The 71,914-nt window shown below is 42.6% G+C and overlaps 3 protein-coding genes across 5 annotated transcripts; 2 read left to right on the plus strand and 1 right to left on the minus strand.

Moving 5' to 3' along the window:
* The first annotated feature begins 7,735 nt into the window (after positions 1–7,735).
* On the plus strand, positions 7,736–35,690 carry cmss1 (cms1 ribosomal small subunit homolog). 3 transcript variants are annotated; one of them, XM_068705051.1, is made up of 10 exons: positions 7,736–7,826; positions 32,548–32,678; positions 33,403–33,474; positions 33,568–33,700; positions 33,799–33,858; positions 33,950–34,052; positions 34,143–34,203; positions 34,284–34,371; positions 34,458–34,546; positions 35,362–35,690. In XM_068705051.1, the coding sequence occupies exons 1-10, from the start codon at positions 7,778–7,780 to the stop codon at positions 35,443–35,445; spliced, it is 870 nt and encodes a 289-aa protein (XP_068561152.1). In that variant the 5' UTR covers positions 7,736–7,777; the 3' UTR covers positions 35,446–35,690. The 3 variants fall into 3 exon arrangements, with proteins under 3 accessions (XP_068561152.1, XP_068561151.1, XP_068561153.1); XM_068705050.1 differs by lacking the exon at positions 7,736–7,826 and adding an exon at positions 12,566–12,887; XM_068705052.1 differs by lacking the exon at positions 7,736–7,826 and adding an exon at positions 12,769–12,906.
* A 401-nt stretch (positions 35,691–36,091) lies between these two features.
* On the plus strand, positions 36,092–39,365 carry tmem30c (transmembrane protein 30C). The gene is made up of 7 exons (XM_068705053.1): positions 36,092–36,430; positions 36,679–36,795; positions 37,037–37,144; positions 37,750–37,840; positions 37,906–38,052; positions 38,130–38,342; positions 38,519–39,365. The coding sequence occupies exons 1-7, from the start codon at positions 36,233–36,235 to the stop codon at positions 38,704–38,706; spliced, it is 1,062 nt and encodes a 353-aa protein (XP_068561154.1). The 5' UTR covers positions 36,092–36,232; the 3' UTR covers positions 38,707–39,365.
* On the minus strand, positions 39,361–54,689 carry dcbld2 (discoidin, CUB and LCCL domain containing 2). Its single transcript, XM_068705049.1, has 15 exons — positions 54,333–54,689; positions 51,506–51,730; positions 50,767–50,904; positions 46,838–46,889; positions 46,620–46,692; positions 44,539–44,672; positions 44,359–44,399; positions 44,016–44,231; positions 43,478–43,602; positions 42,271–42,421; positions 42,035–42,184; positions 41,844–41,937; positions 41,713–41,762; positions 41,491–41,625; positions 39,361–41,356 (listed from the first exon to the last, which is right to left on the minus strand). Exons 1-15 carry the CDS (start codon positions 54,433–54,435, stop codon positions 40,938–40,940), a joined length of 2,106 nt encoding a protein of 701 aa, XP_068561150.1. The 5' UTR covers positions 54,436–54,689; the 3' UTR covers positions 39,361–40,937.
* Between the last annotated feature and the right edge of the window lie 17,225 nt (positions 54,690–71,914).

Here is a 71,914-nt window from a genome sequence, read left to right on the forward strand (position 1 = left end):
CGCCATAACGACGCCCGCTCCGAAGTACCGTCTGTCTTACCTCTAACCCCCCCGACACATCTACAGGAAGGCATGTTAATCTCATCCGAGGGCACAGACACATTTAGCCTGCAGTGTACACGTGACAACAAACTGATGCTTACAGACAAAAGTCTACTATTGTAGAGAACATATTTCATACTGGTGCATATGGTGTAAGTTCCAATATATTCAGCATATTCAAATGTGTGTCAATATGCGTTTATAGCCTTGAAAACAGAACAAAAACTAAAAATGGCAGAGAGCAACTGCAACAAATAGATGTTAGTGTTTAGGATGCAGCACATCTCCATGCAGGTCAGGCTCGGCCAGACGCTCATGAATACAGTTGTAAGTTGGAGACCTGCATTGGAAGCTTATATGTGTGGAGAAGTTTTGGAAAGCTCAAGGTCACTTCCTGTTTACTTGCACCTGGTCGCATACTTGCTGTCAGCCAGCTGACTACCCTGCTGACCCCCGTTCTAGCTGTGGCATATCAACATGACAGTTACTGTATTTCATTCGATATTCATTTGAATCATCATTTTTGTTTTTCCAACCCTCATTAAAATTGAGAAGGCTATTTCGGTGAACGTAGACACTTTATTCTCCTTGGATGGTTGTTTCCTAATTAGACAAGGTTATACCACAATTAGGCAGGTAATAAAATAATCTATTGTCATCCAACTCATCATTTGGCCCTTTTAGACTACAAAAAGCAATATCACGTTGCCCTCCCCCTCAGCCCTTCAGCAATCTGCTAGCTGGTTTAGAGGAGAAAAAAAGACAGACAATCTCAGCGCAGCTCAACCTGAAAAATACAAACGAACAAAACGATCAAAAGAGTCACTGTACAGATCGTAGATAAAGAAGAGAAGGTGTACGTTCATCCCGGTGTAAATCCATGGCATTAGAATAAGTGGGAAACGGATTCCTTTTTAGATGTGTGGTAATCAGCACTGAACTTTTCCAAAGCCGTAATTAAACTGTGTCCGTTCTCACTTACTTTATCCTCCCTCTCTTTCTCCACATTCAGCAGAAAAAGAAGACACCAAAAAAGGAGAATGGAAACCAAAAATAAACATCTTCTTGTGATCATTAAAAGAAGAAAAAAAAGAAGTGGAAGAACAGCTGCTTACAACAAAACAAACACATTAACACCAATGCTCCACAGCGTGCAATCACAGAGGCCAGAGGAGACAGCTGTCCGCCTTTAATTACAGTGGTGCTCATCTTCTCTTTCACTCTTTTTCTGCATTCTCACAACTTTCTTCTTTGTCTCACTTTAGATCTCTTTGCATCTTGATTTCTTCGTTTTTCATCCTGCTACAGCACTCAAGCTGTGAAGATCAGTACCACTTTTAAAAGCTGCCCGTTACATTGGAAGCTACAGACAGCAGCTGGTTCTCAGAGCGCCATCTAGTCGGCCGCGAAGTCACTGCCAAATGGTTAGATTAAATCTAAAAAAATTACTGTTGGGTAATTTACAAAGACAGTTGTTAATATACCTCAATGTGCCAAAGAATTCACATAAATAAAAAAGACAGTATTTCAAACAAAGCATAATCTAAGCGATCAGTTCGTCTGCATTTAAATATCTCGACACATCATCAGGGAGAGACTAACGTGTTTTTGCTACTGTTGGTCAACTGATGTTCCCTCAGTGACACAAAATGGATGGTTTAAAAAAAATAAAAAGGAATGTGGGAGACGACTGTGCCAGCAAAAGCTCCAAAGTATGCGGTGAGGAAATGTGACCCTGAATACATTTGGATTCAAACAGGCAGGCAATGATGGGTGAGGGTAAGCAGAATCTGTATTCTGGTTATTACAGCTGACAGAGTAATAACATTTATTTACTACCCAGGTTGTTTTATTCGCCTTTTTTAAGTTATGTTTTTTCTCAGATATCTGTGGTCTTCTGATAGTATTAAGCAAACATAATTAAGTAAAAAAGGTTCAGAACCCCTGAAAAAAACTGATGCGTCAAAGTAATAAGTTGTGGTTTTATAGTGGAATCTGTTAATCAAAGAGTGGTATGGATCTTCTCATCTAACGTTTGGCAAGAAACTGAATTTGTGTGTTTCCAGAAATGTAAAAATACATTTGAAAACATTGATATTTTCTATATTCTATCAGCAAATGCTCACCAACACAATCTTTACCTGACCCTCTTCTGCTACAACAGCAATTTCCCTTTGTATAAATATAAAGTTTGATCTTATCTTATCCAAAGAATGAGGGTCATTTCCATCTTTATCTAAACATTCACAAATGCTCCTCTGGGATTATTTTACACGTATTTTATAAATATATTTAAAGTGCTCTTTCTCCTTCAAATGCAGGTTGGCTGATTAACGCAGGGTATGCTGATTTTAAAGTTTCACAAGTTTCCCCTGGGGTCTAGAGAAAAGGAATGTGTTTTTGTACAGCATATTGTTCCGAGTGAAAATGCAGCCAAACGATGAACAGAGAGAATGGCAAATGAGGAAGAGGCCTGTGTGTTACAGGAATGATGCTTAATTGCATACAAAGCTGCCATTTACAATCCATTGTCCTCCCTGAATTTTGGCAGACCTCGGCACAATGTGTTGACTACATCCTTCCTTTCTCTCTTTCTTGATTTGTTTTCTCCCCCCGTTTTGAGGGTCATACACCATAACAGTTCTGAACCCTTTATAATTTCCCCGGTAATCAGTCTGTTCTTTTTTTTGTGTGGCAAAGCTTTAATCAAACATCTCACAGCCTCCACCAGCCAGAAATGTGTTGTTCCGACAGAAACACAAAAAGGCATGCAATTACTCGCAGAGGACCTGTCCCTCCTCTCCGCTACAGCTGCAGAGAAGAGGGCACTATTCCAAACACGTCCTCCTCCTCCTCCTCCTCTTTTCTCGTCTCTTTCCTTTCTTCTGTGTGTTGGAAAATGAGACCACCCTGGCCAAGCCATAATGACAGAAGATGTAAAGATGTGTTTTGTAATGTACTCTATGGAGAAACACTCAGTACTCAACACTCTCCTCCTCTATGGAAATGTCTTCTTATGATAAATAATGAGGAATTATCCTATAATTGCATATGTCATTTGTGAAAAGGTTAACATTTGAGTTTTATAGGCTAAATATAATTATAGAGAGCCGATATTTGACATCTAATTAAGCGTCAAGAGACAACAAAAGTAACTGAAACAAAAGGATCTGCCTTCATTCCCCTTTGTTTTGCAGAATATGTTTCATGGTGTGGCACTATGTGGTGGGAACGGGGCGTTGTGTAAATGCAAAACTAAAAATATTACCTGGACCTAACGGTCATGACTCGGCCATCTTAAGACAACTGATGCAATATATACAGTATACATCTCCGAAAATACTGTATGTCCTCATTACTTACAACGGCAATACAGTGGGGATTCCAACTGATCAGGATAGAAAAACAACAAAGAAGTGGAAATTTAGTTTCAAATAAAAAAAGCACATAGAGCAGACAAACTTATAGAGGCGGGCACTGCATGGCTTAGTGCTCTCAGCCCCTGAGCGGGAACACTGGGCTTAGACATGTCCGACCATCTGTCGGTTATTTTACAGTCACTATATGTTTGTTTATCTTTTGCTTTGTGTAAACTATTGTTGGATTGTACGCTTAAGCCTCAGTAAATCTTTTGAGTTCACATTCAATCACATTCAGATTTATTCTTTATTGTCCGCTATACGGGGAGTTGGTTTTCACGGTGTGTACACAGAAATAACAGTCAAAACAAGGTATAAACAAAACCACAACTCACGTCTATTGCAGTGTGCTGATGGCACAAAACTCCCCCTAAAGCCTGTTTTTTTTCGCAGATTGGTTGTCTGTATCTGAGGAGGGTGAAGCATGCAGGGTGGCGCGGGGTCATGTGGTGTGGCCGGTGCTCTGCGAGAAAAAAAATGACATTGTCAATGAGCGTTGGCAGATTGGGAGTGGGGGAGACCACTTATTTTAGAAGATGGTTGTGATTTTCAGGAGTTCGGTTGGTGAAATAGCAGGTGTCAAGAGCACAGGAGGATGGGTTCAATAATATGTCAGTATATAGAAGAAGCAGGAGGTGGGGTTTGACTGACAGAGCCCTGAGCTTGCCGATGACAGTGTTTATGGATGCCTGTGCTATGCTGATCAAAGCTCAGTTTGTTGTCCAGGATGATGCAGAGGTACTTAAAGCTCTCCACCATCTCCAATGGCTGGCTGTTGGTGGAAGTGTGGCACTGAGGGGTGGTGAGTTTATTGCGGGTGTCAAAGATGAGCTCCTTTCATCTTGGTGACGTTGAGGAGGAGGTGACTGTCTCTGCACCACTGGGGGAAGTGAGCAACGCATTGTTTGTAGTGTGACTGAGTCCCAGTCTGTGAGGGGGGGGAGTATTGCTGTGTCATCAGAATATTTGTAATAGTAAGTATATATATATATAAATATTTTGTAATGGAAGAGGGGCTAAGACAGTCATTGTTGCCAACCATCCCGATTTTTCCCGGAGACTTTTATTTTCAGTGCCCACAATTCTACTGTATTTCTCCTGATTTAAAACAAATTTTTATATTTTATATTTTCATTATCACAAACTGTTTCTGGCACCGTACAGCGGGTAAAGAGTGCTATCATTAGATCAACCCAAATCATGTACGGCATGCTACCTAATAGCTAATAGCACTTAAATGAATGAAAAGTACTGCCCTAATTTCACCCAAGGCCTGCTTTTTCCTGATCAGATCATGGTTGCTATGGTTGATAAAGTCATAAAGCTCCGGGTGTCCAGCAGACGCCGTTCAGGGCGCCCCTGCAAAAATGCAACAGAGCGGAATAACGTGAGACATTCGGCAAGGGAAAAGCATAACGCAAAGCGCTTCACTCTCATTGACAGCAATAACAGAAGGCTGCTAAGACACGCTCCGTCTTTGGCCGTGATCACACCAAGGCGCCTGTGTCTCTACAGGCACAGCCACTTCAGAAATACCTTGGCAAAGCGTGTCAGTGCGGTGCTCTCTGTGGAAACAAGAGATCAAATGGAAAAAAAATGTGCTGGGCAACGATAACAATTTTTTATTTTTTTTTAGATTTATCGCATTGTTATGCGCAAAATTCAATAATTAATTAGAAAGTAGTGTATTGCACACTTTTCTTTTACTGCTATATGAACAAAAGTGCAATAACATTTGGTTTGCAAACACTTTAAACAAATAAGGTTCTTTTTAACAGCAGTATTAAAAATTCTCAGTAGCGATAACTAAATGATATGCTTATTATACATATTCCAAACAAAAAACGTGTACGAAGCTGTAGTTAGAGGGACTTAGGACCCAGGGGAATGACGGTGAAGCATGGAACGTGGAGGGAGTCTGTACCTGCATGTGGAGTTATGCTAATTAAGAGTTGCAGTTAAGAGCAGTTTGTACTCACGTGCTTATGAAGGTCAAAAACACGACAATATGTATTTTGATACTGTCACGTTTGATACTGTACGTTCACGCGGTGTGTGAGACAGGAGGGACCGACGGAAGAGACGCCACGCAAACACGCAAACACCCACACACACACACACACACACACACACACACACACACACACACACACACACCCCCACACACACACACACACACCCCCCCCCCCCCACACACACACACACACACACACACACACACACACCAGTGACGTGCGGTGAGGTTCGTGGCTGGTGAGGCACTGACACTACATAAGTCAGATTTACAAATATATGAAACCAATAGAGTAGCTTAAATCACCATTCAATTGGCAGCTTGCACATTGACTACTGGTTGTTTTTCATATTTCATATCAGCATTCTTTACACACACATAGGTAAAGCACATATTTGATTCCACCGGGAGCGTTTCAGAAGCGGAGCAGCTCGCGGGCGCCACCCGCGAACATCGTGAGATTCCGCGATAATCTGTGTAACAACCCCGGATGTATAAACAGAACAACAAACACATAAAAGGTTACTTTACCTGTCCGACGTTGAATTGCTGTTCCTTTGGTCATATTTCCCTGTTTTTTTGAGACATTTTTAAGCTTGGATATAGAATCTCTTACATTTTTGTGGTCAAAGCAAAATAAAAGAAGAAGAGAAGTGTAGAAGAAGAGCAACGACAGAACAAGCATGAACCCGACCCGTGGGCTTTCGCACGTCCTCTTCAGTGAGGCAGAGGTACTGTTTGCCTCTCTGTGCTTTTTCACTGCGGTTTAATGTCAGATCAGCAACACTAAATATGTTCTAAACATACGTGAAATACATTACCTATTTTATGTAAAGAAAGAACATATAATAAAAGTGTCTACAAATATTACAGTGGTGACAAACAATGAGAAAGCAAAAGACACGCGCTCAACCCAGTTTGTGAGGGACTGAGCAATCTGATTGCTGCCCGGTTCTTGTGTTAAAAATGTCCGCTTAATAATAAATACATTTTAAAAAACTGCGTTAACGCACGATCAAATAATTGTCGGCGTTAACTAATTAATGCGTTAACGCGATATTAAAGCGTTAATTGCCCAGCCCTAAAAAAAATGTACTTAAGCAGTTGTCGAGCTCTTGTCTTGCGGTACTATTGAATTATGAAGTTTTCCATTTAAATACCTCTAATATCAACCCTAAATTGTTCCACTGTTTCTACCACATCTGTTAGCATCAAAACAGGAGGGAAATGGTAAAGTAGTAAAGTCTGCCTCTTGCTTGAATTGATTGGCTGAGCCGAGTGTGACATTGATGAGGGGTGCGATAAGTTAAAACTATTTTAACTTTTATGCATTTCTAAAAAAAAAACGCTGGAAAAACGTGAGACGCGGCGCGATAGACGAGAATAGGGAACATGGGTTTTGCTGGCAATGCGTTTCTAACAATGTGTCTGTGCTCCTCGAGGTCTCTGCCTGAAGCAGCAGAAAGCCGCCGTGGCGCAGTGAAAGCCATTGGAAATAATGTGTTTCACGTTTCAGAGCGCAGTGGTGCCATTGTTGAGTTGTGGGCCCTCAGTGAGTGAGTGGGTTGGCAAATATAGTCATTGGTGTCATCAATCATGTGTCTGTACTGCAAACAGATAACAGACAGATTATCTTCATTAACCAGATACCCAGACAACAGTTTACGTTCTATTTTTGCTAAATTTACATGTTTTGTCACAGCAAATTTAGAAAGTTGCCAAGAAACCCTGCTTTGACTTATTCTCCCAAGCAAACAGCTTCAACAATGCGCTACGAGCCCAATTTGGATTTATTTTGCTTGTTCATTTAATGATGAAGTAAAAAAAAAAAAAAGAAACTTGCAGTAGCAGCATATGTGTGGGTCAAAGCCATGTTCTGGTTTTATTTGAACAGTTGTTTTTGGTCAAACGATTGATAAAGTTCATATTATATTCATGCCTTCAATGTTATTAGTGCAAAAAGTCCAAACAATTTAAAAAAAGGACAAGTCCTGAGACTCGTTGGAAAACGTTACAGTATAGTGCCATGAAGGTGCGGCTTACTTACCACAACTTTTGAGTATATTCCTAAAAAAGTATCTCTGCCAAACCCAACATATATCTACCTTTTCTAATGTAAATTATGTTGTGGGACTTCGTTTAGTTTTCATGGTGTCTCGTTGACGCCACACGCTCCATGTTTTAAACACGCTGCTTTTGAACACACCCCTAGCATGCTCTAAAACGTGCTGCCTTTGAACACCCCCAGCGTGCTCTCTCTCAGCGGTAGATTCAGATTGGACAGACGGCTAGCTTGAGAAAAATGGGAGACGACTTGGGTGACGAGTGGTGGGCACACGAGGGCAACTCAGGTATCGTGCTCAACTTTAGTATCTTTATTTTGTAGTGTTTCTGAAACGTGTAGTCCGGGAGGTGTTTGGTTTATCCCGATAAGCGAACTCTTAACATTAGCTTGTAGCTCTCGCGAGAAATGTCGCTTGCTAACTGTAAGCTAACGTTAGCTAGCAGCAGGTACTGTTAACATGAGCTACAATCTATGAGAGTTAACGTGAGTTAAACCGGTAAGTGTAACACACACACACAAAGTACCAGCACGTTTTTGTACAGCCTACCCGTGGTTTGTTAGGACGGGGGAAGTTAGCGTGGGCAGCAGGAGTTGTTACGAGCAGAGGATGTGTAAACACGTGTGTTAGTGATGATGTATAAACACGTGTGTTGGTGTGTCTGTGTGAATCATGACAGTACATGATTACTGTAACGTCCATGCGGCTCTAACGTTGTCTGTCGTACCCTTAAAGCCTACAGTTGGCGCTCATCTATACATAACTTTCTTCTATTCTGCTATGCCCATCCTCATCCCCATGCAGCAACAGAGGCAGTTCCCTGCGGCTGTTCCTTCCGTAGCTTCATGCACTCTGCATACCAATAGAGGGCAGTCCTGTTATATGTGCCCTGGCCTGATTGTTTTGGACAGCAAAGTGTGTACGATATTGAAATGAAACGTTTAGATTTAACAGACTTGCAGATATATATCACTTGCATAAGTTACACAAGCCTGTGGTGGGAATTTACTGACATTTACTAAAGCACTGTTGCCTACTTAAGTACAGTCTTGATGTACTTTAACTTTACTCGAGTATTTCCATTTTAAACTACTTAACTTTATACTTTCACTCCACTACATTTCCCAGGTTAATGTTGTTTTCCTGGCTGCACTTGGTTTTTAACATGTTTAGTTACACAAGTTTCTAAAATGATATGTTGTTGAGGATTTAACTACCAAATAGTAATGTACATAATATATATAAGTAAAAGATTTAAATACTTCTACCACTGCACTGATACAAGCACATGCACAGACAACACTCACCAAGCATATTACTTTGTGTATTTACATGTATTCAGAGGAGGAATGCGATTCTGAGAAATACAATATGATTAATAGAATATGTTGCAGGTTCTTTATGACAGGGATTCAGAGCGTTTAAATAGCAGCTTTACCACCGTTAGTGCAAGTCGCCGGCTCCGCCGTTGCCCCGTTAAGAGCCGTGTGACGGCAATAGAAATTATCAGAATTTTGAATTTAATTTAATTTGAGTACTCATGGGCATATATCCATACGTTCTTCAGTCAAACTGCTCAGAAGAATGTTTGATTATGCTTTACAAGTGCTCTATTTTAATGATAGTAAAATAAGCTACCTCATAAATAAATGGTCTACCAGCTGTTTACCTATAGAGGTGAGCAGCAGCATGAAATGAACATTCAGAGCAGTCCTAATTGAACCAGTTGTTTGACTCTGCGTGGCAAATGCTTATGATTGATGTATTATTCAAATAATCATTTATTAGTGCTTGTTCATGTTTTTGTTTTAATATCCCCCTGATACTCTGGCGTGGTTACAATCACAATTCTTGAATTTAATCTGCACATTTTAATATGAAACGTATTGTTTTTTACGTGAAACTGCAGTGCTGAACGTGTCTTTCTCAGATCAGTGTTTTCCCTGTATGCACTGAGGGAGTTTTCCCATGTTTCTGTCCTATATTGAGAGCTCTGTTGCATCTTCTGTGAGTTGATCCTTTGCTCCTGGGAATCCTTGTTGGACCAGGCTTCTTTAGTGACCCCAAAGGAATCTGATTAGAGAAAGGAGGCATACGTATCTGTTGGGAGTTGTTCACCCGATGTTAGATTATTCACTTTTTTTGTGAAGCATTTCTTTTTTTGTGTAAAGATGTCGTGGTGTTGCACTTTTGAAAGTGGAATATATGACCTTTTATTGCCAGCCTAGACACTTTAGCTGCACTACGGTGTGATGAGCCGGAATCACATGCATTTCCATCATTACCATATAAATCTATGGACTCTATTGAGAGATGTCTACAGCTCTTTGTCTTTCTAGGTTGGCCCCTTTTTGACTGACTGGCATCCCATCAGTGCGTACATTTGTCTCACAGAGCGGCTTGACAGAAAGGGCTGAGGGGCCGACTGACAATTGACAAGACGGAAAAGGAGAGTTGAAGTCCATTAGTGCGCGGGACTGACTTTAAAGTCACAAGAGTGAAGAGGAGAATCTTAAGAAGTGGTATGACTTTTATGGTGATGATTCCTGTGGCTAAACGCTCAGTAATGACAAAGTTTCTCATGAGGCCTCTTGTCACGCTCCAGTCTGCCTTAAACTCTCATCAAATGCCTCATCTGGCTTCTTACCTTGCCAACCGGTGATGTCAGCGCGGTTAATGTTCCTCCGTGTTTGTCGTCATATTCCGGCTCTGCCAGCCTCTCCCACCACAGTAAGCCCCATTGTGTCCCCCAAAACTGTCAGCTAGTTTCTTATTTAGATGACACAGTTCATCACAGCTTTTATTAAAGCTCACTAACAGGCCATTTATTTCTGCTACTCTATGTAACCATATAGTTAGTGGTTTTGACCTTTTCAAAAGTAGAACTGTTGTTGACTAAAGAACCGTGAATGTTGTGATTAAGTTTTAGGGTATGAAGATATTTCTCAAAAATAAATGATGCTCCTCATTAGTGTGCTACATATCTTTGCCAAATCCATCTTACCTTTTTTAATATTCTGGGTAGATCCCCTTCGCCTGCATGCCTTAATGTTCAGTTTGAGCAACTGAAGCTTAAACAGGCTTTTCTTTTTGACTCTGGTACTTTCATGTTTCACATTGTACAAACAGGAAAATCTGATAAAGGACACAAGGAAGTATTTATAACGTAAGCAAATCAACACAACCATGAAATGATCTGTATCACTGGTCTGCAGTGGGAGGTTCAGCTGGCAGGAGGTGACCCGTGTGCACAATGCTTTGCAACTGTGGCAACGTACGTGGCTAACAAAACATGACTGAGCAGTATTGGCATGCTAATGGCTGCTCTTTGCTCACATCGTGAAGCCATTTATTTTGACAGTAAATGAGGAAAAGCTGAGTGAATGTTTTAAAGGGTTGTGCAAAAGTTGAAAAAGTATTTAATAGTATGTTGTTTGTCCATTTTAAACGTGTTAAGACGATGGTAATTACAATTGACCGTTTATCATTTTTGCTACAAATAGAAAAAGGCTTTTAATAGTCCGTCCACCATAAAACGTTAACAGACCCACCGCCGCTAGGTGTTCCAAGTTTAATTGTTTCAGAGAAACATGAGCTGAGTTTTCCAGTGCACATTTGAAGGAGGTTTCACACTTACGCACACAGTTGTGAGGAATTTTGCTGTGGTTGAAATAGCTGGTGACTCAACTGTTGAATCAAACGCAGCAAACACGCAAACAGTCTTTTAGGGCTGCACAGAATGCCATTTATCTACATTCAAAGCTTGTATTTAGGTTTTAGAAAGAAGCCTAAAATGACTGTTTTATGATTGTTATCACCCTAAAAAATGGGGGGGGGGGGGGGGGGGGTTCTTTGTTGTATAATTTACGGTGCTGGTGCTGCTAGAACTGCATGTTAATTCAGGTACGGGCCTCCATTTGTGAGAGCAAACTGGTTTCTGACTAGTGAAAATGTTTTGAAAGGCTAAACGCCAACAAATATGAATTGAAGCAGAATACTATGTTTGGATTAAAAAAAAAATCTATCTTTTTCTAATAAATTTAGTTTTTCTGACATTACAATGATCTGGAGTTATTGGAAATGTTTCAATTGCATTAGTTGAAAACCTACACAACCTCCACTGAAATCTTATTCTACAAATGATGTATTTTAATATTAGTGGCATAATCTTTATCTGCAGCTGTGCAAAAACACAGGGTTTAAACACAATGAACAGACAATAGATAGACACTGTCTACGTAATGAATGACGCTTTAAACTAGTTGGTACTAGGTACAACCCTACCTGTTCTCCAGTCATTCTTAGTTTCCTCCATTCACGTAATTTAAAATGTGTCACGTAAACAGGTATGTGCTTGATGTGTTGTGCTTTGCAGTGTTTAGTTGGCATCAAACCAGGTTTTTGGTCTTTTCTGATTCCAACTGTTTTGCATTTAAATTGTCTGGCAACCTATTGGCTGCGTTGATGCCAACACACTCTCAAAAGTACTGAAGGTGAAGAAATCAAATCAACACAAACACTTTTAATAAACAGAAAATAAACATTGATGAAACAGAAAAATCCCAAAAAAAGCACATCACACATTTGCTTGCAATGCTGTCTTGCTTAGCTCTCATACGGGTACTAGACACACGTCATACAGTCAATAAAGGGTTGTTGAAGTCCGTCAGTCTAAGGACACACTAACTACACCAAATAGGATATACAAAGGCTGTTATAGGACAAATACCACAAAGCATTTATTTCACGAATGTTACAAAATACAAAAAACTCTGTGTTTTTATTAGAGAAAGTGAATTGTTTGAGTTGTCTGGTCCAGGAATGTGACTGAAAAAGTCACATTCCTGACTTTCAAAAAGTCAGGAATGTGACTAATCAAAAAGGCCACTTACTGTAATGTTTGAGGAATGTGAAGCTGAAGAGGCAGCGGGGGATATAGTGATGCTACTCGTAATCGTGCCAACACCTTTGACGTGACAGCCATTGGCGAGCACTTGAGTCCTTTGCTCATGCCGGAGATAGTACGGCCCAACGGGCTGTGGGATGCTGTGGGTCATACCATTCAGGGACTGGCTGTAGGGGCTCCCCAGATGGATATGGATCTTGTTCTCCTCTGTGGCGACGATACTGGGACTCGTGTCGGTGCTGCCGGACCTCTGGTGTTGCCGGCCGCCCTGCCGCTCCGGCGTCTTGCAGTAGACCGCCTGATTCGCAGCATCCGTCGGCTCTGGAGAACAGGTCCTGACCGTTACGATCTGAACGGGGGAGCCGCCGTGGTCGAGTGTCGCAGAGCGCGACGAGTTCAGATTCAACACCCGAGAGATGGGCGCACCGTCGAGTGGGGATACGGTACGGTCGGGGCTTGAAGGTGGGGTTTTAGTGTTAACCGCAGACAGAGCTGAGTTCTGGATGATCGTAATTCTCTGTTTAGGCGAAGCGCCGCTTGTTGGAATGACGGCCGTGCTGGTGTAGGACGTAGCCGTGTCTCCGTTGGGGCTGCTTATCTCGAGCGTGGCCGTGTTGAGTATGTGATGCGGTGTTACTTTGATCTGCAAGGGCTGCCCCGGGGTGTGCGTTAACATCATCACCTCTCCGTTGCCCGTTGGGTGCGCATCTGTGCCATTGGCCGACCGGCCGCCGTATTGGCTCACGTTGTTATTCGTGCTGTTCAAGCTGTTCAGGTTGTTGACCAGAGAGCTTCTTCTGTTCATGACTTCCGTGTCGCGGCTTGGTTCCTCATCCTCGTTGTCTTCGTCTAGTCTCTCGCTGTAGTCGGACGGCAGGCTCTCTGCGGGCTCGGTCTGAACCTCCTTGGCGGTCTGATGGAGGTCTGCAAAGCGTTGTTTGTTCGCCGCAGGTGTAAGATTCTGGATTTGTCCGTGCCTGTCGAGCTCGCTGCACAGCTCCTTCATCTCTCTGGCCAGCTCTCTGTTGCTGGCCTCCTGCTGGGTCAGCTTCCTCCGCAGCGTGGAGTGATCCGTCTGGACCCTACAGATGGACTCCTCGGTTCCCATCAGCTTCTGGAGCTTCTGCTTCAGGGTGTCGACCTCTCTGCCCAGCAGCCTGGACTTGACCTGCTCCTTCTGAAGACGGCAGAGGAGAAGGTGCTCCTGGTTGACCTCCTGCTTCTCTGCCTGCTCGTACCTGGATAGCTCCCTCTTCGCCTCCTCCAGCTCCTCTGTTAGAGCCCGGGATCTCCTCTGTTCCTCCTTGAACCTCTTTTGCAGGGACTCAAAGTCACTTTCCACCTTCATCAGCTCTTCCTCCAACACCTCCTTGTCTCTTAGCCTCCTTTGCAACCTTTCTAGCTCCAGGGTCAATTCTTTGACTTTGTTGTCGTCTGTGTGGCTGTGGTGGTCAGCGTTGTTTGGAATAGAGCTGTGTGTGTACTTCTCTTTCTCTTTCCTGTTTTCCAAGATCTGCAACCTTTTCTTCATCATACTGATTTTACTCTGTAGCTCGCCATTCCTCTCCACTTCGCTTTTTAGTCTGTCTTGGAGCTCATATTTTTCCTTTGCTATGCCCTTAATCCTTTCCTCTAAATCAGCCTTGGACCTCAGCGCCTGCTGCCTCTCCTCTCTCAGTCTCTCTGTCATTGTTGCCAAATTGCTTTGCTCATTTCTTTTGCCCTCCTTCCTGTTGAGCTTTTCCTCAGCCTGCCGGAGCCTCTCGGCCATGGACTTCCTGTCCTCCACCAAAGCAACCGTCACTGACCTGACCTTGGCCAGGTCCTGTCTAATCACCGCCTCGCTCTTTTCCAGTTGGCCTTCGACGGCCTCCAGCTCTCTCACCCTACTTTTCAGAGCGTCGAGCTCGCCGGACAGAACCTCGCTAACCTCCGTCTCTCGCTCCAGGCTGCTCTTCAGAACGCTACAGTCCTGTCTGCTCTTACCTAAAGCCTCCTCTATCCTGTCCAGTTCGCTGATTCTGCCGTTTAGTTTATCCACCTCCACCTTCAAGCTACGGCAGCGGCTGGTCTCCCTCGCCAGGCTGCGGTCCAGGTCTCGACACTGGTCCCACATGCGTACCAGCTCCTCATCCTTTCCCTCCATTTCCACCACCCTTCTCCTCAGCAGCTCGACCTCCGACAGCAGGCTCGGGGTCGTCATGGCGTCCTGGCTTTGGTGGAAGATGGAGACTTTATTATGGTGCGGGGATTTGAGCTCGTCCCTCTTTGCGCTGGGGTAAGCGGCGCCGACCCCCTGCTTGATGCGGTCAGTGACGGCGGTCAGTTCTTTGACGCGGCGCCTCTGCTCCTCCAGCAGCTCGCTCAGACACCGTTGCTCCCTCACAACCAGCAGTGCAAAGGCCTTCAGCTTGGCGAGCTCATCCTTTAGAGCTGATACTTCTTTTTCCCTTTTCTTCTCCTTAATCTCCTGGTATTCTCTCTCTTTTACGATGAGGAGCTTGAGTCTGTAGAGAGAAAAACAAACGATGTTGACGTCAAACTGTTTTGGCATGCTTTTATTGTGTAATTGTCTCTCATTCCAGCCTCCAGGGACGCTTTGTAGTGTTTATACTTAACCTCTTGGCCACAACTTTTAAACACAAGCAATTTTGTAAATTGTGTATTTCCAACACAAACATTTATTTATAATTTTCAGAAGAATTTCAATCACAGTTTCCTCCTTACTCAAACTTCTACAGAAGCCAGTGATACTTTCTTTTTTGTACATACTTGTAAACCCTAAAACATGAAGATACGTCCATGTAATTCCACGTCGCTCTGCACTCTGTAGGATGTTTAGACTATTACAGCAGATGGTCCCTTGGCAGGGAGTGTTTGTTAATTAAGAAGTTCCTCTACCCTTGAGTACCCTCGACACTGCACCCAAATCACCCTCCTCCTGTGCCCCTCCAACGCTACCCCATTCCCAGCGAGGAGCGGCAGGAATTCCCCCCCGTTCCATAAGTAATTACAGACCGGCTGCATTTACAAGTGCTGTCACTCCCCACATTTCCCCAGATGCATGCCAGCAATGTACAAATGCGTTTGATACACACTGTGCATTTTTTTTGTCAAGTGTTATTGCAAGTGAGGCACACTTCAAAGTGATCTCTCACCAGTCAATTTGAACTATTTTGGAATGAGTCTCATGCGAGTGTGCGGACTGTTGCTGCTGGCGTTGAGTACTGGAGGCTTCCAGAGGGCTGAGAGGTCTGCTCGCATTTCTGCTCGACATGCTTAGATGCATGTTTTCCTCTGTATCCGTGTTAGAAAATGTCCTCTTTTAACGTTTGATGAGAAGCATGTGGAGAGCTTTGTGTGTAAGTAATGGTTTGTGGATAAGATCTTTAGAGCAACTAGAGTGATGTGTAAAATATGAGTCTGCACATTGTGTTTAAGGATCAATACATTTTACATTTAGAGCATCTGTGCTACCTACAGCTCTGTGTACGTGTGTGGGTGAAAGTTGTTGGTCTATTGCTCTAATACTCAGATTAATAGGTTCACTACCTAACATCAAGATTAGTTATTAATGGTCCCACTTTTAGTTGTGAGTATTGTCAATAATGCTTCTTTAAATAGCAAATAATTGCAAACAGAATTGTAAACTGTAGAAATTGCATTTTCAGTGAAAAGGTTTCAGTGATTCTTCATTTCTTGTTTTTAAATATACAGTTTAGACACTTTTGAATTGCTCTCTCGTTATTTGATACCACGTTGACATTGAAAGATGTTCTCTCGTAACTCTGCGGGACTGGAGAGAACTGAATTTGCCCGTAACTCATTTTGCAAGTTAATTAGTTTTGTGGGTTAATACATTTTTAAATACACATTCTAACTTTTCTGTCTCTGGACAGTTCCTACCTGTGCTGTGCCGTTGGCCTCTGTCCTTTTTTTAAAAATCCTTAGAGAATAAATCGCTTCCACTCTCCTACCTCTCCCTTTCCCGGAGATCCCAGTGATGTGGACATTCCATCCGGAAAACCAAACATTATGAGAAGTGCGCTGCACACTGAGTCTCACTCGCAGTCTTTGGCGCCCATTACATCATCAGCAAGTCCTTATATGGGACTGTACAGGCTCTACTGGTGTGTGTGTGTGTGTGTGTGTGTGTGTGTGTGTGTGTGTGTGTGTGTGTGTGTGTGTGTGTGTGTGTGTGTGTGTGTGTGTGTGTGTGTGTGTGTGTGTGTGTGTGTGTGTGTGTTTTTTTACTGGAGTTCAGCCCATTCCAGATGAGGTCATTGTGTAGAGATGCCAAAGAGGCTAATGGGAAGGACAGAATGTGTTTGTGTATATGTGTGTGTGTGTGTAGCAAACTAAAGCTTTAATCACAATTCAAACTAGAAAGGCTAACAGTCTGTGTGCAGGGTTAGCCCGAGCAAACATGTTAACTATGTTGCATTAGTGCTGCTAGGCCAAACTTGGCATGTCTGAGGAACTGTAGCTCATTGTGTGTGTGTGTGTGTGTGTGTGTGTGTGTGTGAGAGAGAGTGTGTGTGTGTGTGTGTGTGTGTGTGTGTGTGTGAGAGAGAGTGTGTGTTCGTTCCCATGTGGTTTAAGAAGAGAGACATGTTTTGTGAGTTTTGCTTTGCCTGGGGCCTGATAACCTGACTGTGAGATGACATCATCAGCTCATAGGCCCTCAATTACAAACATATGTCTGCCTCTCTCTGTCTATTCAAATTTTTCAATTCAGTATGCTTCATTGGCGTAAATGTAACAAGGACAACATTGCCAAAGCATCAAGTAAATGAGATTATAAAGGAAAAAGAACACGGTGCAATTAATAAAATCTGTCTCTTTCTCTCTTTTTCTGTTCAAAAGGGCTTTATTGGCACGAACATTTCAAGAAAATATTGTGATGCCAAAGCATATACAACAACAATAATCATCTCTGTCTCGCTTTCGCTCTCTCATGTTCTTCTCCACCATACCTTCTTACTTTTAGTTATTATTAATTGTAACTGCAATGTATGCTATTCTCCTGCCAGCCTCTAATGAATCCCTCTCTGATGGTATCAGTCAAGTCGAATGCATGAGCTCAGTGGAGTAGGGAGGGATGACAGATTATACTCTCATTATTCCCACTGCTAGTCTCGTCTGTCACAACATGAATACCAAAAATGATAATGGGAAAATAAAGGATATTTTATCTCACTAGACGATGCTCCCTCCAGCGCAGGCTGCAGGAGGGAGCACTTACTTGCACTGTGGCTCCCAGTTCTAGCTCTCTGTGGGAAATATACCTCCGGTGGTATTTCTTTCTGTCAAGCTAAAACCATCGAGTGTCCAATTAAAGGAGCGCTATTTTCTCTGTGCCATGTTGTCATCACACAAGAATGTACAAAACAGCCAAAAAAGATGCACATTTTATGTTTTCGAGCATTTTCACAACAGGCATGGGACTCTAGATTGCTCATATGTTCAGAGAAAACAATGGAAGCTTGCACAACAGTGACCAACATTTGTGCCACCGAAAAGTCGGATCATAGTTTATAAATGAGCAAACGATGTCTTCACGGTTATTGAAGGCTTTAGTCAGCTCCAGATCCAGCAGCTCTGTGCTAACGCAACACATTTCATAGAATAGTTTCAAAGCATTTGACACTTTATGTCGACTCTTATTGCGTTGCTTGATCACGTGTTACTTTCACGCATTCGTTTTTTATCGCAAAGCGCTTTGTGGTTGGTTTAAGCCAACAGTATTGTGCAAAGTAGAGAGTGGGTCTACAGCATATATCACAAACCAACTGAATTCTTACCATCAGGCGGTGCAGAGTCACTGACTACGCCACTTATAGAAGTTAATGATGTACCGCATTCTCTTTAATCCCTTAATTGATTGATTACAACTGTGGCTGCCTGTTTCAAAGCCAGAGATCACTGAGGTTGATAGCGTTTCATCGTGACGTGGGTTTGTTTGTAACGGCGATAACTTGAGGATGAATGGTTTTAGGTGTTTATCGAAGGCTATTATGTGTTGAATAATTAGGAAATTGGTCTTGCTGCTCTTCACCCTAAGCACTTGCAAATGGATTATCAGCTGTGGGTAGCTGCAGATCAGACAATAAATCAACCTTGCTCGACTAATCTGCTTCAACGCTGAAGTCGTCTCTTGTAAGGAAAGGTCTCGGTAAGATCCAATGTTTCTCTGGTTGTGGAATGTGAGGGAGAAATCCTCCTCATTCCTCACAACTCCGATCTGCACAGACCAACTCCCAAACCAGAGTTCACGAGGTCCTGTTTTTGCTGAGAGGAGGGGTTTGGCAATCTACAGCGCTTTTCCTCAATTACAAGAACAATCCCTCAAAGGCACTTCCAAGAAAACCCGTAAAACATCGCCCCCTTACATGAGAGGAGCGCTCTCCGATCCGTTGTCATCCAGGGGTGTAATTTGGGAATATTGAGTTTTTGTAGCTGCTGCCTTCTTCAAATCCTCCAGATGTAGTGAGCATAATGCTGTATAAGGTCACAGAAAAGGCATATTGAAGATAAAAAGAAAGAAAGAGAAGCAGCTGCTGAGGCAGTCTGCCCCGGATTACTTCTCTTCGTTTACCAGCACGTTTAATAACACTGAAGCAATGACTAAACTGACCTCATATGCTTTGTGTAGCTAATAAAGAGGCCCAACAGCTTGTGATCAGAACAGCGGTTCTGCTGTTGATGCTCTGCCAGACTCTTACGTGATTTAAGCACTTCTTCTTCTTCCGACATATTATTGGCTGGGCCGGCGGATTTTGGATGTGTGTCGAGTGTAAGGGATGGACTGTCGGTTTCTGCTGCGACACGACCAAGTTTACTTTGTCCTTTTTTAAGCAATTTTTCTAAAATGTTTCCTCCACCATGTTTAATGTTAAAGCAAGCCGGAGATCTTTTCCTTTTCATCGATTGCTTGTTAGCCGTGTTAGTGGCGCGGCTTTAGGGATCGCAGTGCTGGTCTGTCGGTCCTCTAGCACCACCAGCAGGTTGACACCTTAGTGAAACGTCACAACCATTGTTGTATCAATTGCCATGAAGTTATGTAGGCTATTTATTCATTCATGGTCCACCGAGGATGAATTTGGACGATGTCGGCGGTCCTCTAGCCACACCATGAGGTCGGCATATGTGATTTTGAGGGAAATATCTTTAACAACTATTGGATGGATTGCCATCAAATTTGGCACGGACGTTCATGCTCCCCTCAGGATGAACTGTGATAACTTTGTTCATCCACTGGCCTTTCATCATCAGGGCAAAATTAAAAATTTGTCCAATACTACAGTAATGTTTATGACTAAATACCTGCGATAATGTCATTTTCATCAGTCCCAGCTGTACTTTCTGTTTAGTGTTGGCTTACTAACACACTAAACTAAGAAGATGAACAGGCTAACCCTTATACCCATAGATCAGCATGTTAGCATTGTCACCGTGAACATGTTAGCACGCTGACTTTAGCACTCAGTACAGCCTCATGGAGCCTCCAGCACGGCCGTAGACTCTTTCTAAGTCCTATTTCTAGATCATTCCGTTCCTGCATCTGTATCACTTACTGGTGATGATGTATTGCTGAGCAGAGGCCACATCAGTTGGGGAGGGAAAACAAGAACTAGTTTAAAAGTAGTCTGTGGCTTTAGGGTAGAGCCTGTGAAAAGTTTATTTTTTTTTTTATTCAGAACCGGGGTGAACAGATGAGAGCATGGATGTCTTTGGTGTGTCGGACATGTGTGTGCGGTTAATGCTGAGATGCTGTCAGCCCATCGACAGACCATAGGAAACACACACAGAGCTTGTTCTGATAGCTGAGGTCGGAACAACCCGATCGCTGCATTGTGATGTGCGCTATGTAATCATCCTCTGACACGCAACAGGGATCATGCTATGGCATAAAGTGATTATATGCCGTGACTGGAGTTTGCCTTATAGTTCGCTGCTGAAACGGGTCATCTGCTGTGCACATGGCACCTTGTGGAACTGCTTTATGTAGGGAAATGAAAAAGAGAGAGAGAGAGGGGTGCTGATTTTAAGCCCCGGCTGAGTGGCTCTCTTAGCTCAGAGCGTACTCTTTGAAAAAGAAACAGGGAGGGAGATTGAAAGATAGTTCAAGTGGATTTGGAGTAGGAGTGGAAATTCTTTCAGTTAAATATTTAGGCTACTGCAGAGCGAAATGTAAGAAAGACAGGATGGGAGAGGGGAGATGAAAGGGACTGGCTGTATCGCCATGTGCCTTGTGTTGTTTACCCTGTGGATGAATGCAAGCATTGACTCAGCTCAAATCTTTTTCTGTGCCAAGCTCAAAGAAGCTGAAAATCAGTTGGGAACACAAAGAAAGGGAATGTAAACTCTTTTTTTTAAGTGTGCCTTAGAACACAAATATATACATACAGGCAAAAGAGCTGTGGATTGATTGTGAATTTGCAATGAGCAGCTAATTTATTATGTTTTCAGGGATGCAACAATTACCTTTATTATTAATTCATCTGCGGATAATTTTCCCCAATCAAAATCAAGTAATTGATTGGTCTATACAATGTCAGAAAATGGTGAAAAACGCCCATCAGAACTATCTAAAGTCCAAGGCGACGTCCTCTGTTTTTGATCTGAGACAAACTAAAACATATAAAGTTACCACACAGCCCAACCTCACATTGCAACTTCAGATTATGTGATAAATTCAAGTGTTGTGTTTTTAGACTATTTTCCTGAAAGGAGATGAAAACCCCTCTTGTGTTCAAAGAGCCAGGAATGTATGAGCCACACAGGGTTCACACTGCACCACAGACATGCTGTCTACTCGTGTATTAATCATCATTAGGATGAGATTAACCACAAAGCCTTTATGTGTGCATGTTGTAGGGTTTCCACATTGTATTTGAATAGACAGAATTCTAGTAAACTTATTCACTTTACTGGCATGGCTATTTCTGGTGTGTGTGTGTGTGTGTGTGTGTGTGTGTGTGTGTGTGTGTGTGTGTGTGTGTGTGTGTGTGTGTGTGTGTGTGTGTGTGTGTGTGTGTGTGTGTGTGTGTGTGTGTGTGTGTGTGTGTGTGTGCGTGCGTGCGTGCGTGCGTGCGTGCGTGCGTGCGCGCGCCTGCCTGTGGTGGATCAGTAAACCTTTTCACTTTGGCACACAGATGCAGACAACTAGTCTCCTCCCAGTGCGGGTCCAGTCTAGATTACAGAGTGGACTCTGACGGTACGTGAGCCGAGACGACCCAGGACTTCAACACAGCGGCCCCCGCTGAGGGCCTCAAATTGCATAGGGGAGCCAGTGACCTCCTTCATGTTAGACCTATCTCTACCCATAGCCACATCTGAATGTGCTCTCTATTTCTGAAGGGAACGTTTCTACCCACAAGCAAACCGTCGGCCCATTTACTCGGTTTAGAAGCGGGCCTTGTCCTGTGTTGTGTGGTGTTGTTGAATTAGGGCATGAGGGTGCCAATTTAGACTGTACACGTAATTGCATGTGAGTGTATGTTTATGTGTTTACAAGGGAGAGTGAACAGAGCCGGGCTGGCCGCAAGGTCCAAACCAAGTCCAGAACCTAAGGAGACTGCGTCTGAGTGGAGTAGCTCCTAAGTACAGTGTTGAGGTCGCATACACTGGGGGTGGTAGGATCGCTGCAGCCAAGAGAGCCTTTGCTCTCCCACTCAGCCGTGAAGAGCATTACAGACCAACATAGACTGAGAGTTTAAGCCTGCACAAGTGTACATCACAGAGCTCAGATCTGGCTTGTTCCAGTGTGCCGAAATACTTTAATCCTTCAGCCTCTTTCTACGCTAGCTGTAAATCCTCATCTCTTTTACATCGGGAGGGATTCTGAAAGGCACGGGGTGTTTTTCTACAAGTTTAGCTTCAAGGCGGGCTACAGATACAGTGGGAATATCAATGTTTGTCTTTTGCTTCGGCGTTCATCTGAACCTCTAGGGTTCGGTGCACCAACCTCGCTCTGTCCTCCTCCAGTAGAGTGGTGAGGCGGTTGCTCTTATGGATCAGAGCCCCGTGGCTCCTCTCTTGCTCCTCCAGCCTGTGTAGGGCTCCGCTGTGGGAGCGGGACACCTCCAGGAGCTGCTCCTGCATCCGCTGAGATGAGCGCTTCTGGACCTCCACAAAGTTGTTGAGCTGATGGGTAGAAAAGGGGAAAACAACTCAGAGATCTGCAGAAGTGCCCCACTGTTAACATGCATTTTTTCCACTTAGCCCTAGGGGGTGGTGTAGCAATCCAGAAAGCTTTTTAGATTTCAGATAAGATTCTGTCTGTGCAGTAAGTGAATGTTATTGGAACAATATACAGGTTACTTTGGATAACCCAAGACTTAACTTTCAAAACTTTTTATTGGAAACGTGTTCTCCTGTCCTAAAGAATAAAACCGCACAAATCAGAAGAAACAATGTACAAATGTTCTAATTATTGTGGACGAACAGCTCCAGCTCCTGTAACACCTGTAGTACAAAAATAACAAATGTGTGCAATTGTGCACCAATGCGGTCGTAATAGATGCTCTTATGTCAGACAGTAATGCATTCCCCTCATTAAATTTGATCAGCCGCTCCATATGGTGTCTGGTTTCTCAGGTTCGGCTGTTGGTACCTCAGCAACCGGTTCTTTGTACACATCCTGCAGGTGGTCCTGCTGGTGGTCCTGCTGGGCCCGTAGGGAGTCTCCCCGCAGGGCCCGGAGCACCTTTTCCGGTCCGCTGAAACCATATCGGGCCCCCAGTAGAGCCGAATCTGTCTCTTCCGTTTTCAACACGGCGATTACCTCGTCTCTGGCCTAGAGTGACAAACATCCCAGTAGAATGCCGGCTTTAATCTCCGTATCTTACAATGGCTGCAGTCACTCAAACAGTTAATGTGAAGTATATATGCGGGATGTGAAGAAAAGATCCCACCTGTAGTTCTCCCTCCAGAATACTGAGCAGGAACAACAAGTCATCACGGGACAGGTCTTCTCGTGTGTGCCGGCCCTCCCTCCTCTCCCTCTTGTCTCCCCCGTTGGCCCTCTGAATAGTGTTGTTTGGGGGCTGCATGGCGTAGAAGGGAGGCTTCGAGTTGTTTCTTTTCATCGTCTTGATTCCGAGAAACACTTTTGATGCTTTTACCAAGTGGGTGCATGGCTTTGAGTCCACCTAGGAGGAACTGGAGACTGATTCATTATTGGAGGTGGCAGTTGAACATGGACACAGACGTGTGCTTCAGATCAAAGACTCATTATTTTATTATCTACTTATTATTATAATATTATTGTCTTTTTGCCCTTGTTTAAATGGGTTGCATTTTTTTTTGTCACACCACGACATTACATCTCATGTCTTATTTTTTTAAGTGGTTATTTTGAAGCTTTCATAACTGAACGTCTGATGCAGATTATAGAAGCCCTTTGTGGGTTAATCCAAAATCAGAAGGCGTCTTATCATCACTGTTGGTGTTACTGAACTGGATAGGCCTGCGCCTGGCATTGCTTTGTTTGAGGCTTATGTCATCTCATAGTCTTACTCTTAGCACATTTACACCAATCACTGTCATCTTGGCAGACAAAACGGACTGAAGGTTGCCAGAAAGTGAGAGTGTGTGTGTGTGTGTGTGTGTGTGTGTGTGTGTGTGTGTGTGTGTGTGTGTGTGTGTGTGTGTGTGTGTGTGTGTGTGTGTGTGTGTGTGTGTGTGTGTGTGTGAGAGAGAGAGAGAGAGAGTCACATGAGCTTAACAGTGTTAGCGAGCCAACTTTCTCTGACTTGGTGTTCTCATCCCATATTTTGAGACAGAAAGCAAGCAGGTTCTTATTAGTGAAGGATGATGTCATCTCTCTGCTTCTCTGGTCCGAGCTCTCACAGCGTCCGGGAACACCTCTGACTCCCTATAGTTGTTGGTCTGTTTAGATAAGTTAGCCCCTTGTGTTTCCCACCTTTTTGGACATTGGAAAGGCAATTAGGTGAAGTATATAAAATACAAATGCCTGGAGGCCTTTCATGTCACTGCAGTTGTTTTAAGACTGCCATTAAGACCTCCTCGGAGAAATTCTGTTGCTGAACAGCAAAGCAATGAGACTATTTCCTCCTCCTCTCTATTTGTCATTCTCTCTTTTACACCAGCACACATACGCACAGATAGGCAGCATCTGCTTGTTGTCAACATGGTTCGAGAGCAACCTTGAGCCTCTTTAAACAAGACGGACAGCTCTAGTACATAAGGGACAAACGTTGTGTAAGAAAAACCCCGAGCAGAGAGCGACCCTTTGAGCCGGTTCAAACTGTAGCCAACACTGTGCCTCAGCCATTGCATCCCTGTGAGAGTGTTGGCTTACTTAATAGATTGTGTTTGCATAGAAGTATTTTCTCTTGGCTCTCTTGTGCGGAAGGAGAGCGACGATCTCAGGCCTCCCTCCCTTCCTCTCACCCTCTCGGTATCAATCAGGGAGACGGATGAAGCTGTCTTAGCTGTCCCTGCGTTGCTTTTACTCCACTTGTTTTCAGCGACAGGAAGGGATGATGAAAGCTCTCAACACAATTGCTGAGGAGTTTTCATGAGGTCACTTTTAAACTGTCAAAACTTGCTGCGCTAAGGACCTATATTCCCCACACCGTACAGCACAGGACCACTCCCTAATACAATCTGTATCTGTTGTTGGTACAGATCAAGATGACGACGTGTGGTGGAGCTGATGTGGGTTGGTGATCTTTGTACTGTACTGTATTGTCTTTGGTGGCCCCGGGGCCACTTCTATTTCTTTTGTCTGCCCGTCCGATGGTGCCGATAATGTGAGCAGTCAAGCCAAGACGCACACCTATGTGTCCTTGCTCTTGGCCTTCAATTGACTAATGGTGATGGTGTCTGAACACCTCACTATGCTCTCTCTCTCTCACTCACTCACTCACTCACTCACTCACTCACTCACTCACACACACACAGATGGCATTAGTCAGACTGTGTTCATCTTTCGTGTGCTCACAGTGTCTAGACAAGAACATACACACACACACGCTCTCCCACATGATGCCAGGCATGTGAAAATACCTCTAAACCCGAGTTCTGGCTCAGAGCCAGAGTCCGCCTCAATAATGGTTGCAAGTGTCTCCTCCACTGAGGACCGTCCGCCGGGCAGGCAGGTCGGCAGTCGCACATGTGGTCGGCCACCTCTGTTTATTTATCCCAACACCTGCGTGCCTGCATCCCTACCAAACCCAAAACTGCTCTACACATGCTACACAGTTTGGTATCTTAACAGAGACGTGAGCAACACAAGCAAACAACCTGGCCCCACTTCCCCCAGGTAGTTTAGGTTTGAAACCCCCCCCCAGCTCCAGCAATTCATTCTCCACGAGCAGCTCATATCCACTTTATATCCACCTGTCATGGGACGCTGGTTCGGTCTATGCCCTGGAGTCCTCTTCGGCTTCCTGTTTCCAGGGTCAGGTTGGCGCAGCACTTTGCAATACGCACTCCGTATGGCTGATGTATGCTTTGGCGCGAGCACAGGACCGCAGGCATGGCCGGTGAGAGTGTTGTAACAGAGAAATGATGCAGCTAGCCGGCCAGCTAGAGAGAGCGGGAGATGAATTTATTTTGTCACCATGATTCCTGCTGTTATACTTTATGATTATGAGTGTGGTTAGGCTGCACGTAATGCTAAACGCTTCATAAGCTGATGACTTTAGCATGAAGATGACAATCAACCACCATTCACTGCAACTGTTTAAAGTTTAAACACTAATGAACTTTCATGGTCAGGGAATTTACCATAGTTTTCAGCCAGTTAGTTTTGACTCGGGTGTCTTGACTGTTAACATGCATTCATTATTGCTACCAGAGAAGGATTAAGAAACTAAAGAACTGCTCTTGGAAATCTGTCAGTTTTTGCAGCAACCGTGCATGTCTTACAAAGCACAAGGATGATTTATAAACCTAGTTATTTTCTGCCTTAAACATCATTCCCTTTCATTATTTGGGTGTGTTTTTGTTTGATGCGCTTGACAGAAGATGTTAAATATTTGAGCATGGCTCCAACTCCCCTTTTATTGCCATCGATAAGTTTTAAGTGCCAGATGTGGCCGTGTTTCCTGCCGTCTGTGCTGTTTAACGTGCTCAAGGTTTACACGACCACTCAATGTTGATGAAAGAGTACAAACATTTTGGAATGATATAGATTCCTATGATCTGAACACTTGGAATCAATATTTTCCGACTCGGCGTCAGTCTGCAAGTGATCTTTGAAGTACATAATGGTGGTGTTGGTTGTTGAACTAAAATAAAAGTGAAGTTGGGGAAAAAAACAGTTCACAGTAAAAGGTAATGCAGTGCTGTGCTTGGCACTTCTCTGAAAACAAAGTATAATATTTAAGTTTTATTTATAGTAACTAGACGGTTGAAATTAGACCTACCGTCTCAATAAATGTAGTCTCTTGTTGTCTTCTTTCCAAAGCGATGCCGTTGGTCATATGTTTTGAGTGACTTATATGCGTGTTGGTGGTCTCTCCTAAATTATAGCGACTAAGGCCTATAAATCAAATGGTAAGCATAGCTGTGGAAAGCAAAACAGCCTTTTGTACATCAGTGATGTAATGAGATAGGGTCAACATTGTTTTGTAGTGCTGTAATGTTTGTCCACTAGAAGCTGTTTATGTTGAGCAAGAACGTCTTGACAGAAGCTCACTGAGTAATGAAGATGTGAAATTCTACCATTTACGGTTGATTTCTGTCTGCGCTGGTTTCTGTGCTTTGGGACACCATTAACCCCTTCGTCACTCCGACGCCGGATGTTAGAAACCACATTTAGGAAGAATGGATGCAAAGATGACAACATTCGGCCAACAGCAGTATCCCCGTTCCATAAGTTGCAATATGCTGGCAGGACGACGGGAGAGACGAGCTTCCTCAGTCGGTTCGTGTGAAAGCTTAAGAGCTTTGGGTTATTTACATAACCTCATGTCTCTGATTAGCACCTCCTGTGCGACATCATCAGGAGCTCCTATCACACTCCGCCACCGAGGATCGGCTCGACTCGAGCATTTGAATGTTACCGACCCAATTTATGTTGGGGGGGGGGGGGGCTTCACCACATAAGAAAATTAATTATGCATAGAACATGAAGGCTGGCGCTGATACAAGTCAATTTAGCATAATTCTTTTTCTGAGGTACCACTCCTCTGAGATAAAAGTCCTGAGAGGCAGACATCAGAGGTCAGATCATGAGGTCAGACGGTTGCTTCAACTGTAACAGAGAGGAGGACCAGCTCCCGCTTTGCACATCCAAAATCTGGTTGCAAGAATCCTAAAAAGTGAATCGCTGCATCCAATACTCCTCCTGCTGGTGATGCGACCTTCCTGCACCGTGTCACGTTCAAGCTCTGGTTACATGTCCTGACAAACCCTAACAAGAATAGCCAAATAACAATTACTCCCATCCCTCATTGGACAGGCTTGTAAATTTGGCAAGGCCGTGTGAATCCTCCGCGGACTCAACCTCTTTATTTGAACTTCACGTATCCAGTGTAAAAACAAATCCCTGGATTAGCGACAATCAACAGAGAAATAAGTAATTTAATGCAAACTCAAAACAACATCGGACTGAATGAGTTGGACAGGAACGTGTTGGAAGCCGCTGAATTTGTAACCAGAACGGTATTCCACTCGGCCTCGCTGCCATTCCGCCATAGCCTGCTTGTTAATTTTGTGCATGCCGCCTTAAAGTCCCCATTGATTTAACAATAACACATGCTCAACTTGTGGCTTTAGAGAGGAAACTGCAGGCCTCCAAAGCCAATAACTGCTGTGCACACGCGCACCACTCCCAAAATCGGTCAATACTACATGTCCTGAGATGAGTTTATTGATTGTTTGAACAAGCGCTGAATTGATTTCACGGGAAAGTATCATATTGTTTCTTATAGAAGCACACAACAGAAGCATTGCACAGTGTCTTTGGGGCGGTGGGCGTCTCCATTCCTACAATGTGACGTGTTTGGCCTGTATAGAGGGATCAGTGACCCTTTATCCTCCCGCAACCCAAAGTGGTGTCTTTACTCAGACTAATAGTTCACTGTCGATGATTCAGAGATCAGTTGTGTTGGCACGGGGCCAGTTGACACGAGTGAGCACAACACCCTTTAAAAACTAACAACCAAATCCGAGTTCCGTTAGTCTGAAACAAACAATCAACCGTTTTCTGGTACCAGTCGATTGATCGTCCAGTCAGCGCCGTTGACCGTTCCATTTAAAACAAGTCTCCTCTATTGATCAACCATTAAAAGATGGCCGAGCCGCCCCATTTCCCTACATCTGAGCCCTCTCCACAGCCGTTGGCTTCCATTGATCTACGGTTAGTTGAGCTGTAAGCCCCGTCGCCTCGTACGTACTCGTCTCCTCCTACTGGCTCCACCATCTGGAGCGAGAGTGGCATGGAGGATATCGGGGGGGATAAGGCTTCGGGCACGTTGAAGATATTGACCTCATAGATTATCACTTGAAACGGCCTTCTTTGCACAGCATTCCGCTGAATCAGTTGCTTTTCACTTCGAGGACAGCAAACTTCCAAGAGAAAATAGGGACCGGAGCTCACGGATTGATTTGCAGCTTCTAATAGTGGAGTCGACACATTAGTCTGTTCGTACTGCGTCTTCATCAGAGTCAAAGTAGACAAAGACATAAGTGCAATCAGTGTTCTCTAGTTCTTTTTTTTTCTCCTTTTGGACACTTTAGACTCAGCCCGGTCTCCTCTCTACTGTTTCATTTATCTGGTCTGCATTTAGTTAACCGCTGTCATTGTTGCCACAGACTCCATTCATTCACCATCCTTTTTATTCTTGGCTAATGTATTCATTTGTTGGTTCTTGTCATACGTCCTAGGTGTAAGGGTTCTTTAAGCCCTTTAATCATCATGTTGTATTGCAATTTAAATGTAGTCTATTGATTTTTATACTGCCCTGGTTATTGCATTGGCATCAGTCTGAATGCAAAATTATGCCGCAAGGATTACAAAGCTCAGGAGAGTTTCTCTTCCCTTCTCACTTTACTAGTACAAACCTGCACAGTCCAGTGCGATCATGCAATATAAAGAGCGGTGACAAGTTAAAGAAAACATAAATGAGTGTAGAAACATAATAAACATCCTATGCTTTTTCATGCTGAATGACTTATTTCGAAGAATCATATGAGCAGATATCTGGTAAACCCAATATTTAAAGTCAGATGCCCGTGGCTGCACAACATCTTACTTTTTATTTTGTGTTTCCCTTTAATGTGTTGCCCACTGTGTGTCGGGTGTGTGTTTTACTCCAGCAGTGATGAATAGAACCCCATTAGAGCCTCGTTCACTAAGCCCTGTGGGTCTCATTGCAAACCGTTATTATTGATCAGGTAGGCGCACTATCCTCAGCCCGGTTTGGTTGTCATTAAAAGGTGCACTTTGCGTGTGATTAATCAGTGATACGTGCCTCTCATCGTCCATTTTAAGGCTTTAATATGTCAAGTGCTAATTAAAGACAGATTGCATGTACAGATTGGATGACTTTAAATGAATTGGGGCCCCCAGGCCCTCATAAATTAAGAATTCACCAGATAAATGTTGGGTTAGACAGCATGGACAAAGATAGAGGAACCCAAAGCTATTTTTCTATAACCGCTAACTTCTTAATGACCTCTAGTGTTCTCTTATCTTGCATACTTTGTTACAGGAAACTGTCTGATTTTGGTCAAACTGCAATGTCTAATCCGATACTTAATATTTGTCTGGTTGATTGCATTGTTAGTGAGCATTGGAGATATTTCACTCCTGTCTTACAGGTTGAAAACAATAGCCCTCGTGACGCCTTACAACCTCTGTGATGTTACATTGTTGACGCGTATCTGTACGACAATATGTGCTTTATGTCTGTGCTAAATGAGTAGTAGAACCCTAGAATTGATGAGTCATTCCCTACACAACACTAAATTAAACACATGCTGAAACAGCTCATCACCTTTTTAGAGTGTTGCTGAATGGCTCCTTGACCGCTGTGTTAAGTTTGTCGTAATGTTAACGGTGAGATTAAAAAAGTGTGTGTCAGGCTTAACATCGGCTTCCACTCATCTGAGGGTTATCTTCTGAATCCACGGGCTTATTGTATTGATGTGTGTTTCACAGCTCATTGAGTACAAAACAGCCATGCAACCATGTAGCCCAAAGCCCGATCCTACCCGTAAATACCAGCAGGGAAACATACACTTACCTGCTGCAAGACAGGTGGACTGCTTACTGGTCATATATACTGGACTTTGCTTTGATTGTAATCCATTTAAAGTCCTCCTGTGTGATTAGTCTTCCTTCTTGCCTTTGTCCTCTGTTTCCTGGTCTTTGGCATCTGTGTGTCCTCACTTTCCTTCAGCGTGAGAGGGAGAAAGGGATGAGTTCTAGCACAGGAAGAGAGTGGGAAATGATTGCTTTGACCCATCAATAGTGGGAGTGGTCTTTCAGCAGAAGGAAGTGTATGGCTGGACAGATGACTAACAAATGAGGACGAAGGTCTTGGAGTGTGGGGGGGTGTGGTTATCGAATAATAGGATGAAAACGACACCTAGAGAGAACGAGAGAGTCAGACTATAATGCCGCCAAGGAAGAGTTGTATTGAAAACAACACCGGCAATAAAGTGGTGTAAGGATGAAGATCGGATGAATCGATTGTGAGATGGGAAATTAGAGGACAAGGCAGAACATCTGGCGTCAGGTGTTCGGCTGCATTCACACCAAATCGGCGAAAAACACCACCAAATCAGTATCACACATGCAATAAAAGGTGTTTTGATAAAACATGAGTCACCACAACCATGAAAGGTCCTTGAGCATGCTGGACGCCAAAAATATCATGCAGGTTGTTCCAGCAGTAGGCTAGATTAGCCATGGACAGACACAGAGGTGCACACTCACTCACGGACACACAATTATATAAAATCATAAAAGATAAGACGGATAGTTATAGGCAATATAGTAGGCAGAGTGTCCCATATTTGTGGGGCGTTGTGTCATCTGTACGCTGTACAGGCATTGAAAAGAGATGGTATATTATTAGTTTAGCTTTTGTAATGGCTAAATTAATACAGCCATGTGTCCATTTCTTTGCAGTCCTTACTTTAAATCACACTCTTTAAGATTTAGGGTTGTTGAGACTTCTGAATATTATTGGAGCACAAAATGTTGATGTACCTGTTCATGTTTCGTGATTTTGATGAAGTCAGGTGTGTCCCTGATTGGGTCAAGATCTTGTTGCGTCTCTGGCCACGCCCCTATCAGTGAGTCCCAGCAGGTGTTTTCCATCAGTAGTTAGTGATATAACTCCTGTTTTGGTGCTTCTGATTAGGTTTTTGGCAAACAGTACTACATGCTTTGCTTGAACCATTGCGGACACACATAAGCAGATTCCTCTGAAAATCTCATAGAAGTAGTCCGACATCACCACCACAACTCAAACTTTGGCTCTTACAGATACTTGAAACAAATTTGTGTCCACTTAGAGAAGATAGAGGCGATATATTAGCCTGGGAGAACTACAAAGGAAAAGTAGGAATTTAAAAAATGCACTCTCAGGAAGGGCACTGCAGCGAAATCCACGCACTTATTGCAGAGCTCGCTCTCGCATCTGTTTTTAAGGTATTTTGAACAAGCCTGAATATACGCCAGAGGGTCTGAGCGTGACCTCATGAGACGAGAGGTGTGCACAGAGAAGTGGTAGCAACAGAGAAGCTAAATATAACCACATGCTTGGATTGAGGCCTGCTGTGCGATTGTTATCTCGGGGAACGTTTGTTTTCTGTAGTGACTGAAGTGTTCTGCCTGGAGAACACTTGCACCTGATGAGCAAACCAAACAGCCTAAAAACAAGATGTGCCAACACCCAAATCTCTGGTCCACGAGCAAAACTATGGAAACAGATTTTATAACCCCATAAGCCTATAACCATGGGTTATGTCTAACAGCAAAACCTTTACCAATAAAGCTGATTCTGATTCTGATCTTAATAGTTCACTCATCTTGCACTGCAGTTGCAAGTTAACCCATATATCCAGAAGTGTCATGAGCATGAGGACATTTCTCCCTCGTTTTTTTTCCAGATGAGGCGGAGGAGAAGACACAACAAGAGAAACAACCAACAGAAAAAACAACCAAAAAGACGAAACCAGAGAAGAGGAAGAGTGTAACGGAGGAAACGGTGAAGGCCAAGAAGAAGAAAAAGACTCAACAGGTATTGCCAATTGCACACCTAGTTAGTAAAACAGTTTTCTTCTAAACCACTATGTGAAATTATCAGGAAGTTATTCTGTTAGTGGATCACATCACTCCAGTTCTGAGGTCTTTGCACTGGCTTCCTGTCCAACAAGGAATTGACTTTAAAATCCTGCTGTTGGTTTATAAAGCACTGAATGGTTTAGGGCCAAAATACGTCTATGATCTGCTGCTACCCTATGAACCATCCCGACCCATTAGGTCGTCTGGGACCGGTCTACTTTCTGTTCCCAGAGTCAGAACTAAACATGGAGAAGCAGCGTTCAGTTGTTCTGCTCCACATATCTGGAACAAAGTCCCAGAAAGCTGCAGGTCTGCTGAGACCCTCAGCTCCTTTAAATCCAGACTGAAGACTTTTATGTTTGCTGCTGCCTTTAATTAAACCACATTTAATTGATTTTAATCAATTTCTGCATTTTACTACTACTGTATTTTATTTATTAAACTGCACTGCACTGTTTTTAGCTTTCTAGTGTTTTAATGACTGTTTTTAATGTTTCAATGAATGTTCTTAATTGTTTTTAAATCTCCTTTTCTTTTGCATTATGTTTTGATGCTTTTAATGGTTTTATGTGAAGCACTTTGAATTGCCTTGTAGTTGAAATGTGCTATACAAATAAACTTGCCTTGTCTTGTTATTATGCAGCATTATCCTCATGAATCTGCACGTACTGTTTTCACAGAAAGAGTGTATCATTCCTAAAAAGAAAGACACCGAGGATGAAAAGTCAACAAAACCCAAAAGAAAGAGGAAGGTGAGTGTGGTGACGCCTGCTTTTTTTTAAAGAGGGACAACAGTCACTGGGCTTTGTGAATATTACTGTACATGGCTGTGTTTTGTTTTCCAGAAGAAGACAATTACAGATGTCTTGTCCTCTTCGGAGCCAAAACCAGGCTCTCCGGCAGACCTGCAGACCCTGGTCACGCAGCATTTCTCAGACAAGCTCTCTGTGATCGAGCAGGAGGAGCTCAAATTGCTGGGTGAGTCGGGGCAAGTCCCCTTTAAACTGTGAAGTTCTGCCAATATCTGCCGATCTAATGATTCACTGAGGTCACTGTCTGCCCTCCCTCATCTTCAGAATCCAGCTTCCTGTCCAGCAATGACTTGACGCACACCCTCTCCTCGTATCTCAAACAGGGTGAGTGGTGTTCTAAACTACAAACCTCCTAGTAGCTGTTGACTTTTGAAACGCGCGTCTCACTTTTGTTTCCCCCTTTTTTTTCTGTTAGTTTGCCCCAAGTGGTCGAAGATTCAAAAGCAGCACACGGAGAAGAGTTCCGTGGTTCTGCTCATCGTCTGTAGCTCCGCCCTCCGAGCCATTGAGCTCATCAAGTGAGTGACGCGCCGGAGGTGTTTGTTCAATTCCTTCTTTTACAACTTTTTTAAATTTTATTCACACGATTTGTTCTGCGTTGCTCCCAGGCAGATGACCGCCTTCAAGGGTGAAGCCAAAGCAGTAAAACTTTTCGCAAAACATATCAAGGTAGTAGAGACTTTTCGTGTAGGTTTGTGTTGAACGGCGGGTTTAGTCTGAACTCAACGGTTCCCTTCATGTCCGTACAGATGGAGGAGCAGGTGAAGCTGCTGCAAAAGGGCGTCACCCACATAGGAGTAGGGACGCCGGGCAGGATCAGCGCTCTTATTGAGAAAGGTGGGTGTGGGCACAGCGGTCCTCCCTGTTTGAGACTTCCAGGTGCTTTAAAGTTGATCTGTGCAAACTCTTTGTTTTGGGTCCAGAGGGTTTGAGCTTGCAGGCGCTGAAGTACGTGGTTCTGGACTGGAACTGGAGGGACCAGAAGCTCAGAAGGATGGTGGACGTTCCCGAGGTGAGCTACTGCCCCCTGCTGGACTGAGAAGACAATCAGCTTGTTTTGTCTAATCACACAGCATGGCTTTATGAAGTATATAAAGTAATATGTTTTTGTATTGTTACTTCACTCGGAGGACGTTTTTTCTATGTTTTTATCCATGGTGGAATGTAACTAAATACATTTACTCAATCACGTAGGTACAATTTTGAGGAACCTGTACTTTACCAATAAACATGTTATGCTACTTTATACTTTTACTCCACTATATTTTGAAGGCAAATATTGTACTTTTTACCTCACTACATTTATTTGACAGCTGCAGTTATTAATTACTCTGAAGATTCAGATTGTCAACACAAAATACAAATCGACTAATAGATCATAATGTGTTATTATAGGTCAAGCCAGCTAGCAGCATACAGCTGCAACATTATTGTGATGTAGAAAAAGAATACATCACTAATTAATTAAAATCCTTTAGTAGAATTAAATAATATCTGGTATGTTGACTACATCTTGAGGCTCTGAACTCTGAAGATTATAAATCAGGACTTTTACTTATAACTGAGTATTTTCACACTGTGTCATGGTCCAATATGCATGTTGTGTGCGTGATGTGGACTTGAAACCTCCACCACACACACACACACACACACACACACACACACACACACACACTGAGAATGGACTTCACAGTGAAGTAGGAGACATCTTCTGTTCAGTTGTGAAATGTTTTGATATGAACAATATTTGCATATTCATATAATCTGGATTCATCAATGAGGGAGGAGCTAAAATGTAATTTAAATTTTTTTGTATGTCTATTTCAGGTCAAACTGGACGTAATGAAGCTGCTGCAGGGTGGTATCCTGAATGGTTGCAAAGAAGACAAAGTCAAAATTGGACTATTTTAACTACACATTGTTGTGTGCTGAGGATCCGAAGGACGCCTTGATGTTTAAAGCTACAGATCGCTGTTCCTCCCGACGTGCTGAGGGGCCTCATCCTGTTTGTTCTCCCTTTTGTGTCGGCGTGAAATCCGCGCTGTGCTTTTACTATTTTCGGAGCCCATGTCAAATGTGTGGTGGTGTTTGTTCGCTGCTGTTGTCCAACGCGACGTCCCACTGTGATGGATTGAATAAACAGACTCGGAACGAAACCGGCATCTTTTTTTGTTTGTTTAGTCTGACCGTGGGACGTCCCTCCTACAGAGAGTGTGAGGTCATCAGTTTACTTGCCCATGAGGAAGTCCCATTTCTCATAACATCCTTTGACAAAGCATTTTAAAGCAGAGCGAACCAACAGATTATCTGTGACAGCGAATTAGAATAAAGATAAATTACACAATAAATACACGCCTGCGGCATTTTGATGTGAACAAACAGGAACCTGTGTTTGTCTTGTAAGAAGGAAGCACAAAGCATCACATCACAAAGAAAAAATGGAAGTAAGAGAAAACAGAAAGAGGTAGTTAAGTAAAGGATTGTGGTTAATAAGTAACAGGCCACAACAGTCACCCCCGCCCTGCAAAGCCTTCTGGGAAATTTTCTTGGCAAGCAGAATGAGTGTGTGTGAGTGTGTGAGATAACGCTGGAATAAAGAACAGGAAGAGAAGATAGAGCAGCGCCATCTCTGACACACTCTTCTGGGTTCTCCAGCTGTCTCGAGTTCCTCGTCTGTCCATAACCGACGGCTCCTCTCATGGGCAAAGTGAAGGCCATGTCTGGGCCCCTGGCTCGGAGGCCGGACAACTCTGCTTTCAAACAGCAGAGGCTGCCTGCCTGGTCTCCCATGCTAACTGCTAACACTGTGCTGCCCTTCTTCTACTTTATGGCGTTGTTGTGCATGCTGCTGGGAGTATGGCTGCTGCTTACCGTGCAGAGCACACAGGAAACAAAGGTGAGTGTGGGTCTAAAAAAAAAATGTCACTTTCTTATTTAGTCGTTCTTTAATATGTAAAAATATGTTTGTGTGAAATGCATCAAGTAATATGCCTGTGAGAGATACTAAGAGAGACTGAATACCCTCGTGGGCAATAAAACAGGGAGTGACAAATGGAGGAAAGACCCATGGTTGTTTTGAGTTTCGTAAACCAGAACGGTTTATTTGCAATTCATTCTACTTTTTAATGTACTCTGTCTTTTCAGCTGGACTACACAGAGGCCGGGACATGCGATACATGTTTTGAAATGCGTAAAAATGTGAGCAACGCAGCACAAACCTGCAGCTGCAAGGTGGAGTTTGAAATTAAAAAAGCATTCAAGGTAATAATCTCTTAAATTTGACATGTTGTGACAAAGTAATCTGAATTTTGGGGTTCACTTACAAGCTTTTTTCTAGACACCCAAGTTATTCAAGTGTGGTTGAAAGCTCCAAAAGAGCCGTAGTTAAGACTGCTATATTCCAATGTCAAGTATTAACTCTACAGGCCCCGGTGCTTTCATTTCTTTTTGCGTGCTTTTAATCTGAAAGAACCTATGCTGATGTATCCTGCTGCTGTTCCAGGGAGACGTCTTTTTCTACTATGGCCTCCAGAACTTCCATCAGAACCTCCGCAGATACATGGACTCCAGAGATGATGGACAGATGGTTGGAAGGAAGACAAACTTAAAGGTACTCCACAATATTTCACAATAACATTGTTAGGACACTTTCTTTACTGTCAGTGTATTATGTTGACATAAAATACTGCAACAAATGCCTCCAGATAGCTTGAAGGATCAGGTACTTTAGAGACGATGTATTAACACTCTTTAACAGTTGAGTGTGGATCTGACGCTAATCTTAACAACTTTATGCACTAATGGGTATTTTTATGATATATTAAAAATCTTATTTTGTAAAATGAACAAATATTTTGCAAGTAAAACCTGAATCCGGAAAGTTTAGTTTATTTATTTTGCACAATTTAAACAATAAAAATAAATAATATCACAGAGCAGGAAGAGGCAAAAAGCCAACTGGGCTTATTTGAAGTCTCCACCTATATCATATTAAAATGTTAGAATATTACAGAGAATATAAAATGAATATGCATAAGATATGACTATGTACAATATTGTTGACAAGATATGAAATATGAAAATATCAATAAATTACAAACAACGAAAAGTAATGTTCAGAAAGTAGTAAAAGTTGTATAAAATCACATGACAGTACACAATAGCACACCACTGCTTTGATTCTTATTTTCACCATTAACGTTGTTTCCTGACTAGAGCCCAAGTTCATACTGCAAGCCGTTCACAAGCAGCCTAAACGGAGACCCCATTGCCCCCTGTGGTGCTGTGGCCAACAGCATCTTCAACGGTAAGCACCACTCATAAGATATCAATCATCACCTCCACCCTCTGAACTCACATGTGCTCTCCTAGACTCCTTTACCCTGAGCTACCGAGGCTCCGGTGGCCCCGCGGTTCCGGTCCCTCTGTTACGGAAAGGCCTCGCCTGGTACACGGACAAAAACATCAAGTACCGCAACCCGAAGGACGGCAACATGACACTCGCTCAGGTGTTCGAAGGTAAATAGGGAGGAAACACAGAAACCGTACGAATCGCTGTCGTCATTCATCGTGACTGATCTGTGATTACCGCACAGGCACAGCACAGCCTCTGTACTGGCAGAGGCCCGTGTACGAGCTCGACACCCTCGACCCGACCAACAACGGCTTCATCAATGACGACCTGATCGTGTGGATGAGGGAGGCCGCCTTCCCCAACTTCAAGAAGCTCTACGGGGTTTTATACCGAGCCAAAAAGCCCTTTACTAATGGTCTGCCTGCAGGGAATTACAGCATCGACATATCCTACAGTATCCTTTCACTGCTAACTGTGGCGTGGGTTGAAGTATTGTGTGTGATAGTTTCCTTTGTCTTATCTCCTGTTAAACACAAGCATGCGGACAGGGACTTGTTTTAGGACTACAGAGCGGCTATTCTCCGTTTAGCTTCTCTTCGTGTTTTCAGCCTTGACCTCTCGGCCTTCCAGACTTCCCTGTGCAGTACTTCCGAGGCAGAAAGCAAGTGGTGCTGACCACGCTGACCTGGTTCGGAGGTCAGAACCATTTCCTGCCGGTCGCTTACCTCGTAACCAGCTGCCTGATCCTACTGATAGCCGTCGTCCTCACGGTGGTGTGGTGCAAGTTTGGGAAGAGCGGGAAGAACATGGAGGAATGAAGGGTAAGGCGGGCAGTGGGATGCCGAGTGGAAGAAAAGTGACAATTGTCGTGCTGTAGGAGCCGTTTGTGGAGACAACAAATCTGATGCATGCAGACGATGGTTTGACACAACAATGAGGAAGTTTGACGTCTGGAAAATTACTTTCCCAGCTATACGAACACATCAGGGCTTTTATTGTGATGTTTCCTTATGTATTGATTTTACTTGAACTTTTGCATTTTTTCTTTTTTTAAATACACACCATTTTGGTCATGCACTGTCAATATTTAACATATATTTTTTATAATTATTAAATTAACAATTTACTATCCACTCACTGAGGTGTTGAGTTGTATTTATGTCTCAGAAAATGCAATGTGAAGAAAAACTACACTTGATAACAGATAATACAGAATACCAACTGTCAGAAACCCTGTAATGCTAATTTGTAAGCTAATGTGTAATTTCGTGGACAATGTTTTTATAATCACAGCACAATGAAGGTAACAGTAAGCCTTGCTGTGAGGTATGTCTGTATGCTAACCACGTTCACCATCTTAAAGTTAGCATAACATTTGCCGACATCAACCATTTGTGCGGTCTCTGCTACGGCCTATGAGATTTTGTTGCTAGAACAGCTGAAGATTGTAATAAAGCATTTTTCTTTTAAAACTCTTTATTATGTACAATCAGTGAGAGCCACATAAACACAATCCCTCTGTGACCAGGGAGCACCAAACCGTATGTCGATGGCCCTGGTTATTGAGCATAATCAAAGCATGATTGGTGGCACAGCTGTGTGAATATCACCTCCGCCAGGTGAGGTTGCTATTCTGTAAAGTTATTAAGCAGCTTGTTCCGTTTTTTCCAATCCATCTGCACTCCTGCCACAGAGTGTTTGGTCAGATGAGTACCACAGGAATGCAGTCCAACCGGTGCTACAGACGACGACTCGACACATCTTACAACACAACGATCGGCCGCATCGAAACCAGCCAAACAAAACGGCTTACCACACATACAGATACCAGGAAAGAACACTCAAATTAAAGACGGATCAAACACCCATTTCAACACAAGACGATCACCATGATGCACAAATAAAATCTAAAAAGTTCAGGACAAACACAGGAAACTATCAGCTGTAACAGATTAACCCATCCAACTCTTCTCTCTGTACCTTTTTTTTTTTTTTCTTTTTCTTGCTCGGACATTAACTAGGCCTTTAAAAACGTTTCACACATTAAGACTGCTTTATCGGTGGTTTGGCTAAACTTGTGCTATTGGCACAATCGTGACAGGTGGTTCTGTTGGATTAACATTGCATATACACAGAAAAAGGCAACATTTGGTCTTTCATATGACAAAGAATCTCATTGGATTAATCTTCCCGATTAGCCTTTTCAAGTTACCAGACAGCATCTCTGACGAGGTGAATTTAAAAACAATTAACAACCTACTCATTGTCCACAACAGTGCAACCACAATTGAATGTGGACTGTGGTGATGGGCTATTTTTTTTTTTTTTTTTTAACAAGAGTTTCTCATCAGCAGGATGTGAAATAAAAAATAAATATCAGTAAATCATCTGAGAGTTTAAACAGGTTTGCAGTAATGGGATTACTAGAACTATACACAATTTCAAGTCATGCTTTTTCAACAAAATAAGACCAAAGACGTACCGTGGAAAAACTAGAGTTCTCTAGAGGAGGAATTCTTTCACCGTGGATGTGGGACACTTAATGCAACATGCAGTTCATTCACTAAAAAGGACCCTTTAGATTTGATGAATGTTCCTCATCAGGTACATTTCATTTAGTTCAGCATGTAACAGAAGAATAATGGAAATCACAGTTTCACAGAATGCAAGAACTACTACGGATCACAGAACAGGGACAAAGTCTTTATCAAACAGTAGTCGGCTTTCTCCTTCTCATCCTCCCTCTGGCCACACCCCCGTCTACGCCGCTCACACCTGGCACAAACACATTCATCTTTGTGGTTTCAGTGATAGGACTGTAATGGCACTACACGAGCAGATTGTGGCCATGCAGAAACATTTAGGCAATACAGACATCTCCAGACGAATCTAAAGCTAAGGTAGTGTTCATTCAAGACTCGAGCCCAGGCTCCAGGGCTCACAGGTTCACACCTCCTCCTCCGCCGCTAACAACCCTCTATCTTTGTCTGTTGGGTTGGCAGTGAGGTGGGGTGGGGGGGGGGATTAAGGCCATGTGCATCCAGACTCTTCAGCTCTTTCCCGTTGGCTTCTGAGTGCTACTCTGAGGTACCTGATAGGTCAGATCCTCGGTGGGCGTGACCTGTCCAGTGGCATTTTTGGGCGTGTCGTAAGCGGACCGCCCCGAGTGGCCGCTGTCTGTCCGCGGGAGCAGGGAGGCCGGCCCGGCACCCATGAAACCACACGCTGCGGAGGGCTGGTTCAGAGAGGAGCCCCCCGACGGGTGGCAGCCCATGTCGACCACAATGGGCGTGGCGTATTCGGATCCCGAGGCTGGCAAGGGCTCTGCGTAGGCGTGGTACACGTCTGGCGAGATGGGAGCATCGTACAGGTCGGGATCAGAGTATCCCGGGTCGGGCCCCTCGTCGGGTTTAAAGGTCGACCGGGCACCTAACGTCGTGACGCCGCTCACCAGGGGCTGAGCATATTCTGAAAACACAGCATGTCACAGAGTCGTGTTTAAACTGGAGTTTGGTTGCGTTGTCAAAGCTATCACCTCTAAAGACAACTTGACTTTGTGCCGTGAATCAGTAAGAACAGCTGGTTGCTTGAACAGCGTTTACCTGCGGGTTCAGCATGTAGTCTGGGTACGGCGCCTCTCCCCGAAAGCCGGCCCACCTCACTGCTGCTGTACCGAACCGAATCCTCCGTCTCCACCATCTTAGAGGGCAACAGCTGCTTCATGCTTTTCCACCAGTCTGCAGCAGAAGCACAATGAGATGCACAGCACACTCTCACGAAACACATGCAGACGCAGCAGCCGGTGCTGCAGGCGGGTCACATACCTGTGCGGTCCCAGTGAGGGAGATCATATGTTCCTTCAGAACTCTTTTTCCTACCGAGAGAGGAAAAATAAAGTCAAACTAAAGCTCTCAGAGGGATTTCTTCTTCTTTGCATGATAATGAAAACACACACCTGCTCCTCCAGTGCCAAGCACAAACCACTATTAAGATGAGGGCGGTCAGAACCATGACCAACACGGGCACCAGAACTGCAGCCAGTGCCACATCTAAAGAGCAAGAACACGACAATAAACATCAGAATGTCTGTATTGTGGATCAAACCAGCTTCTGTCTTTATGTTTTAAATCAAAAACTCTGACGCACCTTTGCCAGTGTGAGGAGGCATAGTGGTGTTTCTAATGTCTGGGGTGTGTGTGGTTCCGCCAAGGTGGGGGGGTCGTTTTGTACCGGCAGGAGGTGGAGTACGACGAGAGGGGGGAAACATCCTTGGCCACGGCTCTGTCCTCCGCCTCACTGTCAAAAACAAGACATTTAGAATTGAGCAGGAGCTTATGAATCTCTTTATTTGTTGAGGTACAAACCAACGACTTCTAACCAACCTGTATTTGTATTTTGGCAGCCAAGCAGCTCCAACTTGAGTGCGATTCTTTGGTGCCACAGGGTTGGATTTATCCTCACAAAGCGGGCCTCAATTGGGGGAATGAAGTTATTCCTCACCTCATGCAGGTAGTTGGTGTTGCCTTGGAAAATCTACCGTAAAATGAGAACGAACCGTTATTAGTGCCAGAGATTTAAACCAAACTATGGTCCAGTACGAGTAGTGTTGGAAGACAAAGAAGTTCAGCAGAGCAACTCTTGTGCCAGACTGTGAACAAATGAACTATAAACCATAAGCTGATTATTTTCCAACTTGGCAAGCTAATAACAACTTTCCTCTACACACTGACTTTGAGTACACGCGCAGGAATATTCCAATTTTGCCCATATTACGAAAAACACAATATTCCTGCTAAGCTGTTTACACGGCTAATGAAATTCCACTAATATTCCCATTTTCATGCAGCCATGCATACTCCTAATAATGTACAATGCCCCCGTGAATTACGTCCTACGGCTTCATATCCCAAAACCTGTTTATCAGTGACGTGGCAGCAGACAACCTGCTATCCAAGTCTTTCATAATGTCTTAAAGTCAAGCGTTTCTCCTGCAGCACAGAAATGGGGGCTCGCATCTCTTTCCCAGCCTTGGAGCAAGGCAGGCCAGAGACCAAGTGTCGCAAACAACGGAGATGCATATACTGACTACACTGTATACACTGAATACATGTCCAAAAACCTTTGTGATTTCAGCATATCACACATGTCCTAATCAGAAAACGCAACATGTGGAGGCCTAATTAGGAACATCCATGCAGAATATGCTGTTTTAATGACCTATACCCAATTCACACCATTGTTCCATGGTGAACAATAGTGAATATTAGTATCAGTTACTAAGAGCTGTGAGAATCCCAGCAGAGAGCAGCTCAGCCACTAAATCCATATCCATTCATTATTAATGCCCAAGTGTCCTGACTTGTCTATCACAGCACTTAACTCAAACCACTGACTGTCATCACTTCCTGCCATAAACAGCTCTTAGTCAATACCGGTTGCTATGGAAACGGTGAAAGTATGTGCCCCTGCAGCTGTCTGAAGGGACATTTTTTTTGTCCATCTGCACTAATTTGAAGAAGGAGGAAAACTAAAAGCCCCATGATGTAATAGTCGAGTACATGGGGCTTATTGATTTGGTGATTGTATTACCTTGTCTTGTGAAGAATTGGCTTCCCTGTAGATGAGCCACTGCAGGCCGTCGTTGCTGTACAGGACCCGGTATGCTGAAACGTAGTACTGGTATTCTCTTAGGGTGGAGCCAGTGGTGGTGATACCTAAATGAGAGGACAGTAAGAACAACAACATTTTGGTTGTGTATTAGAGAAATTAACATTTTGACCAGATCATGGTGATTATTATTCATCCTGATCTAATAGTTGTTCAGATGTTGCACTAAAAGCCACAAATAACCTGCTGGTGGCACTAGAGGAAAAAGTCAGAGGATCACCAAAGTCATAAGGACTTTTCCTCTGGGGACCATGAATGTCTGTACAAAATTCCATGGCAATCCGCCGTGCCGCTTACGTGACTGAAATGAACCACATGTGTGGTAAAACGCTGAGGGATGGTTTTACCGGGGAGCCTCATTCAAGGCATACAGTCAAATTAAAAGTAATGGCTTTAGTGTTTATTCATTTCAGCGGGCGTGTCTGTTTTTATACACATGTATTCATACGTGGTCGTCTACCTGTGATCCTCTTCTCCCTCTTGAGATCGACCTGCAGCCACTGCTGCTGGTCCATCTGAGAAGATGCCCAGGGCAGCCCCGCCTTTTTAAGCCGCGCCCCCGATGGCGCCCACACACTGTCCTGACCGAGGATGTTGTTCCACTCCCACACAGACGAGGCGGACAGCTGAGTGTCCGCCACACCGCTGGACTCTAAACCGAGCGTTCCATAGCAGCCTGCGAGCACAGAGCGATGTTGTGCAGGACATTACAGCAACAGTCACACTCCATTCAAAATGACAGATCCTGACTTTAATAGTTGAATTTACAGGACACAAATATTACAGCTTATGAATAAACTCACCGTTGGTCCTGAAGGTGAAGAGGCTGTTGGACAACGTTCCTCTGAGGAGAGAAGTTTACGACGAGACACAGACAAGTACATTAAGACTTTTTACCGATAACCACTGAAAACATTTTTACAAATGTCTTGCATAGTTGTTTTTTAAAGCCATGATTCAAAATGTACCCAGGAGTGTCTTACCCAGTAGACGTGACATTGTTAGCCAGTGTGGCCTCATAGTGAGGAATGCCTTTGCTGCTGACCACGTTGATCCTCCCCCCCACGGCGTTGGACACCACGCCTGCATGGACGGCTGCCACGCACACAGGAGAGGACTGCGGAGCGAGAGGAAACATTTTCAGCCATAAAGATACAGTTATGTCGGCTTAATAGTGAAAACCTTGCGAATGGCTGTGTGTTGATGGGTGTGCCAGCTCTTGCAAATCACTATATCAAATTTGGTACGACTTTTTAAATTGAAATTCTCGAAAAAGTATCAGATATTACACGATATTTATATGGATTTATACTGCCTATAAAATGAGGTACGTCGTGCTGGACGGGTTTTATCTGCAATCTTCCACCCCTAACGCTACGAAGAACTACTTCTGGACTTTTTTTGTGGAAGGAATCAAAATTGTTGCCGAGTGTCTGTGGTTCAAATGCAGGAAAAAAAAAGAAACAGTCAGCGGCAACAGGCAGTACTGTCTAACACTGTGTGAGCACAGAGAGCGAGCTCTTAACCTTCAGACCGGTGCAGATAAAAAGGCTGATGAGTCAGCATGATGTCACTTCTCTGTATGGAGGATACTGAGGGTCAGTGACGGTAATGATTCACTGCAGGCTGCATTCCTGTCCGGACCTGCTGCCACATCACTGAGAAACGGACAAAAACACAGATTCCACTCTGGCCATGAGCGAACAACTGGTCGAGTGAGGTGGAATTTTATTACTGGAAAAGACCCACTCTGGAATTCACAGCTGACAAGATTGTGGGGAAAAAATGCTGGTGACCTACTAAGCACATGTAATCTCACACACACACACACACACACACACACACACACACACACACACACACACACACACACACACACACGCGCACACACGCACAGCAGTCAAATGCTGCCACAAGCAATCAACACTTGCCCTGTGACTCTTAAACTTCCCAAAAGCACACGGCACATCCTAAAGAGCTCCACACCAAACCACTAACACAAACACAAAGCTCTGCTCTGAACCGCCGCACCCTGCCTCCAACAGAGGAAACCATGCAAACACACACACACACACACACACACAGAGACAGAGACAGAGAGAGAGAGAGAGAGAGAGAGAGAGAGAGAGAGACACACACACACACACACAGACACAGAGAGAGAGAGAGAGAGACATATGATATGTGGGATGTGGAAATATAAAAACCAGTACATGGATCACAATAAGAAGAAAAAAAAGTGAGCTGCAGGGTCTGGTCTGGGTGGGGCAGAATGAAGTATGCCTCCATCATAGTCACTATCATGTTACACACACACACACACACACACACACACACACACACACACACACACACACACACACACACACCTGAAACACAAGCATGAATGAATCACTTGCACACAGAAAACACATGCATGCAAACACAGAGGTCCTCTCCAGCTTCTCACTCACGCCGACTCAACCCTCCAGCTTTCTGTCTCACACACTCAGCACACAGCCGAGCTCAGCGCCCTCTTGCAGCTGGACTGGATTAGAGGCTTATTATTTTCAGCCAAACTATTATCTCACCTCCCTTTCACCCCCTGACCCTGCCCCTCCTCTGTTCCTGTGGGGCACCTCACTCCCTGAAGCACCCCCCCCCCCTCCAAACGCTCCTCCCTGTCCTCCCATCAGCCAGCAACACCCCACCCTCCCTCCCTCCACTAAACCCCCCCAAAGCTCCGAGCATGAAGTCATCAGCCAGAGACTCGGCGCCCATGACCTCATGCGCAGCGGGGGTGCTGTGAGGTCATCAGAACAGGACTCGCATACCATGGAGCAGAGGCCCGTTTACACAAGAGAGAAAGAGACGACTCAAACGGAAAGATGTGCAGACTCGCAGCGCAGTAATGGGCATCGGCGAAGAGACAAAAACAATGGGGCAGAGCCACGAAACCATGAGTAAGCAGATGCTGACAGTCTGGTGGACCCTGTGGGGTGACGGAGGGCACCGTGACTCACCTGGAAATGTGACGCCGAAGACACCGCAAAAAGAAAAACGCATGCCTACTGTAAGTCCTCACCTCTCTGTATCCATTAGGTATAGTTCCAGAAATCTCCTCGGTGGAGGTCAAGCAGCCGGCCGGACAGTATTTACTAAGAAGAAGAAAGACACACACACACACACACACACACACACACACACACACACACACACACACACACACACACACACACACACAATGAATATTGTACAGCGTGATCACTGCACACATATCCACACAAAGCGAATGTTATTTACCTGAACTCTGCCTCAGGGAAATCAGTCCCTTTGTCCAGGCAGGTGATTAGATCTGCAAAAGGCAAACAAACAAGTGTCATAACTGGTTTCTAACCCATCACCCCCTTTTTTCTCTTCCTGTTTCTCTCTGAAAAAACAATGTTCAAGAGGCCACGCATGACACATTCACACTGACCAACAGATCAAAACTCACAGATATCCTTCAGGGCTTTTCATGGCAGAAATGGTTCATTTGAACCCAAACCATGAGCCTAATGATTCCCAGGTTTGTTGCCCTAAACTCATGGAGATTTGTGGCAAATTTCACCCATGCGCAGCATGACAAAATATTCACAATCGTCCCGTCGAACACGTCGAAGTGATGGAGCACAAACAGGTCTGTGTGTTTGACATGAGGCACACCACATATGCCCGACAGGATGCTGTGGGCTGCTGGGAACTCTATGCAAACCCTCCTCTGTGGTGGTCAGTCCCGGTGAGTCTTCACCAGATTGTCAAAAAAAAATGATCTGGGAAACCAACCAGTGACTCAGACTGACAAATACTACCCCCCCACCCTAAACCACCGCAAGTCGCCATGATGACTGATTTACTTAGCTGTGCAAACTGTCCTCCCACGCCTGCCCACACGACATGAAAAGCACACATCGGTTCTTAGAAGGGGAAGTCTAGTCGGGGGTCCATTTGACGGCCTTGTTTGCCTTTCTGCGTGATTCGGCTGTACCGGGGCGACCACTCGCAACTGTGACGTCACTGCCCTCCTCTGCTTGTGGCTTCAATTATCCGTTTTATTTGAAGATTTTCCACATGACAGAGCGCGGCCGGCTGAACTCACAATTACACAGTCACAACAACATTCTTATCGAGGAGAAAATGCATTTCAGAGTTGGTTTCTGTGTCTCATGGACTTCAGTATTGAGAATGAATCAAGTATGAATTATGTCTAATGCATCCATTATCATTAACTATTTTGTTTTTAGTACTAAAACTCACCGGCAACAGAGAAGTCTGTGGAAAATCCTAGTATGAATAATTCTAATGGTTCTAAAACTATTAGTGGATTGACAGAAAATTTACTTTCAACAACTTTGATGATTGTTCAATCATTCCAGCTTCTCAAACGTCAGTTTGTATATTTATTGTCTTTGGGTTTTGTACAAAATAAGGAATCTGAAGACGGCATCTTTTCCAAATAATTAGCAGCAGACCTAGATAATAGAAAGATCTTTCAAATCTAGAATCTAACCAACTTCTTGATCCTGCAGCGGTTGGCACACTAAAATATCCTGAATATTTTTCAGGACAATATTATTGTCAGTGCTATTTGTATACTATCATGGGTAAACATTTTGTCAATGATTTAAAGAAAAGATGGATCCCTAATATTCTACAGTGTACAAACATCAAATAACCGGACGTTAAGTTGGGACCCTCATTTAATCCGTGTTAACTCTAATGCTGCATGTCAAGCCTTGCTAAATATTAATTTCTTGAAAAGTGATGGTTGCTGCCACGGACACAGCGTGAAGGGGAGAATCGTTTTAATAATACGACTGATCTGATACGAGAGGTTCCTCCTGAAGAACTTCTAATAGTCTAATTTACTGTTTACTTTCTGTATAAGGGATCATAAGTTGAGATAATAAATGCATTACAGTGATCATAGAAGGCATAAATGGTGTAAATCTGACGGCATTTGATTCAGACTTGTGAAGCCGTGTTGAAACACAGAAACGTTACTAGGTTCTGACCCGGTAATGTTGCCATCGTCACTTGACAGCCATGAGACCAGCATGTTAAATTGCCATCGGGTCAACTTAAAAGGGGGGGGGGGGGGGGGCGCTTATTACCACACTTCTTCTGTAACGACATCACATTAGAGGAAGGTTAAACAGCTTCTAACAGGCGGGCAGTCTTAATATAAAACCACAAATTATGATTACTCTCCATTTCTCTCAAGCACTCTCACTTCCTCTTGCCCCTGTTCTCCTAAATGTCATGCTGTCCACAGTCTCCTCTCTTCCTCTTAGCCATCTTATACCAGCCACAGACATGGAGGGCTGTAAAACTGCAATGTGACCAAACCCAGGCTCAGACGGCCGAGCAGAGCTAATACACACACATCTGCTGGAGCCACTCGTCTGTATTCAACGCTGTCTGATCTCACGCTAAAGGGGCATAAAACACATTGATTTGAGGCGATGCCCACTGGCATGATGACCCTGCACACGGACTTCCACATATGTGGCTGATCGGACCTAACGACTCACAGCAGAGCAGCTCTTTATCTCCGTGTGTTTAAATAAACTCTTCAGTGGTGAGCGTCGTAAACGCTCCTCTCTTTTAGCCTCGAGCAACGAGACACAGTTCCCCATTCAACCCGAGTCCTCTTTGACTGTTACTGTCTTTCTTCTTCTATTCATGAGCTGCACACACTGTTTGCCAACGGGATAACTGGAAATGTTTATCATCCCCAGTAATATAGGTTGACCCTGACATGCAAGAACAGCACCACTGGACACAACACATTAAAAAGAAAACAGCATTTTATAAAACACATGTTGCGTTTCCTGAAATGTGGTTTGGAGATCCTCTGGGGTCCGATCCAAACCAAACCAGAAAACCTATATCCTAGACCAGACCTGAACACTAATGCAGGAACAGAATAGTTTATATAATAGTTAACGCTCTCCAGACCACCTCAAAAACACATTCTGTCAGCCACAGCCAACAGCAGCATGGCCCACCAGACTGAATCATTAAAGTCTGTACAGACATTCATGGTCCCCAGATGATTACTCCTACTGATTTTGGTGATGATGAACTTTTCCTCTCGTGCCACCAGCAGGATTAGAATGTGACTTTGTGCAAGACTTTTTTTTTTTTTTAACAAGATGCCTGCAAAACTAATTACATACCCTTCAACCTCAGCTGTACTCTGTGCTAATTGGAAAATGTTCGCCTGCTGACAAGTTAAATAAAGATTGTTAACGATAACTGCTTTGGTGTCAGCATGTGAGCGTTGTCATTGTGAGCATGTTGGCATGCCTAAACGCAACCTCGCAAACCTACAGCCCGGCCTTGTTAAGCTTAGTTTATAGTCGCCGCAGTGAAGCCGACGTGAGTCGCGCACGCCAGATACTGACGTAATCACGGCGTGGTGCGCAGCGGTGGAGGCGCTCGGTTGTGCAACTCTGACTTTTTGTAACTTGGCGCGCGACTGCCGCAAAAAGTTCACGGATAAAAGCACTATTTACATGTCAGGGGATTACACAAAGAAGGCCAGTTCTTTTTCAGATGCTTTATAACATAAAATGATAGAATAAAAAAAGAGATCTTAAAAATCTACACTTGAGTGAATACTTTGCCAGCCAAATCAAAGGATATTCAACCTTCTTTCTTTATAATGCTTTGAATACTTGACTTCTTTCTTTACAGGGCTTGTACAGACCATAAAGTACTCCATGAATATAAGACGCGAGTTTACAGGGGTGACCGTGGCTAAGTGGAGAGCAGGGCTGTCTTTCAATCAGAGGGTCAGAGGTTCGATCTGATCCCCGGCTCCTGCTCCACTCGTCTCATGTCAATGTGTCCTGGAGCAAGACACTTAACCCCAAAAATTGCTCCCGTAGCTGTGCCTACGGTATGTAGATAGATACTGAATTGTAAGTCGCTTTGGATAAAAGCGTCTGCTAAATGACTGTAATGTAATGTACAGATAACTACAATCCTTCCGTGGCATTGTGGAGGTTGGTTTATGGATTTTGGCCGGTTACACGTACGGTCTATGGGCTTATCTCTGGGGTGCACTCGTTCATTTTGTTTGTACGTCCTCTGGCGTTTCGGAGAATAACGCCTCAAACGGCGCATAGAGCATAAACGCCTCCGAACATGCTGGGAGCTGCAGTGCGAATATAAGAAAGTCTTACCCGTTTGTTCGGTGGTGGAGTAGGACAGGTAGAATCCACGACCGGTGTGATGGGTCCCACTCATGAACTGGACAGTGACCTGGTATCCAGTGGACTCAATCAGCTCTTTGACTTTCATACCTAACCCGCAGTACTTCACTGTAAAACAGGCACAGGAGAGAGAAGAGAAGCTTGTTCAGTTTAACACACATAAAACAACGAACAATATGTTAGATATCAGTGCTGAAAGAATCCTTGTTTAGTGGTGGGTGTAGCTAGCTGCATTTGTAAATATACAAAATCTATTGAGCTACTATCTAGCTTAACTTTCATTACCAGCTACTCTCTTTGGAAGCAAGCCCTGCAGCGCTGTGGCATGAGAACAACCCTTACTGTAGGATCAATCACCGTCTTTCACTGCGATTACATGCACTTCAGTAACCTGGCATTGTCGGCATTCTGCAGCAGCTTGATTTCTTGATGATTGTGCAAACAAATACTTTGATATTTGCAGCATCACAGTGTCAACCGGGCTAATGAGATGCATGCAGGCTATGGGCTAGCAGCTTGTGGCTCCTTTCTTTATTTGACCATCCCACAAGCACTTCTGATGCAGTTTACTGGCGCCTGAATGTGTGACTAGAAGGACTTCCTCACTGAGTGTTCAAAGTCTGATGTGTTTAAACAGTTTGGTAGGAACTATTGCTCCAATTGTGGTTTCTCCCCCGAATCAGTTGAGTATCTACTTGGTCACTCTCACCAATCCCACTCCTCTCGGGTCCGATGCCGTTGTAGAGGCGGAGGTAGTTGACCTGGCAGTTGCTGTCTTCGATGTCCAGCTCGGCGAAGCGAAAGTGGACCTTGTTGCCGCGGGGCACGCTGATCTCCCACTCGCACACCGTGTCGTTGGGATATGTCCCCGGGTAACCCAGAGAGGACAGAGTCCCGCTGCTGGGGCCAAGTACACTGGGGCCACAGCCATCACCTGCAGGACAACACAAACACAGAGTTTCAGGGGAGGGGGGGACGCCACTGAGAAAGCACACGAAACAGATCTGATTGGTCATGTCTTGCCTTCTGTCGACTGATTTGTTGAAGCATGTTTTGCTCATGTTTTCCCTTTGTTTGGGCTTCATGCATCTATAGAAAAATGGCAAATCAACTAAATTATTGGCTGAGACACGTGGCTATCGCTCAGCTGTTGTTTCACTCCACCCCCCTCATTGTAGCGATCCACAGACGGTCGATGGGAAACGACAGTCAACGAGACAGAAAGACATCGAGAGCGCTGCAAGCTGCAAACAGCTGTTTCCCCTGCTGATTTTGAAGGAGAATCGTTCACAAATTCTAAATACATTTTGCGCTCCACGGGAGTCCTCTGATTGATAATTGTGTTCTTTTGATTTGGAAACAGAAGCCTCATGTTGTTGTTATTTAGCCTTTCTGAGGATATCGCCACGATGCTGCTTCAAGGGAACTTTTGATAGTGAGTTATTCACCCTAAGAGGATCGATTTAAAAGCAGATGAGTTATTTTAAAATGTGTATTAACAGTGTTATTGATAGACTGATATGTATGCCTAACTCCAACGATTTGACAGCGAATCATTCTCCTTAAAATCGACAATAGTTAATTTTGAGTGAACCCCACAAACAATGTACTGCTGCCATAAATACTCACAACTAAATGAAATGAGCTTTAATCCAAAGTTATATATTTGTAACACGTGTTAAAATATTCCTGTCTTCTATACTGAATACCCCAAAAGACTAAATCAATGCACGTGTATCTTTTTTCATTTGATTTGCTGATGAAAAGATATATTTAGAACACCACCGTTATCTTAAATATCTGTCTTTTCTTGTATTTCCCACTGAGACTCCCATAGGTCGAGAGGGATCCACCCGAGAGCACATGTGCGTGTTCTTGTACATCTATAAATCAGCAGCATTAGTTTCCTTTAGCACACAGAAAGTGTAATAACACAGCTTTGTACATTTGGGGATTTGTTTGTGTTTCTTTACACAGGTTAATACAGTACAGTATTAATGTAGTTGGCCTTCACTGAAATGGGCCTTTCCGTTTGTTAAACGTAAGTGATATCTGGAGCGCCTGTAGATGAGCAGCGATGCATCTATAAATCATAAGGTTGCTGGATAAGATGTAGATTGTGAGTATGACGTGAGACAACTGCTCTGGATCTGAGCTGGAAACCATTAGACGATCCTTCAGTTAGTCGACCGCAACTATTTTGATTCTGATAATTGATAAATCCTTTGAGTCACCGGTTGAACAAAAGTGCAAAAATATTCTCTCGTTCCAGCTTGTTAAATGTGAGGAACAGCCGGTTTACTTATAGTAAACTGAACATTCTGGGGTAAATTAGACTGTACGTCAAACAAAACAGGACATTTGAAGACATCTGGATGTTTAAACGACTTAACAACCGATGGAGAAGATGGCCGTAGACCTTTTCCGGATACGTTTGTTTTTGAGCTGTCAGGGAGCAGGAGCGTGGATGCTGTGGGCTCTGAGATAACACTGGGTCACGCCTCATGGCGCTCAGTGGATGTTCTGTGAGCCTGGAGTTGTGCAAGAGCCTCTCAGTGGACACTATCCAGATGAACAGGACAAAAACAAAAGCTTCCCTCAACTCTGACTTACAAACACTGAACAACTGCATGGCATTCAGCAGGACTTCACACTACCTTCCTGAAGTTACCCCTTAAAGCTCAAAACCTAATTTTTCCACCTAAGTGTATCATCATCAGACCCACTCAGAAGATTAAGATGATCACACAAAATACCACGAGACACTCTTTTAAAGTTCATGTGAAATGTAAGTTATGACAAACTGTGTCCACGTGTTTACAGAGATACCCCCACTGCTAACGTTACCCCACCCCCAATCTGTGACCACCTGAGGTCGGCTGTGGGCTCTTAAAAACGTCCAAATATTCGCATTTAGGTTCAACATAGTGAGTGGCGTAAACCGAGCACAATCACAGCACAGTGTGCCGGCTGTGAATGCAGCAGTAGGTTCACCGTGTATTGGGTAGAAAGTGGGCTACCTGGAACGAGAAACAAGGCCACACGCTCCTAAATGTGCTGTTGTCTCGTACACAGTCCTCACACCCAGACTCCATTTAAAAAACAAGCAATTTAAAAAAGGTAGCAAGCTTATCGGGAAAAGCAACAAAAAAAAAAAGATATAGTGACTTTAAACTTTTAAAACGCCACACGTTAATTCAGCAAGCAACTAACACGGCGAGCAGTCGTTACTACTTTACGAACTCTTTTTTTCCAGAACCAGTTCGCCTGGTTTTACTAAAGCACTTTCACCGTAACGGGCGGCGGCAAGCGGTGTAAAACCGAGCGGAACTGCACGTACACTCGGCCGTGTAAGGTACGTTTTTTAAAGTTTGGAGGACAATAACGACGTGCCGTCGCCTTAATAAGCACATCTCTAAAACACCCCCAAAAGGTCCGCGTTCAACACTTTAAGAACCAGCATGGCCGCATGTCGCTGTGCGGTTTGTTACACTCTCCACTCCTCCAGTTGTCACCGCAGCTGTGGGGGCACCAACCTTTCTGAGCTCGACAGCCCTCCGTGGTGAGAATGATGAGAATCGACAGGACGAGAACCCCGGCCCCTGTCGGTTCCCTGCCCACCATTACCGCTCTGCCCATAGCAGCCTGCAGTCTGAATGCATGATAATGCTCGCTCCTGGACCAGCTGCACCGCTTCAACCTGTACCGCGGGGTGGTGGTGGTGCTGGTGGTGTTGGGAGGGATACACAAACTGATCCTCGAGAGCGAATCCCCGTGTTGTTTTCCTCCCGTGAATGTCTTTTGCTTGTCGTTTTAACAATCCAGTGGTTAGCGACACTCTCACTATAGAGGTAACTGCTCCTCACACACTCACACACACACTCTCACACACACACACGTCCAAGCTGTGCCGAGCTACTTCCTCCACCGAGGCTCCTCCTCCTGATCTGGGACTGGGATACCCGAGTCCCCCAAGTGGTCTGAATGATCCCAGATCCACCAACACGCCCTTTAATTAAAGTCACTCTTTGATAGTGGTGGAAGAAGTCTTCATGTCTTTTATTTGAGGTAAAGTAGCAATACCGCTGTGTAGAAATCCTTTGGTACAAGTAAAAGTACTGCATTTAGTAAAAGTACAAAAGTGTAAGCATCAAAATGTAGCCTACTTAAAGTACCAAAAGTAAAAGTAATCATTCTGTAGAATGATCCATTGCAGATTGATTTATTTACATTATTGAATTATAAATATTGGTGTGAAAATTGTTGCAGTTAGAGCTTATTTTTCACTAGCTTGAGAACGACTCAATGCAGTCTCATCTTTATCCACGATAAATAATACATCATCATTTATTTGTTGATTGTGTTTTGTATTATGAATCAGAATTTGCAAAGTAAGGGAAGGTATGAGATATATGTAGTGGAGTAAAAAGTACAATATTTCCCTCTGAACTGTAGGGAAGTAGCAGGAAATTAAAATACTAAAGTAAAGTCCAAGTACCTCGAAATTGTACTTCAGTACAGTAAATGTACTTAGCTACTTTCCACCACTGCTATTAAATACTTGTTGCACTGTTGTTACCAATGCAAACAAAGATTAGACAACAGACCCCATAATGAAGGATGATTTATTACCCAATAGTGTTCTTTTTCTCAAAAAGACTCCTTTTGAGGACAGATTTTATCTTTATTTTCATTTTATTAAGACATGTTGACGCGTCGCAGTAAGAAAAGCAACAGAGGCACATTTTATTATTTATTGGCTTCTGCATTTTGTTGCTTGCATAGTTATTTAAACTAAAGCATTATGTCATATTATATTAAATAACAATCATTGTGCACTATTATCATATACCTTTTAATTGTCTGTGCATATTGCATATGTCTATGCTTGTATTTTATAAGATGAAAAATAATAAAACCTTATTGATACCCATAGGGGGGATTTACATAACATAGCGTCACATTTTCATCTTTCTACACAGTTTGTTCTTTGCTAGTATTTGAAACATGTAACCTATTAATACGTTGCAACCTCATTTGTACATAGCATCGCTGTCTGAAAGCTTTTCAAAATATCTAATTGAGATCATTTTGACTGATATTGGAATTAAGATATGATCTGCAATATTAGAAGGAACATAATTATTTTTATTTTTATTAAAAAACATTAAAATGATTATGGTGTGATTTTTTTGCGAGGGGTTTCTGTACCAAACTGCAGCACGACAATATTTAATTTAAAATGGTATTTCGACAGACATTTCACCTTGAGAACAAATATTGCGTCTACTTGCCTTTTGAAAATTGCCTTCGGCCATATTGCAATTTTGAAAAAAAATCTGTTTTCCTCCTGGACAATGCACTCAATGCAACATTTTGGTAAATGTACCATTGTTTGTCCGCAAGCAGAACATTTTTACCAGTAGTCCTTCACTGAGATGTTCTAAAACAATGATATTACACATAGTAAATATGTAATATATACATATACGGTAGGCCTATATTGTAAAGATACATAGTATATTTAATTCTCTACAGGTATGATGGGGATCTTCAAGATTGATTCAATCCTATCTTATCTTTATGTATTTTGAGCTCCCTACAATAAAACAATGCAGTATAAAATCTGCAAAGCACTACTATATCCAACCATCTGATGACTGCAAAGGAGTAAAAGTAATAAAAAAGTTGTTTTTTTGTTACATTCCCCCCTATAATGTTGACAAACTAAAAGTATGAAGTCTTATGAAATATAACTTAATAAAACTGTACATAAATAAGCATTTCTGGATAAGTGAATGACGGCAGTAAAATCAACCGAACCATTGTGTTGTTGGTCATTTACCGGGACTTACGTAATGACTCCAGTGTGTTCCTGGAATTTGGTTGTTTTATAGAGGTCTGTATGAGCTAATACATTCATTATCCCATCCGCCCTTTTATTATTCCATTAAAGTGTTGTCCTTTCAGCTGTGAGCCTCTGTCTCTACACCAAAACCTACTAATACTGGGCTGTTGAAAGGCAACCTAAATGCGTGGTTATTTAAGTGAGCCTGTACAGAAATCATTTTGTCTAATTGATGACTGGATGGCACACACCATATGTCCAGGCTTGAGAATACATTTATGTAAAGACACCTATTATTGTTCTACAATACACCCTCGCTTGGCAAAGAGCTTGAATGTGATGCAAATGCCAAGAGTAACCAATAGTAACATGTAGCAACAAACACCGTTTTAGCCTGTAGCCTGTGAGTAATATGTTGGATGATCCAGAGGTTGTTTCTTCATTCTGGATGTGTGTCTGTGACTGTGTTATTACATCTCTGTGTGCAGACTGAAGGCAGATGTCCACGAGGGTGTAAGAAAGTGTTCAGAGAAGCAGCCAAATAGTCCCTCATGCTGGAATTGTCCACTTCTACATTCTCTCCCATACACGCCCTCGGCCTGTTTTTGCATTCCCTATCTGTATTTCTATGACACATTTGTCCAAGAGCTCAAGGGGAACTCCAATATATTCAAAGCGCCGGGCTTATCAAGATGCCTCCCTGAGGGCCATTCTTACAATTCTCATAAACGTCTAATATAGATAACATACTATTATGTAGAGTACCATTATTGAATCTAATGGAATATTACTGCGGCAAATTGTAGATTTCCAAAGATAGTTTTATAACATTTGTGTTTTGTAGACATTTGCTTGACATCCTCATTAATTGAGCTCCCACAGATGGCAATAATTGAACAAGTAAACAAAACAATCAACTTTTATTTTCCTCTTAAAATGTTTTTCTTTGTTACTTTATTAAAACCCATAAAAGTGGTGACACGTGCTTGAACATTTGATGGTGACAAAGTACAGAAATTACCATAAAGCATTATTACACCAAATATTTTACGTTGTATGGACTATGCATGAACAAATTCATTCAGTCGACTCCTGTTGCCATTTAATGCAACAGCTCTGCCATAAACAAAGTTACAAAGTGTTTAATGTTCACTTTTTGTTGCCATTGTCAGGAATGTGTAAATCAATTTATATGAGGTCATAGTTAAAGGTGTTTTTGTTCTCCCCATTTCCATACACAAGGGAGAGAGAATATTAGAAACTCCTCTCCACCACTTACATGACCTCAATGTTAAAACATATAATTGAGTTAACACCTCTGTGTCAATGTCAAAAAACTGAAATCCCTTGAATTTAATCATGTTTTCCTCTGAAACATGTCATCAGTTCATAATCAGGTTTATAATCAATTCTCTTATAATAAATAGTCTGAGGCATCAAGCTGATAAATGAATGTTAAGTGTGTTTGTGTTTTGTGTTTGTTGAGCTGCTAAAGTGAGCAGAAGAAGTATTAATATAATATCAGCATTATTAACAGTCCGTGAGAAAGGTGTTGGTTCAACTGTATATGATCATATGGTTATGTGGTCTTATGGTGGGGTTGTATTGGACTAAATAACATAATGCTATTTCTTTTCCCAACAAATATCCAACATTATAAGCTTAGATGTTTAAAAAAGTAATAGTTGCAGGGTTACTATAACACGTTGCATTAGATTGTGGATTAACAGATGGGTCAGAATTCTACCATTACTTCAGTTGTGCTCCATCTTCTTCACATTTAACATTGTTGTACATTAATCATTTTCACCCTGGCACTTTTGCCAGTATAGGACATGTTTTTGTTTTGGGGGTTTTCATGATACTGGCTACAGAATAATAACCAGTTGTCCTTTTAAAGACTGTGATCAACTGTTACAGTGAGGACCTCTGCTGGAAAGCTGTGTACCCTGTGAGAAAGGACTGACGGAACTAGATTGTGCCCCTCGGTGGTCACACAATATTATAACAAGTTGGCAACAGCTGGCCGTTTTTATGCTAACCTCTGTGGCAGAATGTGACACTATCACTCCCTCATTGTCTCACACTACACATTTTATAAGCCTTTGTTTCACATTACCATGATTATCGTGATTAACAAACTGTGCGTGGATTCGATAGTGACGGAGTTTGAACAAGTCTTTTCTTTCATTTCCCATGTCAGTTGATTTGGTAAAAGCTTGGCACGGCCTTTTGGGAGAAAAAAGTCAGTTAAGTGAGAGCTTAGTCATCACATGCCATGGTCATGTCTGTACCTGCTGATCCAGAAACAGGAAACGATAGGCAAAACCAAACTTACCTGCACTGTAGAGGTAGGGCATCACAAAACCATGGGTACTTAATAAGAGCAAAGGGGAAAAAACAAAAGAGGAACAGATACAAGTATATTAGATGGTCAAAACTAAAATAGACTAAATGAGATTTAAAAATCCAATATAATAAAATAAATATTTTAAATAGTTATAAAATAAATAAAATGTACTATATATTTAGTTTAAACAGACTAAATACTATAACGGTAACTCTACTGAGTCACTGGTACTGAATAAACAGCGTACAATGACAGTTATTTACTGTAGTATAACGTACATTAGTGCAAGGCAATATTGCTAAACGCTATATAGTAACATGCACAATCCTCATATAATATCAAACAAAATTCACTGTTCATTTATTGTACAATAACATGGTTATTATATTGTAGCATACTGTATATTAACAATAACTTACATTGTGCATATACATTATGTATATACACATAAGTGAAGGTCTGAAGTGCAAAAGAAGATCATCTCATTCACTTACCACAACAGACTGTTAAAAGCTTTGCAACATCTTGCTGCACACATTAAAGGAGCTGAGCTTCCTCATGAATTTCCTTCATTTCCTCTCTAATATCAAACTTTTTGGAGGATATCTCTGTTGCAATAAATATGTTTCTCTTTGATTATGTCTATACCGTTTAACCACAACATCATTGCTCACTGATGGGATTAGATAACACTTGATAACAGGCATTGTGTTTGAGCAGCACACAGAGGTCAATCAATAAAATGTTGTAAGAATCAAACACACCACATAAGTTCCCTCTTTTATATAGAAATGGACACAGCATGGCCACCTTTGAAGGACACAAACCAAAGACCATATGGCACAGAATTATAAAAGATTATTGATCTGTTGTTGAGAGAAATTAATGGAATTTCCGGCAAACATTTGAAGTCTCAGCATGTAGCTGTTCTAGACCGGTCAGCTTGGGAAGGTCAACAGATGCAGGAGAAACCTGATTGGTATTCTAACACACTCGGTTGTAAAGAGAGGATCGGACTTTAAAGAATTCAGCCAAGGTTGTGACAGTGACAAGGGTCAAGAGTTTCCATGGTGACTTAAACCAGAGGAGGCTCTGAACGCAGGACTGTCACTGGTTTAGTCCCAATAAGTAACCTCAGGAGCAGGTAAACATACAGTAATGACACAATCAGTGACTATAGAATACATTTATTTAATGTGTTGCTATGGCAATTATTGTTGTCTTGTAAGTCTTTTTTTCATCTATTCTGTTCCTGGGAGTAACATGCGTGCACTAACTACCATCTCCACTGGGAGTCAGCGTAGGGCACAAAAAAGTGCAAATCACTCAGCTGTAGATCATTGTTTCCCTTCTCCCTGTATTTTGGGGGATTGTAGCTGTGAGTTTAAGGTTTACCATAGATTTGACGTGGATGTTCATGTGTGGTTGTGTTTGTGATCGCGTCTTGTCGGGACATAAATCTGATTACACAATCACATTGTGGGGACTCACCTTCGTTTTGGGGACAAAATGCACGTCCCCATTACGTAAATAATGACATTTTAGGGTGAAGACTTGGTATCGGGTTAGGTTAGAATTAGGTTAGGGTTAGAGTTAGGCTGGTAATGGTTATGTTAAGGGTTACTTCTGTTTGTCTCCAGGAAATAAATGTAAGTCAATGTAATGTCCGCAAAAGTCATGAAAACGTGACTGTGTTTGTGTGTTTTCATTTTGTGCACGATTGTGCATATAAAACATAGGATACTATATGATACATGAGCTTGTATAAAATGTGGCATTTTTACAGATTTAACAAACAATTAATAAAGTGGTTGAAATGTGTTCCAATCTTAACACGATGTGTGTGATCCACATGATTATTTTTTCACCTCAGACATGTTCAACATAATCAACATAGCTTTGGTTATTCTAACAATAGAAGCTCTGTGCGTCTGTGTGTGTGTGTGTGTGTGTGTGTGTGTGTGTGTGTGTGTGTGTGTGTGTCAGTGACAGTGACTGAATCAGCAAGTGATTTCCATCCATGTAACTTTGTTTGTGTGCATGTGTCTGGGCATATACACAAGAGCATGTGAGTTATGTGTCATCCTCCATCCATCATCACAGACGTTAGGCAGAGGAACAGCACAGTTAAAGTATCTAAGGCTCTGTGGTTTAAGCCATGTGGAAGGAAACGTGGTTTTCTAGCTACTGGTTCGTTCCGTATGTTTTTTTGCATTAAATAAACACGTGTGACTTGATAAGTCAGTCTCAATATCCTTCCCGTGGCCTCATGGGAGATCGTGGCTGGTGGTCCTCCGCCTTATAACCATTAACCACACTGTCTGTCCACACCACAGCACCCTCCAGTGGGACAGTCGACGTATGTACATACCTCCTCACACAGATAGACACACAAGATTACACAAGACATGCGGCAGTAATCAGACGCACAGATGGTTGTCTTTTGACTTGGGTAATTTTCAGTAGTATTCAATGGGAGCTTTGGGAACAAGCTCTTTTTATCTGAAGACTAAATAATCAAAAGCAGACCCTCCAAACTAGGGGTAACAGTAAATGAAGGGGTGTCATTTTGCCTCAAGTGGGATTGAGCTTCACTGGGAACACACACCAATAAACACTGGGACAAGGAGCCCATTCTACATTATGTGCTCACACAAACACGTGCAAAAACACAAAGAAAACGATACAGAATGATGAAAGTTAGAAAATGTTTAAAGCTGAAATATAACAGGTTATAACAGGTTTTAACAGTGGTCTCCTGCTCCACTGTTTGCATTAAATGAATAGTTTGACATCTTCCTCCTCTTTCTCTTTTTCTCCTCATTCTTCAAATGTTTTTCCCAGCTTAGAGGAACTGTGTTTGTTCTTCTGGGTTATACACACTTGTACCTTTTCAGCAAAGAAATACCAAAGAATGTACATCCGCCATTCAAAACACAAACACACAAATCAGCTGCTCCAACCATAGCACACATAGCAAAAATGTCACTGTGGATAGCGTTCTGAAAACCTTTTAGAGTTAGAAAATGTATCTTAAAACACCTCTGTTTTAGCAGGTAAAAGCACAGCCATACACAAGGTTTCTGAAGGAGCAGTTTGTAGAATTGTAGATCCTGATAGGGATGCGTTGGTACAACATGACCTGACCTCTTGTGTCGCTCAGTGTTTACTCCGATTGAAGAGGAATGTCTTTCTGTTGTGCATGCTTCTTTTTCTGCGTTGGCAGTGCCACATGTCATACACATACACACCCGTTCACACCCACGTGTGTCACGCACACACACAAGCATGCAGCTTTATTTCATCGATCAGCAACAGTTCTGACAATTAATTAAACACTTCAGTCAATTATCAATCATTTTATAGTTCATGCTTGTTCAATCTGAGGAGTTGCTGCTTGTCTCTGTTGTATATCATTGTTAATTAAATACTATTGAACTTCATGGACTATATTTTTGGACTGTTGGCTGAAAAAAATTACCAATTTGAAGCTCATACCTTGAAAACTGTGACAGCCATTTTAAAATATTTTCTGACATTTTATAGATCAAACAATTAATAAATTAATCAAACTAATAATTAGATGAATCAATAAAGAAGAACATTGTCAGTTTCAGTCTTAATTTGTACTGCTTATATGCCCCCCAGCCACCAACTATTAATGTGTAAATGTCACTGTATGAATAGGGTTTGCTATATCTGTGTTGCTGTCTGTATACCTGCACATTGTTTTTAACTTTAGAGGGAGCTGATGGTAAAATTTGGAGATCAGTATATCTTTAAATCAGTAAGTAAGAGCTTATTTTTTTGTGAAATCAATGTTTTGCACTGAGCAGCCAGAAAAATAGAAAAACGTATGAACAAAAATCTTTGAAGCTGTCGTTTCTGTTCTGTTGGATTACATTACTTTGTGCACATGTTAATATCTCTCTGGTTACTCAGAATTAAAACTTAAAACTGGGACAGACTTTTTAAACTGTTTTCTTTTCTACTTTTCTAAATGTTCTGCGATGTCTAGTCTTGGTTCAAGGTCCAGAACTTTACTGGTGGCTGAGATACTTGAACCTGAGCTGACTGACTTCTTGGCTTTCTGGACACATTCCTTGTCCAGGTGCTGTGTATTTTCTTTTTCATTCTGCATGAGCACCCCATGTAAACTTTTCCAAATTCCCTCATTTTTTAAACACACAATAAAAGGTTTCATCTCCATGGCGAGCAGCCCAAGACATCTTCATCTTATTCTTCACCCTCTCCTTTAAAAAGATAGTCTGGTTTAACCTTTACCTCTCCCCAGTTAGCTAGCTTCAGAAGAAGAATAGAATACATTTCATTTCTTAACTTAAATAATAAGAAACAGTTTTCCAATGACAGAGGCAGCAGGCCGTACCATAGTATTATTTGTTCTGGTACCAGTTTTTAATGGGCGTTTGATCTTCCAAGTCAGAGCAAATAGACTGCGATATCTATACTTTTCTGTGGTTCAAAGGTCAACTTGTAGGAGGTCCGTCTGTTCACACACGCTTGTACAGTATATGGAACATATTTACATGTGTGTGTGTGTGTTACTGTGTGTGTGTGGTCTAATGTTTTCATATGTGTTTTACTGAACGTCCACTACACATTGTTTCCAAAGCTGGGTTTATTGTATAGTCACCCACGTAGCCACACTAAGAATACATAAGTGATTAATAGAGAATGACAAAACAGACATCTAAACAGTGGAGGGAAGTCAGACAGTAACCTGTTGCTCCTGGTATGATAGTATATCTTATATCCAGTATTTCTTAATGCCATACCTTATCTTTTTTTATGGAAAACGTTTTACATAGAAAACTTGAAATACCTAAATTAAAACCAATTGTTCTAATTTTGGCATGGACAATGTGTTTCCATCTTAAAAACAAAAAGAGCCGCACGTCCTCACAAACACATAATAAACTGTCATTTAACATGGCACAGTAAATGTATACATAAAAAGGAAATACATATTCTGAGATTTTAAAGGAGACCAATCTTGCTTCTTTTCAAGCTCATACTTGTATTTCGGGATTCTACTCATACACGTTTACATGCTTTGATATTCAAAAACAGTTTTTTAATGTCAATTGGTCTGGCTCATATCCAGATTGGTGCATCCCATTCCAACTTGGTTTCTCAAAGCATAAAAGTAGAAAATGAATCAGAACTTATGATAATTTTCTGTGGTAACAACACTGACATCATGTTTCTGTAACTTGAGCAGTATTGTGATTTACCGCTGTATGAATGCGGTGGTTCATCTGTTAATACTTCCACATGAGAAGTGGAGTCAGACTGAGTCAGGTAGTTTGGTTTTGGTGGTGAGATTGCACTCGAACTGAGAAGAGGACGCCGTTACAACTGTTTACAGAACCTGAGAACCGGAGAGAGGGTTTTTGGCATAGATGTCGGGCTTGGTTTGGTTTTCCCCAAACATCTTTTGTTCAATATGTTCTTTAAACACATTCTTTCTGCTTAACAACTTACACAACTTAGTAATTGTAAATAGTTCATCACCGCTGCCATCCTGTATGAGATCTATTGCAATGAAACCAACAAATAGCATCTTCTGCTATGTATTTAAAGTCTGCAGAGGATGGCGAAGGAGTGGTGGGAAGTAACTAAGTACATCTACTCAGGTACTGCACTTAAGCAGAATTTTTATGTACTTGTACTTTACTTGAATATTTTCATTGTATGCTACTTTATTCTTCTGCTCCACTTACTTGAATGCATATATTGTAATTTTACTCCACAACTCCAAGTTTAGTTTCACTACTTACTTTGCAGCGGAAGTGTTTCTCGTGTAGATACATCAAGGCTGTTTCATAACCAGTTGAAAGTTCATCAGATCTGAATACTTTTTCCACCACTGATGGTTAGTCACTATCATCTTTCAACTCATTGGACATCCTTTTTCCTACATCTTTAGGAACTCTGTCATGCGTCCAGACTGTCATGAAATACATGTGTGTGCACAGAATACAAACAAACAAAAGTCCAAAAACATTTGTTCAATGTCACATTTGAAAATACATTTTGGCACTGCATTTCTTTCATATTATACATGGCATGTGTTGCCAGAAATGTCCCTTGGTTTGACATTAATGATGGCAACAGTGTGTGTAGGGTGGAATAAAAGAGGGTAGTGGACTGCCTAATATATACTGTATGCTATGGACTGTACTCCCCAGCTAACATGAGTGCCAACATTTACAGTCATTATGCAGATTATTTCAATGTGCTTTCAGTCACAAGGCAGACATTAAATAGTGCTTTTGTGTGAGTGCACCAGTTAACATAAACCATAATGGGTGGGTGGGTTTCAGAGCATGAAATGAAGTTTGGCAGACTGTAAATTCACTTATTGTGTGCGGTTTGGTTGTTTTGTCAGCATGTGGCAGTCTTTCGGACTCTGTACTTGGGAGAGTAAAAGTCAAACGTGGAATCATTTTCGTTTTTGAAGACAAAACATGCTTGAGCTGAATTTTACTTCTATCGGTCATCTAGATTAAGTAATTCGTCATCATGTTTTCACGATGCATTTTTAGTAAAAATCAATGTTAAAGCAGACAAACTTCTGTTACTTTGATACATCTATTGTTTTCCATTTGCCACTGACATGATGTTTGTCTCTTGTACCGAATGCATAAATGCAGTTTTTTTTCTTTCGGTAGTTCCCCCACTCTTTTACAAAGCTGATTGTCATAAATTTGCCGGTGAGCACATATGAGGTACGGTGAACTGCTGAAGCCAGACCTGTCCTGTCCCCATATGTTACATCCCAGCATGCTATCTGTTTGTCCCAGGTCAACACCGAGTCCTATGAACATTCCACACATACTAACACCTCACTGCAGAATACCCTACCCACAATGCCTTTCACCAAGCACCTGTATTTATGGCCTAATGCCTTACCCTTTCACCCAGTGGGGAATATGGCATTCATTATTGGTTAAAGGACTTTGTTAAAGGGATGAGATAAGGAGCTGGTATTAGGCAAATGTTGCTACCATCAGACAGAGCCAGTCCAACTGTTTAAGCTAACCATCAGCTAGCTGTAGCCTTTTATTGAGCAGACATCTCTTCAGTGGATTTAATGAAAAATGCCAGCAGATGACAACGTTGGATCTGTGTGTAGAAACAAGGAGATGATAACCTTTCTCAAATTCATTCTTGAAGAAAACAGAAAAGCCAAATTTCAATCATGTTTGACTGGCACTTTTTTAATTACGTCGTCTTGTCACGCCCTCTTCTTCTGTAATGGCTTAGCTGTTAATATATAGCACAACATTTATAGATGGAAATGTTTCCATTTTCTGGAAAAACTGTTAAAATGTGCACTTTTGAAAGAAACTTTAGAATGGTTAGAAATGTCCCAATTCAGTCAAGCTCCAAAATGATGGATTCTACATTTCCCATAATGCAATCAATAGCCAAATTCAGTTTGACCCTCTCAGCCTGGTCTCTAAACCAAATCCAAGATAATCTAGATGACATCATCAAGATTGTTTTTTCAGGCTAATTTCAATTGGCTATTAAAGGTGGCTCGTTCATCATGTAATCCAAGTTTATTTCTGCTTCCAACTTTGTTTCATAGTGAATATAGTAATAGTGTCTGACTGGAGTTCTGTTTCAACAGAAAAACGTCCGAAAACAACTCGTTCACTGATTACTAATTAACTGAAGGACGTGTCGCTCCTCATAGAAAATAAATGGGAGATGGCAGCTCCTTTTTGTTCACAGTGTTCACTTTGGCTTTACCACTGGTTCTAGATCAGAACCACAGTTTGGGTTAGGCAGTCTGTGTTAATCCTAATCCTAAACAGAGTGTATAGGTTGTTGGAGCTAAAATCAATACAGGCAGTGTGCAAGATGTGGCACAAAGCTATGAAAACTATCACACCAAGGGGAACATAAAAAAAGTTAGTTGTGAGGCCATTTGCGTATGTGTGTGCTCATGCCTTAATGACCCTTTGCTTTTGTTGCTATTAAGTAGATTTAGTCAAAAGAATTGCAGAGTTCTTGACAAGCCCAAATCAAAGAAAGCAGAATTATAGTATTGAATCCACTTCTTTTTTCTGATGTCAAAGGTCAGGTGAGTGAGGAACCAAACAGACAATAATCTAAGAGTATTAGAAAATGTGTTATTACAAGCAAACACCACAGGAGAGAAGGACAGATGATAAACTAATATCAGAGGACAGGAACATCGATTAGAAGGTTGGAAAACAGTCCATCAAGCGTGACAGCAGTCTGCAGACTGTCTGCCTCCCTCTGACATGTCTCACAGTATATCAGTCTTATGAGTCTGTTTGCCACGTTGTGGATGCAGATGTATAGGAATGAGGCGGTAGTACCATAGTGTGATGAGGGTGTATGGGAGGTTCTGTACATATGTGTGACTGTAGGGTGTTTTGGATTATCCAGCAGGTGTGACTTTACAGTCCCATAAATATTCCCTCCAATGATAAAAAGCTGTGCACAGGGGCCACGGCAACAGACACACATTAAATAAATAAATAGCAACATTTTGCTATTTTTGGAAAACATGCTTAATTACCTTTTCCCATCAATAGCAATCAATGGAAGGTAGCGATGAGAAAGTACCCCATGTTTACGACATTGTTGGATAACTCATGGTCTATACAGTATTACTGTGTCCATTAAGTCTGCATTAAATTACCTTGCACACAGACTTTGGCTGATGTGACGCATCTGCATCAATATTTTTAGGCACTTCTGTGTTATTCAAGTACCGAAGCATTCAGAAAAATCCAATTCATAATTATTACATTGGCTCGAGTCCATTGGCTCGAGTTGATTTTTAACATGACCCTGATTATGAGATTAACAATTCAATAATTGGTAATTATGGTAACTCCCATATGAAGAGACTAAGCATAAGAATGGAGCTGGAGTCGGGAAATGTTTAGCCGAGCTCATTATAAAGACTGGAGGGAGGCGGAAACAGCTACCTGGCTCTGTCTAAAGTAAAAAGTACTGTATATCTACCGCACCCACAGCTATAATGGTGTCTCAAGGGTTTTGATCTCGCTACAGACATGATGGTAGAAAACCTGGCAACTTCACTGTGACATGACATGACTTTGAGATGCTGTGTACAGTCAGTGTGGGTAAAGATCCAGAGATAAAATGTGATAATAGTCAACTTATAAAGGTATTGGTAGGTGTCATCTTTCACTTTGGAGCCTCCAGTTCTGTTTTTAAAACAGACGTGGGATTGGTAGCAATTGTTTCATCTCAATCTTAGAAAGCAAACAAATAAGTGTATTTTTCTGGGACATTTCTATAAAATAGGCACTCCATCACACATTCTCACAGTCCCCTTGGTCAGAGAACATTCTTTAAAGTGAAACCTGACGAAGTCATTTTGTTTGTTTTTGATGTCCTGTTAAATGAAGTTAGTTTTGGATAAACTGCTGTTTTCATATGAGCCCATGAGAGACGAGAGCCTTTTGAATTCCGGCTCGAACAACCGAGCCACCTCATACCTTGTAAACGGTGTGCCCGTCTCTCTCGGTGGTGTGATGTCATCGCTGGACAGCCCCGGGTGAGAGACAGGAATGTTACAGCCTGTTGACTGAGGCAAGGGATTGTAGGCCGGGTGCTGTGTATGTGTGTTTTTTAACGTGTGGAATGAGGAGACTATGGAAGAGAGACCGTGCACATGTTTGTGCATGTGCACGCCTATGTGCATGTATGGGGGCTTTGCTGCAACACTGCTGTGTGAAGACTTGTCTCAGTGCAGGCCAGCTGTGAGCGGGGGAGTGTGTGTACCAGCCTGTACATTCACAGCAAACTTACAAAGCTAAATAAGCCCACTACTCACTTGGAGACACAGATACATGTACAGTAGGATGAATACATGATTGTAGCCAGAGGGTTTGGACAGATTCCCTGGGTAGACTGAGTGGAGACTGTGGTGTTCGGGGTCATAGTGTCATGGTGCTTGGGCCTGAACCATGGGAGCCTCCAGTGAGGGATACATTACACATTTAGTTACACTTTGGGAGAGAATTAGCCCAAAATATATGATCAGGTATTTTGTGTTGTCCTTAGCCCAAATGATGTAGTAGATACAAATATTGTACATGTGACTATTATTATTTTGAGATAAAGTAAAGGTTGTGGGATTTTGACCTCATTGGAACGTCTCGCTTCTTAAACTCCACAGTGTGCATTTGTTTCATGGGGTGGAGGTCTGTGAACGAGGGAGGGGGTGGTACCAGTCTTGGGAGCCCCACACTCTTGTTTTCTTAAAAAAGTGAATAACAAACCACAGGCCTTGTTGGTGGTGAGAGGGGCATTTTTGAAGTGCCACAGGGGACCCTTAAACCCTGTGATTTATTGCTAGACCCATGGTAAGGGGCAAGGAGCGAGAAGTACCCACCCTGAGTGTAGCAGGTGTGGGCTGAAGGCTGCGACAGCGTGGTCATCATAAGAGGGCAGGACTGAACTAAATTTAAGGCAACTGCAGACCTACAGTGAACCTGTTTGCTAGCCAGCGATGTAGCCAAATACGGATCAGACTGTATATTGTGCTGCCTGACTATCCTGATTTGTAGATATATTAAATAAATATCAAATTGTAGAGAGAAAACAACCATTATTTTAATATTATTTTTACCATTACAGATATTTCCCTGCAGTTACATTATGTCAATTCATTTTTAATAGAAATGTAGAAAGGAGCAATCTTGAAAGACAGAATTAGGCAAAACATGTTATTCACATCACAAATCATCTATATTAGTTTTCTATATTTGTGGAAATGATCTCACAAATGTTTTTTTTTAACTCATTTTGAGAAAGTAGGATTTTTAGGAGTCGACTAGAAAGGTACACTCAGCAGAGTGAAGATCTCTGCCAGGTGTGTCTGCAATGAGCGCTGCTGTATCTTTGTTCTCAAAGCAGCGGCCGAGCGGTTTATGTTAACATGCTAATGTTTTTCAATAAGCAAGATGAGGAATTGAAATTAATTCAAAACAAAATGTTGACCTGCTGGTGGTGAAAGCATGATTTGTTGTAGTAGCGATATTCTCTTGACGTAGTTTGGAGTTTCTCGGTTTACTGCCCTCCATTGTTCACGTGTGGGGTTAGTTCAGTGGGACCTTTAGGGTCAGTGGAGGAAGGTCAAGGTTCACTGCTCTGGGCAGTGGGGCAAAAGTTCAAAATAGTAAAAGTCTTAAAAGAAAGAAGCTGACTACACACTCTTTGAAAAGCATTGTAGGTATAACCGTGATTTTCTTGTTGTCTGCTAAAAGAATCCCCCAGCAGCTGGATGACCGTGGGTGACATCATACAGAGGTAAATATTTACCCAGCGTGAGATCAGAATCTGGCAAGAGGGACACAAATATTTAGGTTTCAAATTTAAAGACAGAAAAGAAAGCACCGGTTTCATCGCCGAAAAGTGTATAAAGCATGTCCCTCTCATGTTGCATGTTTAATAGATCACTAGTATTTTTAGGTGCTTTCTGGCAGGTCTAAATTCCACAGCTCTCTGTCCCTACGGACGAGCTGACACAGACACTTTTTAGATGTTTACTCCTGTTTGCACTGCAAATTCCAAGATTGCCTCATGGTGAAGAGAGGGACAAGGAATGTGGCCACCTTACAAACTCGGATGCCATAAAATCTGAATAAGTGACAGGGACTATGGGATGGCAACTCTTAAATAACAGATTCTAAACAGTCAGTTACTGAGGTGATGGGCTGCTTGTCTCTGCTTTATGACTGTAAAATGTAAACAGCTGTGCAAATGTTACAAAAGATGCATCTACAGTTGCCATGATGCCCTGGAGCAGAGACGGTGAGATGCTGTACGCCTTTGGACACCGTGTCATGATGCAGAAGTGTACGCAGTTTGAGGAGTGGAGGTCACAGAAAATGATCTGTGAAAGTTGGAGACTAAGAGCGAGAGATAGACAGTGATGAATGACAGAGTGGACACAGATTGCTCTGTAAGTTACAAATACATCTGATAAGCACATTTCCACACACACCCGTCTAAATGCCACTCTGTCTGCCATCTACTTGTTCCGACTATTAATAAGCAGTATTTATAGTACGACCAAATGAGTGTTTTCGTTCAGCCTCTAAGCGATGCTCCGCGGGAACCGCAGGGCAAAAACACAAATACAGAGTGTGACTCTCCTCGAGGGGCTCTGGACAGTGTCGTGCATAATACGCATCATAAACTTTCTCAGGGTACAGAGGAGGCGTGCCAGCTGGTGGGAAAACAAAGACAGTCGTATATACTGCGTGCAATTCTGTGTTTGGGTAAGTGCACACAAAATATGCAGGCGACTGTTTATGTGTGTTTGTAGATGGACTCTGGGTTACTAGTGCCCGCTGTACGTTGGGAAAAATGTATATATTTTATTCTCATATAGCAGTAATGAGCATCGTATGAAATCATGCCTGCTTCTCATGAGTGGCACTGTAACTTCACAACTGTGTATTTTTATTCTAGCCATGTATTTTTAAGCTGGTAGTTTAGTGTGTTATACTTTAAGATATGTATAAAAGTGGACATAATCATTTGAATTGTCCTGATATAAGAGCTTTATTCCTAAACCAAAGCCAGCCAGTGTTTTCCCTGTGTAACAAGAAATAACTTAACTTAACGGTATAACCTTTCATGATATGGTAAGTTAAATATATTCAAGGTCTAATGTGCAAGGTTGCAACCAACTGAAACTGTGTCAGTGTGTAAGAGAACAGTGGCTGAAGCGAAAACACGAAAAGCGCGAATGGTCCTATCAAAAGCCAGTGTTTGGTTTGTCCATTCTGGGCTGCTGTAGAAACATGGCGGCCGGCTCCGTGAAGAGGACCCGCTCCTTGTGTAGATATAAATGACTCAGTCTAAGGTAAAGA

Source organism: Cebidichthys violaceus, unplaced genomic scaffold, assembly GCF_023349555.1.
Source record: "Cebidichthys violaceus isolate CVI_PGR_0920_01 unplaced genomic scaffold, fCebVio1.0.p SCAF_11, whole genome shotgun sequence".
Taxonomy (NCBI): domain Eukaryota; kingdom Metazoa; phylum Chordata; class Actinopteri; order Perciformes; family Stichaeidae; genus Cebidichthys; species Cebidichthys violaceus.

Bases quoted from the DNA above. Each gene is read 5' to 3' on its own strand.
- cmss1 (XM_068705050.1), top strand. From the start codon at position 12,629: ATGGATATGGATCTTGTTCTCCTCTGTGGCGACGATACTGGGACTCGT. The intron at 34,053-34,142 runs GTGAGTGACGCG...CGTTGCTCCCAG, and splicing joins CGAGCCATTGAGCTCATCAA to GCAGATGACCGCCTTCAAGG. The intron at 34,372-34,457 runs GTGGGTGTGGGC...TTTTGGGTCCAG, and splicing joins CAGCGCTCTTATTGAGAAAG to AGGGTTTGAGCTTGCAGGCG.
- tmem30c (XM_068705053.1), top strand. From the start codon at position 36,233: ATGGGCAAAGTGAAGGCCATGTCTGGGCCCCTGGCTCGGAGGCCGGAC. The intron at 37,841-37,905 runs GTAAGCACCACT...GTGCTCTCCTAG, and splicing joins GGCCAACAGCATCTTCAACG to ACTCCTTTACCCTGAGCTAC. The intron at 38,053-38,129 runs GTAAATAGGGAG...ATTACCGCACAG, and splicing joins ACTCGCTCAGGTGTTCGAAG to GCACAGCACAGCCTCTGTAC.
- dcbld2 (XM_068705049.1), bottom strand. From the start codon at position 54,435: ATGGGCAGAGCGGTAATGGTGGGCAGGGAACCGACAGGGGCCGGGGTT. The intron at 46,890-50,766 runs GTAAGACTTTCT...TGCCTTTTGCAG, and splicing joins CTCCACCACCGAACAAACGG to ATCTAATCACCTGCCTGGAC. The intron at 41,763-41,843 runs GTGTGTGTTTTC...CTCTCTCGGTAG, and splicing joins GCTTGGCACTGGAGGAGCAG to GAAAAAGAGTTCTGAAGGAA.